The sequence below is a fragment of the Ascaphus truei genome, unplaced genomic scaffold, assembly GCF_040206685.1.
Source record: "Ascaphus truei isolate aAscTru1 unplaced genomic scaffold, aAscTru1.hap1 HAP1_SCAFFOLD_401, whole genome shotgun sequence".
In the NCBI taxonomy this organism is placed as follows: Eukaryota; Metazoa; Chordata; class Amphibia; order Anura; family Ascaphidae; genus Ascaphus; species Ascaphus truei.
Genome location: NW_027456732.1, coordinates 292,384 through 364,472, shown reverse-complemented (window position 1 = coordinate 364,472; position 72,089 = coordinate 292,384). Strand labels below are relative to the sequence as shown.

The following is a 72,089-nucleotide window of genomic DNA, read 5'->3' as shown; positions in this document are numbered from 1 at the left end:
ATAATATTGTACTGTATGCTGATGTTTTCTCCGGCCGTACAGTATACTGTGTAATAAACCCCTGATTAAATAAACACTATGCATTTATTCTACATATTCAGTATCGTTTCATTATTTGTCTTCCACAGTATACTGTACAGTGGTATACAGTGCCCTAACATCTAATGGGCAAAAATAATTTTATTCCTAGGTGCCCTAGAACAGAAGTTCCCACGCCAATTGCCCGTGAATTGACCGCGGCCCTAAGTAGTTCCCACGCCAATTGCGCAAATATAATGTAAAATAACCCGTTCTGTGGGTCCGAGCGGGTTGAAATTTACCTGGTCCCCATGCGTGAGGACACTTGCCATAGTGGCAAAAATATCAGCCTTCCAAGACCGCCCCGGAACCGGAGAAACAAAAAGACAGTTTAAAAGCACATTACCAAAGTGGCTTTTTTTCTGCCATGCAAGTCAATGACAGAAACCTGAACTTTAACATCACCCTGACTCCATTCTGTTGCCACGAGAGGGTCGCAATGTGCCATGCAATCCTGCCGCAACTAGGACTACATGGTGCCCGAATCTGAGCCCTCTAGCTCGAACCGAACCGGAGTTGTGGGTTCCAGGTTTCTGCTCATTCTGACTTAGCCAGTTCAAAGCTTTCTCCGCCATTGCGCTCAATGGTAGGACCCTCCTCGCCGGCATGACCCTTTCTCGCTGCCATTACTGCTGGGACCCTGTTGGGTCAAGTGAGGGGGGTTCCTAACATCTAGAGGGCCAAATAAATTTTATTTCTAGGTGTCCTAAAACAAAAGTTCCCACACCAATTGACCTAGTTCCCACACCAATTGACCTAGTTCCTACGCCAATTGCGCGACCAGCCAGTAAAAAAACAGTGCAGCAAGCCTCTACAGTACATTTGTTACACTGGCAAAGGAGCAAATGGAGACAATGTGAGCAATTCAACATGGTCTTTTATTGGTGGAGTCAGTACAAAAACATTTATTTACAATATTGAAACATTTAAAGTGCACAGCAATTCAAAACATCAACACACAATAATACATTCTGCAGCCTTTATTACATTCTTCTGCCACAAAACATTTTTGGTGCATGGGGGCACAGGGAGTTAAAGTGACTTGCTTTTTATGTACTACTAGCTGAGAGACCCGGCGTTTGCCCGGGATGTAAATGCGTAATAGGTAGTATTATTTATAAATCGGTGGAACAATAGGTGACTGTTTGTTTGTAAAGGTTGGATAATAATATTGAAAAGAAAGATGGAAGAAAATGTAATACGATGTTGTATAAAAATGGTTTATTGTAACCACACCACAGTTACAATGCATATTTTGGTGGCATAAGTGATGTAAAAATCTGAGTCGTGTGTCCTGCTAGGGTGTGAGGCGGGCGGGGTGGCGCGTGGGTTGGTGAGTGCTGTGTGCGAGTGGGGGGTCCTGCTAGTGTGTGAGGCGGGGGGTGGTGCATGGGTTGTGAGTGCTGTCTGTGAGTGGGGGTCCTGCAAGGGTGTGAGGCGGTGGGTCAGTGATGTCGGTGCGTAGGGGGGCGGGAGGCAGCAGGTGTGTGTGGCGGCAGGTATGTGTCGAGTGTGGCGGGTGTCTGTTGAGTGCGTGCAGCGGCTGTGAGGCGGTGGGTGAAAGGCAGAGGCGGCCGGAGTAAGGGGCGGGGTGAAAGGCAGAGGCGGGGGGTGGGGAGGCGGGTAAGGCGGGCATGAAGGGCGAAGGGCGGCGGGAAGGGGAGGAGGGGGTGGAGGAGGGGGGCAAGGGGTGGAGGAGGGGGGGCAAGGTGGTGGAGGAGGGGGGAAGGGTTAGAGGAGGGGGGGGGAAGGGTTAGAGGAGGGGGGGGGAAGGGGGGGGGGGGGCGGAGGGAAGGGGGGGGGGGGCGGTGGGAGGCGGTGGGAAGGGGGGGGTGGGAGGCGGTGGGAAGGGGGGGTGGGAGGCGGTGGGAAGGGGGGGGTGGGAGGCGGTGGGAAGGGGGGGAGGCGGTGGGAAGGGGTGGGGGGGGAGGCGGGTGGGGAAGGGGGGCTGCGAGGCGGTGGGAAGGGGGGGGGGGAGGAGGCGGTGGGAAGGGGGGGAAGGGGGAGGAGGCGGTGGGAAGGGGGGGAAGGGGGGAGGCGGTGGGAAGGGGGGGGGGCGGTGGGAAGGGGGGGGGGAGGCGGTGGGAAGGTGGAGGGAAGGGGGTGGGGAAGGGGGGGGAGGCGGTGGGGAAGGGGGGGAGGCGGGTGGGAAGGGGGGGGGAGGCGGTGGGAAGGGGGGGTGGAGGGGAGGTGAAGGGGGGGGTGGAGGGGAGGTGAAGGTGGGGGGGTGGAGGGGGAGGTGGAGGTGGAGGTGAAGGGGGGGGAGTGGAAGGGGAGGTGAAGGGGGGGTGGAAGGGAGGTGAAGGGGGGGGTGTGGAAGGGAGGTGAAGGGGGGGGGGGTGGAGGGGAGGTGAAGGGGGGGGGGGTGGAGGGGGAGGTGAATGGGGGGGTGGAGGGGAGGTGAAGGGGGGGTGGAGGGGGGGAGGTAAATGGGGAGGTGAAGGGGGGTGGAAGGGAGAAGTGGAGTGAGGGGAGGTGAAAGGGGGGTGAGGGGAGCTGATGGGGGGGTGAGGGGTGGGTGAGGGGAGGTGAAGGGCCGCTCACTCACCCGTCCGGCAGGTCCCACGTGGATCTGAGGCGGGAGGCAGCGTGTTGTGGCCACTCTCCCGCTGTGTCCCGGGCGCTCGCTCGCTCCCCCGCTGACTGTTGCGGCGCCGGGGGGGGGGGATCGGGGAGACACTGACACTGGAGGGGGAGGGGGGTGGAGGGGAGGTGAAGGGGGGGGTAGAGGGGAGGTGAAGAGCTGCTCACTCAACCATCCGGCAGGTCCCACGTGGATCTGAGGCGGGAGGCAGCGTGTTGTGGCCGCTCCCCCGCTGTGTCCCGGGCGCCGCCATCTTGGGCACTCGGCGCCGCGAGGCAGCCTGCGTGGCCACTGGCTGTTCCCCCGCCGGGGAGGGGTGAGTTGTAGCGCCGGGGGGGGGGGGCATGTATATGTGTGGGGGGGGGGAGAGGTGGGAGATATAGAGGGGGGGTCTCGCACGGCCGCTGACACATGGGTGGGTGGGGGGGGGGGCGCTGAAGGGGTAATAATAGTGTGTGTGTCCCGCTGACTGTAGCGGCGCCGGGGGAGGGGGGGGTCGGTGGTGAAAGCGCGGGAGACACGGGGAGAGGAGGAGGTGCGCGCGGGGTGCTGCTAACACTGTGAGCCCCCGCTAATGTATGTAACAGTGTGTGTGTGTGTGTGTGTGTGTGTGTCACTGTGTGTGTGTGTCACTGTGTGTGTGTCTGTCACTGTGTGTGTGTCCCTGTGTCCCTATGTGTGTGTGTGTGTGTGTGTGTGTGTGTGTGTGTGTGTGTGTGTGTGTGTGTGTGTGTGTGTGTGTGTGTGTGTGTGTGTGCGTGCGTGCGTGCGCGTGCGTGTGTCTGTCACTGTGTGTGTGTGTGTGTGTGTGTGTGTGTGTGTGTGTGTGTGTCTGATGTGTGTGTGTCTGTGTGTGTGTGTTCCCCCCTGTGTGTGTGTGTCCCTGTGTTCCCTGTGTGTGTGTGTGTGTGTGTCCCTGTGTTCCCTGTGTGTGTGTGTGTGTCCCTTGGCCCGTCACTCCGCCTCAGGCCAATGAGAGGTGTGCGGGGGCGGGGCGGGCCAAGGGACCAATGAGATTTCCCCTAGGAGACACCGGACATCCAGGCAGGCATGCATGCATGCAGGCAGGCAGGCAAAACATACAGTGCTTTCACTAATATAGTATGTATTATATTTGGGGGTTGTCTTTGGGGGTTTATTCATCCAATTATTATGATTAACTGCCTTTTGAAATGACACTGCTCTCTTAACTATTTCAGCCACACAGCTCCAGAGTTTTTAATCCCTCCCTAGCCAAGCATATTGGCATTGTGTTCTTAATCCGCCCATAGCCGAGGTACAAACACAGTACGCCTGCGTCTAATCACACCATCCCCCTCCCCCAACCCTTAGAGGCCTGTTGTTTGAACGGTACGGTACTGTAATGCTTTGAAAAGTCCCCTCTCGAATTTGAAATGTAAATCTGATGTGCAAAGCACTGTGAGAATTGAGAGCACACTGAGACAGTATTTCATCAGGGTGTGAAAATATTTGTCAGTCAATATGGTTTACAGTCACGTGTTTTTAATACAATACAGTACATTCTTTAATATCTTTAAAATAAAAATATATAAATCCTGTATACTGTATACTGTAAGTACATACTGTATAATGTAAAATAACCCGTTCTGTGGGGTCTGAGCGGGTTGAAATTTACCTGGTCCCCATGCGGGAGGACCCTTGCCATAGTGGCAAAATATCAGCCTTCCAAGACCCCGGAACTGGAGATACAAAAAGACAGTTTAAAAGCACATTACCAAAGTGGGCTTTTTTTCTGCCATGCAAGTCAATGGCAGAAACCTGAACTTTAACATCACCCTGACTCCGTTCTGTTGCCACGAGAGGGTCGCAATTTGCCATGCAATCCTGCCGCAACTAGGACTACATGGTGCCCCGAATCTGAGCCCTCTAGCTCGAACCGAACCGGAGTTGTGGGTTCCAGGTTTCTGCTCATTCTGACTTAGCCGGTTCAAAGCTTTCTCCGCCATTGCGCTCAATGGTAGGACCCCTCCTCGCCGGCGTGACCCTTTCTCGCTGCCATTACTGCTGGGACCCTGTTGGGGGTCAAGTGAGGGGGTTCCTAACATCTAGGGGCCAAATAAATTTTATTTCTAGGTGCCCTAAAACAAAAGTTCCCACGCCAATTGACCTAGTTCCCACGCCAATTGCCGTAGTTCCTACGCCAATTGCGCGACCAGCCAGTAAAAAAACAGTACAGCAAGCTTCTACAGTACATTTGTTACACTGGCAAAGGAGCACATGGAAACAATGTGAGGCAATTCAACATGGTCTTTTATTGGTGGAGTCAGTACAAAAACATTTATTTACAATATTGAAACATTTATAAAGTGCACAGCAATTCTAACCATCAACAAAACAAAACATTTTTGGTGCATGGGGCAAAGGGAGTTAAAGTGACATTTTAAGTGACATCTCCTTAATTAAAGAAACCCAGTACTGTATACAGTACAGTGGGATGGTGCGCAACACTGTCAGTCAGACCTGCACCAGTTCAGTCCTAGAGGGCAGCCAACAGGGCAGGTTTTCAGGGCAACATTGAAAACCGAGCCTGTTTGCGGCCCTCAGGGATTGGAGTTGTGCATGTCCTGTGAAAAAAAACACACAACAACATCTCCTTTGTTTAAGTACAGCAGGTACTGTAGGGCAAAACATGTACAGTACAATACAGTTCAGCACAACAGTGTGGTCTCACTGACAGTCCTCCACATTGTCCATCCATGGCCGATTCCTTGCATGGCGCAAAACGCCATTAATGCAGTCTCTTACGCCTTTCATTACAGGATCTGTAACTGTATAAAAGCGCGCAATTCTTCCACAATGTTTTTTCTTAAATTGGCAGGAAGGGCCTTTTTTAGGCGATTCCCATCGTAGTTCACTTTGAACACCCACTCGCAGTACAACGTGTAGGGAACATGGTGCTTAAAAATGATCAAGGCATACTTGTGGGGTACACCAGCACTCATCACCCTATACTTCTCCCTAAGCGCTGCTGTCAGATCGCGCAGGGTGATGTCGGGCACTGTTTCGATGCGAGCGGGTGTAGGTCTTTTGTGAATGGGTGTGCTTGAGGCGACGGGCGATGGTAGGATGTCAGGGAGGAAGCTTTCCTCCGGTCTAGGTCGCCGTGTTGTCTCCTGGCGTGGTCTTGACGGGGTTGTCATGTCCTCCTCAGCGGCATACATGTACACTACATCTTGTGGTGGAGGGGGGGCGCTTGGTGATGGAAGGGGGTCGAAGGTCCCATTCATCACATCCATGTCACCCTCCTGCTCCGGCGTCGGGGAAACAGGGGCATTAGTACAGAGCAAATAATGTATGCCCGCAATGTCAGCCTCTATCTTCTCCATCCGTTGATCCATCCGTTGCTCCATTTGTAGTATCCATTGATCCATCCCTTGCTCCATTTGTAGCATCCGTTGCTCCACATTTAACATGGTCTCCAGAAGCAGATCTATCTTTGCCAGCACAATAGAATTCCCGGGAGATCCACACTTATCCCATTCAGCATCCGGTCCAACGAGCTGCTTCTTGTGCATGGCGTCTGGACATCTGGGGGGATGGGTGCAACGGAGGATGAGATGGGGGTTCCATGGAGAGAAGCGGCATCGATGGAGAGTGGAGGAGGTGACCTGTGGATACCCGGTAGAGGAGAAGCGGCAGCGTCGTCGAAGAGGGATGGAGAAGGTGACCTTTGGATTTCCGGGCGAGAAGCAGAGTCATCTAAGCGCAAAGGAGAAAGTGACCCGTGGATTTCAGAGGCGGCAGTGTCGTCAGATGGAACCAGAGAAGATGGGGGTGGAGAAGACGGGATGAAGATTTCCGGGACAGCTAAAGCAGAGTCGTCGAAGCATATGGGAAGTGGTCTGCGGGTCCGATGGGTTGGCTGCCATTCGTTTTGCGTAGAGAGCGTATTACCGTATATCTTCTTCACATAATGAGGCTTACGTCTAAGAAAACCCTTAGCCTTTGGGGTCAGCAGAAGGTTTTCTTTATTGGCCTTAGCCTGTCGCTTTGCCCTTGGCGTGGAAACGGCTCCTGCCTTTCGCTTTTTCAGCATGACAGGCACAGCAGAGGTGAGTGGGTTCTTGGGTCCATAGAACCGGGGATGCTCCATGGAAGCAGGTGGCACAATGCAGTACAGTATCTGGACAAGGGCAAGTTCAGATAAAGATCATGGAGTGGTGGCCTATGCAAAGTGTGTGACCTTTTATGCATGGCGGCCAGGTACAGGTGTTGAAAGTGGGCGTACTCTAATGTGAGTCATTACCGTATAAATACACCATCCATTTTGTGGATTGACTGCACATAGAATACACATCGACTAAACATCGAATATACATTCTTGTGTTTGTATTTCTTTCCACTCGTAGCAATGCCTGTTAAAAAGATTTCAAAGGATCTCAGCATGCGAATTAAGGAGATGTACAGGAGCGGACACCAAATTGCTGCAATCCAACGCTGGTTAGCTACTTCTGACCTCATTGTGCCATTAACCACCGTGAGCTATCATGCACAAGGAAAAAGACCGGAAAAAGGCACCAAGGGTAACAAACGCGGAAGTATATTTATAAAACTTAACAAAAAAAAAATATAGAAAACTGTACTGTACATCTACAGTACAGTTCTGTATCTACTGTAATATTGTTGTTATTTCTGTTGATTTATATTACAACATACTGTACAGTAGTTTGTCTTTTTATATTTATAGTACAGCAGTATACATTTTTTGCATATTTCAATTAATCTTACAACAGTATATACTGAATAGGATGTACTGTATATTTATATTTATATTACAACAGTATATTTATTTGGTATATTTATATTTATAGTACAACAGTATATATATTTTGTCTATTTATATTTATAGTACAGCAGTATACATTTTTTGTATATTTCAATTAATCTTACAACGGTATATACTGAATAGGATGTACTGTATATTTATATTTATATTACAACAGTATATTTATTTGGTATATTTATATTTATAGTACAACAGTATACAGTACTGTATATATTTTGTCTATTTATATTTAATGTACTGTATATTACAACATTACATTTATATACATTTTATATTGCTGCATATTAATAAAACAATATAATTTCTTTACATTGTAGGGAGACAACTCTTCTGGTGGACAAAATAAGTGAGGAGAATGATGAGAGGAGTGCATTAAGGGTCAAATACACTCTGCAGGAAAAGCACAATATGACTGTATCCGAGAGCAGCATAAAGAAGATGAGACGCAGCATTGGATGGAAATATGGACGTGTGAGGTTAGTACTGGACAGTACAGGAGGTAAAAGTGTTGTTTCGCAAACTGTACTCCACTGTGCCGCAATTTTTTTTTATTTCTTGTCATTACAGAGCGTACCCCATGATACGGGACGCAAATAAAATCAAGAGAGTGCTCCAGGCCCAGGCATGGATCGACAGCGGGGAGACTTTCCAGGATTGCATCTTCACTGATGAGTCTACTGTGTCGCTGGAGAGATTTGCACGATTTGCGTTCCACAAAAAAGGCCGCTTATCTTTGAAGCCGCGGCCAAAACACCCTGTGAAGCTGCATGTGTGGGGTGCCATCTCTAGGCGTGGACCGGGATGCATTGTCATCTTTGAAGGTAAAATGTATCAAATATAATGTAGCCTTATGCACTGTACTTGACTAGTGTTGCCTTACCGTATGCACTGTACTGTACTATTGTGCAGTTTTTTGAGCACTTTTCTTTTCTTGCTATAGGAATCATGAATAAAGCTTTCTTCCAAGACAACATTGTACCCGAGATAGTGCAATACATCACACGCGACTTCACCAATGGTCACCGCTTCTACCAGGACAACGATCCCAAGCACACTGCGTCAACGGCGCATATCCTTGAGCGCGGCATCAACTGGGTGAAGACGCCAGCGGAGTAAGTGCAATAGACCGTGTCCCATTTTTGTTCCCCACTGTTTTTAGCTCTTAAACCAATTGTCCTTTCTTTCCAATGACAGGTCGCCAGACTTCAATCCGATCGAAATGGTCTGGCATCAGCTGAAGGACCATATCCGGAAAGTGGTGAAACCCTCCAAAAAGGACGAGTTGTTGAAAGGCATACTGAGTTTTTGGAACGATGTACTCACCGTGGAACGCTGCAATAAATATATAGACCATATTGCCACTGTGTTGCCCATTGTCATCGCACGTAATGGGCAAGCATCAGGAAAGTAGTACTGTGCTGTAGTATTGTAAGTACAGTATGTTACAGGTAAGTATGGCAAAGATTTTTTCTTTCCAGATAGTAAGAGTACTAGTACTGTATACTGTACAGTAGTTAGTTTTTTCTTTACAGAGAGAGCAGCACCAGCCATCAGGTTACAGTACATAGAATTTAACAGTAGTCAGAGTATACAGTACTGTAGTTCCAGTACAGTATACAGTACACTAGTTTGACAGTACTACAGTAACTGCCTACTACAGTAACTGCCCCATTTTTTTTCTTTCCAGACAAAGCTGCACCAGCCACCTACAGTAGTTCTGCCATAATACAGTACAGTAACTGCACACATTTTTGGTTTTCTTGTCGTTCCAGGAAAAACGGTGGCCTATGGGGATGGGGGCGTTGTGTCCAGTCAAATCTGCTTGTACAGTCAAATGTACAGTATATAAACAGCAGCAATGATGTACACAAAACCTCTCCTCTCTCAATGAACTACTGCTGCGGCACAGTTTATTCGAGCATTTGCCCGTTCTGTGCCGCAGCAGTAGCCTGGCGCGCCCGAGTGTGACGGGCGCACGCCGAAGCAGCGGAAGAGCGCCCTCCGATCGGGGCGCTCTCCCTACCGCTGCCGGGTCCGCCGGGTCCCCCGGAACCCCCTGCCGCTGTCCCGCGATCGCGGGACACCAGGGCTCCCTCGGGGAGCCCCTGGACACGCGTGCAGGGGGCGCACGCTCCCGATGACGCGTGACCGCGCGTCTATGACGCGCGGCACGCCGAGGGGCGGCCACTAGCAAGCCGGGAGATTTCCCGGCTTGCGGTACCGACCACACTTCAATAAAGTGTGTCGGTAGTGTACTGTACTGCAGACAGAATGAGGAAAAGATAAAGACTAAAGAAAAATTAATTTTACTATACAGTATATACAGTACAGTATATTATACAGTACATTACAGTACTGTACTGTATATACTGTAGTATTAACTAATATTCTAATAAATGTGCATTACTCATGTTTCCCCATGTTTCACAAAGGTTTTCCAAATGGTTATCCAATTTCAAGCTGCCAAAATAACTTAATAAAGACTGCATTACTGTATGTATTATTCCTGATTATTTTTAAAATAAAATAAATATTTATTCACTTTCCTGCGAATCATAATCATTTACAGCCACCCCTACAGTGCACCAATGAATTATTTTATTTATTTATTTATAAAATATTTTACCAGGATTTATACCAGGATTTATATATTTTTATTTTAAAGATATTAAAGAATGTACTGTATTGTATTAAAAACATGTGACTGTAAACCATACAGTAGTAACTGACAAATATTTTCACACCCTGATGAAATACTGTCTCGATGTACTCTCAATTCTCACAGTGCTTTGCACATCAGATTTACATTTCAAATTCGAGAGGGGACTTTTCAAAGCATTACCGTTCAAACAACAGGCCTCTAAGGCTTGTGGGAGGGGGATGGTGTGATTAGAAGCAGGCGTGCTGAGTGTTTGTAGCTCGGCTATGGGCGGATTAAGAACACAATGCCAATATGCAGCAGATCAACGACCCAGTGGAGAGAGGAGGATGGAAGTGTATGCTAGCTAGGGTGACTCAGCCGATTGACGCTTGGCTAGGGAGGGATTAAAAACTCTGGAGGTGTGTGGCTGAAATAGTTAAGAGCAGTGTCATTTCAAAAGGCAGTTAATCATAATAATTGGATGAATAAACCCCCAAAGACAACCCCCAAATATAGTACATAAAAAGCAAGTCACTTTAACTCCCTGTGCCCCATGCACCAAAAATGTTTTGTGGCAGAAGAATGTAATAAAGGCTGCAGAATGTATTATTGTGTGTTGATGTTTTGAATTGCTGTGCACTTTAAATGTTTCAATATTGTAAATAAATGTTTTTGTACTGACTCCACCAATAAAAGACCATGTTGAATTGCCTCACATTGTTTCCATTTGCTCCTTTTCCAGTGTAACAAATGTACTGTAGAGGCTTGCTGCACTGTTTTTTTACTGGCTGGTCGCGCAATTGGCGTAGGAACTACGGCAATAGGCGTGGGAACTAGGTCAATTGGCATGGGAACTTTTGTTTTAGGGCACCTAGAAATAAAATTTATTTGGCCCCTAGATGTTAGGAACCCCCTCACTTGACCCCAACAGGGTCCCAGCAGTAATGGCGGCGAGAAAGGGTCACGCCGGCGAGGAGGGTCCTACCATTGAGCTCAATGGCGGAGAAAGCTTTGAACCGGCTAAGTCAGAATGAGCAGAAACCTGGAACCCACAACTCCGGTTCGGTTCGAGCTAGAGGGCTCAGATTCGGGCACCATATAGTCCTAGTTGTGGCAGGATTGCATGGCAAATTGCGACCCTCTCGTGGCAACAGAACGGAGTCAGGGTGATGTTAAAGTTCAGGTTTCTGCCATTGACTTGCATGGCAGAAAAAAAGCCACTTTGGTAATGTGCTTTTAAACTATCTTTTTGTATCTCCGGTTCCGGGGGTCTTGGAAGTCTGATATTTTAGCCATTATGGCAAGGGTCCTCCCGCATGGGGACCATGTAAATTTCAACCCGCTCAGACCCACAGAACGGGTTATTTTACATTATACAGTATGTACTTACAGTATACAGTATACAGTATACAGGATTTATATATTTTTATTTTAAAGATATTAAAGAATGTACTGTATTGTATTAAAAACATGTGACTGTAAACCATAGTGACTGACAAATATTTTCACACCCTGATGAAATACTGTCTCAGTGTACTCTCAATTCTCACAGTGCTTTGCACATCAGATTTACATTTCAAATTCGAGAGGGAACTTTTCAAAGCATTACAGTACCGTTCAAACAACAGGCCTCTAAGGGTTGGGGGAGGGGGATGGTGTGATTAGACGCAGGCGTACTGTGTTTGTAGCTCGGCTATGGGCGGATTAAGAACACAATGCCAATATGCTTGGCTAGGGAGGGATTAAAAACTCTGGAGGTGTGTGGCTGAAATAGTTAAGAGCAGTGTCATTTCAAAAGGCAAATAACAATAGGTCTGTCGTGCGCATCAGTGTAGTTGACCAGGTCTGGATGCTTCAGACACTGGAGCCATGCGAGGGAGTTATGCCAGGCCACAGAAGTAACCGGTGCAGGGAGAGGGGTATGATAATTCACCTGCTTTCCTCCGGTTTGGGGCCCACTCTCCTCGTTGGCTCCTGCGTGCCGCCGTCAAGAGGTATCAGGAAACTGGAAGGAAAACGGCGCTACTGCGCATGTCCGGAAAAAAGCTCCCAGAGTAATCTTCACACAACTTTATTGAACACACACAGGGCTACACCAGCATCTCCCCCTCTACGCGTTTCACCCTTTCACAGAGACGAAGCCCTGTGTGTGTTCAATAAAGTTGTGTGAAGATTACTCTGGGAGCTTTTTTCCGGACATGCGCAGTAGCGCCGTTTTCCTTCCAGTTTCATTTCAAAAGGCAGTTAATCATAATAATTGGATGAATAAACCCCCAAAGACAACCCCCAAATATAGTACATAAAAAGCAAGTCACTTTAACTCCCTGTGCCCCATGCACCAAAAATGTTTTGTGGCAGAAGAATGTAATAAAGGCTGCAGAATGTATTATTGTGTGTTGATGTTTTGAATTGCTGTGCACTTTAAATGTTTCAATATTGTAAATAAATGTTTTTGTACTTAGTCCACCAATAAAAGACCATGTTGAATTGCCTCACATTGTTTCCATTTGCTCCTTTTCCAGTGTAACAAATGTACTGTAGAGGCTTGCTGCACTGTTTTTTTACTGGCTGGTCACGCAATTGGCGTAGGAACTACAGCAATTGGCGTGGGAACTAGGTCAATTGGCGTGGGAACTTTTTTTTTAGGGCACCTAGAAATAAAATTTATTTGGCCCCTAGATGTTAGGAACCCCCTCACTTGACCCCAACAGGGTCCCAGCAGTAATGGCGACGAGAAAGGGTCACGCCGGCGAGGAGGGTCCTACCATTGAGCGCAATGGCGGAGAAAGCTTTGTACCGGCTAAGTCAGAATGAGCAGAAACCTGGAACCCACAACTCTGGTTCGGTTCGAGCTAGAGGGCTCAGATTCGGGCACCATGTAGTCCTAGCTGCGGCAGGATTGCATGGCAAATTGCGACCCTCTCGTGGCAACAGAACGGAGTCAGGGTGATGTTAAAGTTCAGGTTTCTGCCATTGACTTGCATGGCAGAAAAAAAAGCCACTTTGGTAATATGCTTTTAAACTGTCTTTTTGTATCTCCGGTTCCGGGGGTCTTGGAAGGCTGATATTTTTCCACTATGGCAAGGGTCCTCCCGCATGGGGACCAGGTAAATTTCAACCTGCTCAGACCCACAGAACGGGTTATTTTACATTATATTTGCGCAATTGGCGTGGGAACTACTTAGGGCCGCGGTCAAGTTCACAGGCAATTGGCGTGGGAACTTCTGTTCAAGGGCACCTAGGAATGAAATTCTTTTTGCCATAGATGATAGGCACTGTATACCACTGTACAGTATACTGTGGAAGACAAATAATGAAATGATACTGAATATGTAGAATAAATGCACAGTTTTATTTAATCAGGGTTTATTACACAGTATACTGTATGGCCGGAAAACATCAGCATACAGTACAATATTATCTATCGAAATCCCCCCATTAGCCGTTTTCGTTTCTGAGAAAAAACAAAAAGAAAAGTTTTAATGTACAGTACAGTAATGGTCAGCCCCCTAAAGAAGTACCCAGCCAGCCCCACCAAAATAATACGGCAACAAGACAGTACTCACCATTGAATTTCCCATTCAGCTTGCGCCGACGCCGGTCCACTGCCGGTCCAGCTTTCTTCATCATCCGCGTCGATAGTTGGCAGCGGGACTACTGTAGTCCATCTGTAGTCAGCAGGTGAGGCTGGAAATCGCTTAGGTGCATGCAAGCTTCATCAAAACTGCATGCCAAATCCAGCTCAGCCTCAGGCTCAGGCTCAGCGTTGTCACTGACAGTGGGACCGTCATTGGAAGCCGGTGCTGGTGCTGGTGCATTGCTTGGCAGTGACTGTCGCTTCTTAGTTGGTTTTAACACGACCCTTTGCCTTTTGCCGCCTCCATGATCATAGATACGGGAAAAACCCGTTGATACACACCAATACCCGCCAACAAATTGGGGCTCAATACGTTGAAAACAGGGGTCACTACATAACCTTTTCCTTATTGCATGCTTCCACGTATGAGGAGTTGGCAAAAATTTGTAAAAGTCATATTTTTCGATAAAATACTGATAAATTTGAGCAACTGTTGCCATCTTATCCTCTGTTGCATTAATCGCGGCCCATATCAAATACGCGTAACTTCTGTCAGGTTTTTGGAAAGCAGTCTGCACTTGAACACTCATGGCGGGTGGGTCTCTGGAGAATAGTGTAACACAAACTGAAACTGGTCTTTGTCTTTCTTTAATATGAAAAGCCTAAATTGATACATTTTGGCAACTCTTCCTTCAGTCTCAAGGCCAAGGCCAAGTTACAATGGCACACTGTGGTACAGTATCTTTTTTAAACGAAACACCTGCAAGCCGACACATTACTGATTCAGCACATTACAAGTCATGAATTTATGCCATCTGGCGGACACGCGAAGCATTGCAGCTTAGTCAATCCTGAACCATTATCAATTAACACATCAACCGCGCGTCAGCCGGACATGCGCCTGGCTGGGAAGGCAAAAGGAGCCCGGCATGCTCCAGGTGAACAGCGTGGCATTCCTGGAACATGCGAGGTAAAAGCCGGTGATTAGTAAGAATAAAAGCTACCGCAGCAGTACAATAAGTGCAGCAAAACCAGACAATAGGAAAGGAAATCTCTGCCCCGAAGAGCTTATAATCTAAGGTTTGAGGGGAACTTAGAGACAATAGGTGAGGGAATAAGTTCTGTAGATGGCAGTGCGTGTCCATAATGGGTGGTAGGAGTGACTGGGTGTGGGACAATAGCCTTGAGTGCAGGCTATTGGGATGGTTGATTTGTGGGGCGAGTTTTAAGGTTAGTCAGTATTAAATGAAAAGATTGACACCATTTGCATGGGAGGAGATGGCAGTGAGGCATGAATGAAAACAAGTGTGTATGTTTGACTTCAGAGAGATCCCCAGCAGCAGGAAGGAGTAGATAAAGGTTGTGAATAGAGGATTTGTGTGGGTGTTTTTTATTGAGGGGTAAAGAAGTTGTTGGGAGAGAGGTGTTTAAATAATGGCGCAGTGGGGAGTGGGGAAGTTGGAGAGAACAGACGTTCACAAAGGAGTGAGGAAACAGTAAACAGAAAAGGCAATAGGGAGGGTATAGTGAGATGCAGGAGGAGAGACTTCCCAGGTACTGGCGGATAGGAAGAGTACAAATAATCACAGCGTTTACAAAGTAAAGTTCTCACAGTTCCAAAGTTGTGTGGAATCCAGATCTTCCTCAATCTTCATCTCGAATTTCAACTCCAATGTTAACTTTGCCCAACACTTAAATATGACACTTTAAGATGGGACAAACAGCCAATATAGCTTGTCTTAAATACTCTAAAACACAGTCACTTGAATAACAATTATGGGAGGGGTCTGCCTAATCAACTCACAGATATCTTTGATAAAGCGCCCTGTGCGTGAAATATGTCAGAGTGCTATTAGGATGTATGTCCTTATGCCTTTTTAGCCAGTTAATTCTAGAAAGAACTTTTGAGTCCTATACTACATTGGTGTGGCTGTGCTTCTGCTCCTACATGGATACACTTTCTTGCTGATTACCTGCCTGGATGCACACTGGTCTGGACACGCTGTGCAGAGGCTTTTCCTGCCTTATTGCTGACGCCCCGCTACAGCTGCTTTGGTGTACAGCTATCTAACCCTTTGAGGATTTTGGCAGTTCCTGAGCTTAGGAGGACGCGCTTATGGACGGCGACGACACCACGTGGGGTGCCATGGAGTCAGCGTGATCGCCTAACCAACACCCGGTGGATGCTTACCACGATTGATGCCGTGCTTGCCTACCTCCAGGATTTCCGCAGGGGAACCGCCACCAAGTGTGAAGGATCGGGGCTCTGGTTTGATCGGGTCCTATTGGTCTGAATTTGCATGAGTAAAGCAGCCATTATTTGCTGCATACAAGTGGCTACTGAGTATAACTCTATACCGTTATTTCATTAGAGACATTGGCTCATGCAAAAAAGGCACTTACAAAAAAACGCACTTGCAGACATTCATCTTGGACCCTTCAATTACTGGACACACATTTTTATACTACAGCATTGGGTCCAGCTTGACACCACCATTATTGTTTTTAGAGCTCCGGATACTTTGGTCTTTTCTCAGACAGATTTTCTTCCAGCTCAGAAACATACCTGTTTTAAGAGATAAATCAGAATGTTAGTCCAGATATTCAGAATGCATCCATGATTAAAGGTATAGAAGATATAGAAAAACATCCAGAGATAATAACTCCAGTGTTAACTCGGCCCAACACTTAAATATGACACTTTAAGATGGGACACACAGCCAAAATGTATTCCATTGAAACAAACATGCACACAGTGGATTACAATAAACATGAGAAAACACACTTACTTGGGACTTGGAGTTGAAAAAACTATACTTTCCTAGGTGTGGAGCTTATCAATCCAGAGTTTACCCTAAAAAAAGTCTTGAAACTGAAATCACCCTGCCGTTCCTAAAGCCACAGCCCCCTCTCTCTCCAAAGGGCTGGAAATCACTTGCTGCTTAGAATCTTAGAAAACTTTAGAGAAACTTAAACTGAAAATCTGAGATGCGTAAGAGTTTATAAATCTCTCAGTTTCATTCACACAAACATACAGTCCAATCAAATGCATGAGAAATGTCTCAGTAGCCAATCAGAGCAGGACTCACCTGGCTGACGATGTCAGAGGCAGGGGCATGTTGAGTCAGCTTGAAAAAAACGTGTGGGCTGGAAATATGAATCAGCCAATGAGAATTATTCCCACAAGCAGCAACTTTCCCCCAGCTAACCCCTTGCCGGCTCTGCTAAGTTTGGTGTCACAATCAGGGCCCCAGTGGGGTGCACTCTGTTCTCTCGAACTGACACCTGGCCTTTTCCTGCTCACTAAATGGTTCTCCCACCTCCACATCCTGGATTCCTTTGAAGCCAGAAGGCTAGGTATAGACATCATGTCTCCTGTGCAGGGATTTTTATACATACAGTATAACACTCTCTGAACTTTACTTTAATAAAGTATAAACCTGGGGGACCCAAAACGTCGATAAACAGGTCAGGTTTTCCTATACTTTACAGGGAACTTCCATAACCCACAACTCAATACCGGCTCTGGGACACCTTGGCACTAACTGGGGTACCCCTATGTTACCTAGGGATCCCCGCAGCACCTGGAGCACTTTCCATCCCTGTGCCTCATTATAATGTGCACAAAGCAGGCATGTACTTAATACACTTTGTTTAATAAAATATACCTTACACTTTTATGCTGTTAAAAAGTTTTTTTGGCGATGAGGGATAAAATGAGCACTTGCACTTTTTAGTCCTACTAGCCACATGCCTCACACTCTGCAAAACCTGATTTTAGACTTCAACAAAACCTCACAGTCTTATATATATAACTGGAGCACCCACTGAACCCTATTCTGGGTTCATGGTGATCTGGGCATTAACTGGGCATCCCTCCTTATACTACAGACCCCCTGACTGGTTCAGGGATATCTCACATGCCTTTGCCCCGTTTACTTTCCTGGGTTTTGCTGAAGCAGGGAACTTAGTGGTGAGTCATGCCCTATACAGCTTCTGGGTGACCTGGGCATTAAATGAGTATCCCCCTTAACCTAGGGACCTCTTTACTGTCAGGGACACCTCACATCCCTATGCCCCTTTTACCTTTCTGGTCTGTGCTGAAGCAGGGAACTTGGCGGTGAGTCGCGTAACTGTTTTCAAGAGAGGATTTTATGGGACACTCCAGCAGGATACCACCCCTCGTGGAGGCGGACTCGTCGCAGATGACATCGTTGGATCGGCGGATCCCATCGGTCTTCCAGTCGGCACGCCCGGGTGCCAGTGCACCCGGCAGGTACCTATACACCAAGTGAACAAACAAGTACACCTCACCTAGTGGGCAGCGCTGTCTCACACATTATAGTGGGGTGTGGGACTCTTGGGACACGGTGTGGGGGAACCCGGTGGTAAGTTAAGGTCGTGCGAGGCTTGGTGGGTAGTTGTACCATATTAGTGAACATTAGAACCGTTAAGAGTTATTCCTGTGCCAGTAAAGGTAATTGTTGTTTTATACAAAGTGTGAGCTTATTGTTATTGGGTCCTGTGAGGTGCTCCTCCCATTATGTTGGGATCCCTTACAGGGGGAGGCGTTGCACCGAGAGTATTGTAATATCACCCCGGGCTCCCCATGGCGGAGGCTTAGGCCCCTGTGAGCAAACCGGTAAAGGCAGCACCAATATTCTCTTTACAGCTTACTCCCAAACTCACTTACGGGTGGGGGGTGGGGGTACAAGGGTTACATTTGGAGGTGCTGCTGAGATTCAGACCTGGGGTGCCCGAACTCAGTTATAAATGATGTTGTTCTACTTAGCATTAGCTTCCTGCCATGGAGCCAGTGCTGTCTTAATGCCTGGGCACGCTGGGCACACTGGGCATGCTGGGCAGTTGCCCGGGGGCACCACAAGCATAGGAGCCCCATGCTAATCTATGCACAGACCAGAATTTAACACTATTTTTCCGATCACACGCCTGTAACGCCTGTGCTCCCACGCACAATCCAAGACAAGAAGGGGGACCCGATAGCGAGGTGGGGGAAAGCTGCGGGAGACACGAGATAGGAGAAGCTGCCGCGCAGCTGGGGAGCGATGCACATAGTCATGTGAACGCACCGCACGCAGGACAATGCGTGCGCTCTCAGACACCACCGCAGGAGTGAGGTACGCCACTAGTGAGGAGCAAGGGGGAGGTAGAGTCCTGGGCACAAGGTCACAATAGAATTACTTCCTGGAGGACGTCCAGCCTCCTTAAAGCATAGTGCCAGTACCAGAAGAGTGCAGCAATACTAAATACAATGTAAGGGTTATTTAGTTGAATGCTTTGATCAAAGTATTGTAAACCTGCTACCACATCAAGGTAACCCCTATTCAGCAGGTCCTACACTACCCGCAACAGTCAACTAACCTCAGTAAGGAAAGGAGGAATGTCCCAGTCTTCCGTTAATCCAAAGGAAGGTGAGTAAAGGTCCCAAAGGAAGTCCAGGCTGGAACAGCATGTGATGGCAGGCACAAGAAGCATAGAGTACTGGGGTAGTACTTTGTAGGACCCACGGCAGGTAGCAACTGGCTGTTATTTAAAGAACGGCGGCAGCTGTTAGCAATGAGAGTCAGAGTGAGGCTTACTTCCTTTCAGGAGGAAGAGGGCAGGATTTGTCAGAAAGCAAGATGGCGTCGCTTGCTTCAGTATGCTTGAATTCACTTACTGTAGAGAAGACAAGGCAGGAGGTGGTACGGAGGCGCGGCCTCTGCGGAAGCAGTAAAAGGTACAGGATACAACCAGACATTAGACAGTCTTGACTCGAAGCTAGAGAGCGGCGCATGCGAGAGAGATGCGACCGGGGGCGGGGCTGAGCTCCGTAGCACACACAGAGGAACCGCGGGTGCGTTACCGCTCTATAAGGAGAGCAGGGATCTGAGATGCGGCATGCAAGGAGGGAACACACCACAGGGAACGTGTTCCCCAATTCCTTTCGCCGCCTCAACATTCAAATCTCCCTCTAACTCGGTAGAAGGAGAAACTTTACGACTTGTGGCGGAGAGTTGGCATGTCTGCGTTTGTGAGATAAATGCCGTTTTTATTGCTTGCAATGTTATGGAAGCAGAATATTGTAACGGATTCATGGGAGGCAATTAACGGCTTAAATTGTTATTTGCCCGGGGGCCTATAATGCTGTTAAGACGGCCCTGCATGGAGCTGCAGTCTATGTTGCTATAATGAGGGCCCAACTGTGCTGAAGCAAAGGGTTAGTGCTGTTCTAGTTGCCCTGAGGCGGGTAGTTGGGATGCCTGAAGGGGAAGCTCTGGTTAACTTAGTCGCAGGGGCCTCTGGAGAGGGTCTGCGATACTGGCAGCCAATAGGAGGTGACGCCCAGCACTGTTAGCGGGGGTCTTAGGAGGAGTGCCTGGACATCCTCAGGTGCCTGAACCTCTGCTAGAGGAACCACTGCAGTGCTGCCAGCCGTGAATCCACAAAGCTACAGAGTATTCAATTTGGACTGTGATCTACTGTAAATGGAGTCTCCTTATCTGGGAATGCTAACCGTGAGTCACACCTAAGATGGCATCTCCCGCAATGTCTGGAGAGCGCACATGCTACTTTCAAAAAGGCTGCACGGAAATGTTTTGAAGAAATCTGTCTGGGTCTGGCGCGAAACCCAGAGCCCCACCACCTTGATGTGTGAGTGGTTCAGCACTGAGCCAGAACCACTCCTTGCTAGTGTGTGCCCCACCTCTGGATTCCACCAGGGGGAGGGGGCACAGTGAACTTCAATCAGCAACTTCTGTCCACACTGAGGGAGGAGCCGGATGCGAGCTGCTGCACCCTCAGTAGAAAAAACAGGATATTCAGCGCTGGTGCTGTATGAAAATGTGGATAATCCCTTTGCAGCATGCACATACAGCGTCTCCCCAGAAACTCTCAAATCAAGGTGAACCCCCCTGAAAAAGGGGGGAAAGGCACCCTGAAAAACAAAGTAAAAAATGCACAGATGCGCACCAGGGATTAATGGAAGGTAATTTATTAAAAAGTACACAATAACTGAGGGGATCCAACCCCACCTCAGAACAGCTATGCAGCTGAATGGCTAAGTACCACCAGGAAGAAACCTACAAAGGAATTTTTGAGTCTCATTAAAACCAGGAAGAAACCTACAAAGGAATTTTTGAGTCTCATTAAAACGCACTTGTATGGGGCTTTGGAACTTGGTATAATTTCTAAGTTAGAGTATCAATATCTGTTCACTGAGACTCCCACTGTTCCAATATTTTATTACATCCCCAAGATACACAAATCTCTCACTTCCCCACCCGGACGTCCTATTATTTCCGGGATCAATTCCCTCACTTCTAATCTATCCACATATATCGATTTTTTCTTACAACCAATGGTCACTTCACTACCATCTCACCTTAAAGATACCACTATGGCTTTACAATTGTTTGATGGTTTTGTTTGGGAAGATAATTATAGATTAGCCACATTAGATGTTCAATCACTATACACCAGTATCCCTCACAAAAAAGGGTAGAAGCAATTAGACACTTTTTACTGACCCCACAAACACTTCCCATTACACAGGTTGAATTCATTTTATCTTCAATTGAGTTCATCCTTAGTCACAATTATTTTTTGTTTGATTCCCTTTATTTTTTGCAAATCTTGGGGACGGCGATGGGCACAACATTTGCCCCGTCATTCGCCAATTTGTATATGGGACAGTGGGAGTCTTTGGTGATCTTTAGATGTACTCCTCCGCAGCTTAAGCTGTGAAGGAGATACATCGATGATATTATTATTGTGTGGGAAGGGACAGAGGATTCCTACCTTGAGTTTGTAGCACTTCTGAACAATAATGATTTTAATTTAAAATTTAGTGGTGAAAATAGCTCAGCAAGCATTCATTATCCCGATTTAGAGATTTACATTGAGGCCAATACTGTACATACTAAAACGCATTTTAAGGCTACAAATGTAAATTCATATTTAGACCCATTTAGTTGTCACGATAAGAGATGGGTCCAAAATATTCCCTTTAATCAATTTCTCAGGTTGAAGAGAAATGATTCTAAGGCTGTGGATTATGATGAACAATCTTTCTTTTTAAAGAAAAGATTCCTAGACAAAGAATATGATAGCGATTTAATAAATTCTTCGCTCAAAAAACTTGAAAGGATTCCTAGGAAATCTTTGATGAAATATCATCATAAAAAGAGTGACAAGAGACATAATCAAATCCCAGCATTTATTACTCAATTCAGTGATACACATTACAATGTTAGAAAAATTCTGCAAAAACATTGGGGGATATTAAAAGCTGATCCCATTTTGGGTCCCCAACTAAAGTCCAAGCCAGGGATAGTGTTCAAACGAGCATCTAACCTTTAACACATTCTGGCTCCGTGTCAAGTCTCCAGAGAAGCCACCGTATCTTGAGATATTAAAACTCGCTTAGGAATTAAAGGCAAGTATAAATGCGGAAAGTGTAAAGCGTGTAACCATATCTGTCAAGGGAAAGCAGTTACATCAGGAGTTACTAACAAAGTCTACAATATTACAAGCTTCATTAATTGTCAGACAACGCATGTGGTCTATGCCTTACAGTGTAGCTGTAATCTACAGTACATTGGTAAGACAAAAAGACCGTTCAAAATGCGCATGTTAGAACACCTGAGAAATGTTAAAAACATACCAAAAACAATAGCAAAAGGTATGCCACTAACTCCGCTTTTAAAACACTTTAAAGAAGTGCATAATAATGAACCAGGCTGTATTACATTTAAGGGACTTGAAAGTGTATCACTAGGTAGTCAGTGAAAAAATAGGGAAAAAATCCCCAGTACCGTGCTCAGCTAAGTGGTATTCCTTGTAGAAATGATTGTAGGTATATGTCATATAATCAATAACAAGTTGGAAAAGCTGTCTTATGAAGCATGTAAACCGTGTGTTGCATACAGTTAACCCTTGCTCCTCTGTGGCGGGCGGGACCTGTATCTAACGGTGAAATCAGTGTAAAATATCTGATTACCTAAGAACAGTATAATGTCCCCCTTAGGAGGTGTGTGGGTACAAGGAACATTAGCCCCAGAACGCAGGTAAGCGGACTGGGGTACTCACGGTTGGCAGATATCAGCTGTTCCTTTGGCATGCGTCACGCTGATGATAAACAGTAGAATAAATCCTGCGGGAGGTAAGCGGAGCACAGAGAGCAAATGCAGGGGCTAAACACCAAGATAAATAAAAGTCCTTTATTGCATGATCGACATCATGGTAAGTGGTGAGTAAAAATCTCTTACGCGTTTCAGGCGTCTGCCCTTTATCAAAGAGAACTATTCAACACACTGCAACTGCCCGTCTGATATAGGTTTATCCCTGCTTCCAGCTGATCTCAATGGGATGATTTTCGCGCGAGAACGCCAGGCTACGATCTCATTGGCTGTCTAGTGCAGCCAATGGGATGAATGAACCCTTGTAGTGCGTGTGTGACGTGCAGGAGATGTTTCAGATCAGCAGAGCTGCTGCAGTGTGTATGAAAGAAAGCAACAATATTGTAAGACAACATTAAAGACATATTAAAAACAATGTATCTATATAGTGAAACAATCTACTCAGCTGAAATGGTGGTAAGGAGGTAACAGATGCAGAAGAATGATACATATCATATACCACGGCTATTGATAATAATAGGCTGTTAATGAAGATTTTTTCTTAATGTAAAACAGCAGTAGGAACCTGATTTTAATATAGTAATAGCTGTATATTAGTTGTTCATTGATTAGACTTATAAGCTCTTCTAGATAATAATCATACAATCAGAATTCCTAATATGTCCACCCTATATAGGGAGTTAGTGGAAAGAAGCATAGTACACTTATTGTCATATACATATATATATGTACAGAACAGAAAAATACAGCGATAGGTGATGTACAATCATATATATAGATATTCGGTTTATTCCACATTATGAAAATTATATTCTTTCCTGATATATCAACTTCATTTTTATGAAACAACACTTAGAAATCACCCATTTCATTGACAATCCTATACAGCTATATATGCTTGGACAGTTCTCATACAGTGTTTATTTGGGGACATTAATGTCCTTAGTCATACCCTGCCATATAGTGTAACTGTATATGCAAATAATATATCTATATACAATTTAATTATGTTTTTGTATCCTTAGTGTGTCAGACATGCTGTGTTGTAGTGGTATAGATATGCTGTATGCTATTGATGTTTATATAGCATATAGTGTTTGATTAGAATTTGATTTAAATTAGAAAGTGTTTCAACTCCCAGTCAATGTTCATACCCTTGGGGGCCAATGTCCCAAGGGTATAGATCCAGTGCATTTCTCGACGGTTAAGGAGTGACTCTATGTCTCCTCCTCTAGGATGAACAGGGATATGTTCCAGAGCACTGAATGTTAAATGCTCTATCGAGCCTTGTACACATTTGTTAAAGTGTCTGGCCACTGGGTAGTTGTCATCTTTATTTCTAATTGTTCTGATATGTTCCCTAATTCTTATCTTTAGTGGTCCTTCCAATATAACTAGAACCACATGCGCATTAGAGAACATAGACAACATATTTGGAGTTACAAGTTAAAAATGAATTTATCCTATGTCTATGTCCCGTGAAGATGTTCTTAATTGTTTTAATGGGGAGTGCGTATTTGCAAAAGTTGCATGTTCCACATTTGTAGAACCCATTGGGAAGCCCTTTCTCTGGAACCCTTCTATCTCTGTACATACTGGGAGATAAGTGATCTCCCAATGTTTTGGCTTTACGATAAACTATTTTCGGTTTGGAGAGTGTAACTCTATCTAAATCCCCATCTAGTCTGAGTACCTCCCAATGTTTGTTCAGGATTGATCGTATAATTCCTGCTTGTCTCGAATAAGTGGTAATGAATAAGGGTATATCACCCTCCTGAGTACTTTTTTGCTTTTTGGCCTTCTTATGTCTGCACAATATATCTTCTCTTATACATTGTTTAGCGTTTTGTAATGCACTTTCAAGAACATTGTCTGAGTAACCACGAGCCTTAAATCTTATTTTAAGTTGTTCTGCTTGATCTTTGAAACTTGAGTCAGTCGAGCATATACTCCTGAGCCGTAAAAACTGATTCCTGGGAATGCTGTTCAAGAGTGGTCTAGGGTGTGCACTATTCGCTCTGAGCAGAGAGTTGCGAGAATTTGCTTTTCTGTAAATGTTAGTTTGTATGGAAAGATCAGTGTCCACATATAAGTGGAGATCTAAAAAATCGATATAATGGTCATGAACCATATGTGTAAATCTAAGATTGCAGTCGTTGGATTCAAGGTATGTGAAGAATAGTGAAAGTGTGTGTGCATCCCCAGACCAGATTAGTAACAGGTCGTCAATATAGCGACGATAAAACTTAATGTGATGTCTATACGGGTTAGTGTCACCGACAATGTGTTGTGTTTCCCAATGTCCCATAAATAAATTGGCGTATGAAGGTGCAAATGAAGTCCCCATCGCCGTGCCCTGTGTCTGTAAATAATATTGATTGTTAAACGTGAAATAATTGTGCTGTAATAGTTAAAATACACTATCCAAAATAAATGTGATTTGTGCCAAGTGAAGGTTGGAATTGTTTAAGAAATAAGTGACTGCTTTAATGCCCTTAGTGTGTTCAATTACTGTGTATAAGGAAGTCACATCTAATGTGACCCAAGTGTATGTGTGACACCATGTGATGTTTCTTATATCTAGGAACAAATCAAAAGAATCCTTCAAAAATGAGGGTAATTGTTGAACCAACGGCTGCAAGAAAAAATCCACATACCTAGATAAACCATCTCCCAAAGATCCAATGCTAGATATTATAGGTCTGCCTGGAGGACACCCAAGCGACTTGTGGATCTTTGGGAGATGGTGAAAAATAGGTATGATGGGAAAAGGGTTGACCAAAAATTCTGATTCTTGTTTGGATAGAACATGCAACTCTCTGCCCAGATCTATGAGCTTCTCAATTTCTTTCAGAATTCCTCAAACTTGTGTGCACAATCAAACCCAGCTGTTAGCAATTAAAATCAGGAGTATTTGCAGACACATAGGAGCCCCGTCATCACCGCGCATCAGCCCGGCTTCACTGCTCCACTGTTTACATCCGGCTGTCAATGCCATACACACCGCGCATGCGCGTCCACGAGCGGAGCCAGCAAGCACACCAGCCTTCTACGGCATCCCCCGGCATACTCCTGATTTTAATTGCTAACAGCTGGGTTTGATTGTGCACACAGGTTGGTGATGGGTATATATGTTTTTTGTGGGCATTGTTCTCTAGCACGCCCCTGAGGAAGGTCCTATACAGGACCGAAACGTTGGACTTTTTGTGCCTGTTCTTTGTGTTTAATACATTTTTTTTGCATTATACCTTTGAGTGCTGTTCTTGTCTCCTGGTGGGACACCATGTTCACTATTCATCCCTATTGAACAAGCACCTACTTACACCTAGCCTTTGAAGTGCCTGCTGCCTACCTATCTACCTATCTACCTACCTATCTATCTATCTATCTATCTATCTATCTATCTATCTATCTATATATAGACCATACGATACCGGTTGCAACACGATATCAAGGGACAGCACGCAGGTAAGTAAATCATACATTTTCTATATTTGATAGAAGACACAAAAACCGACGTTTCGGGCCCCCAGTGGGACCTTTCTAAAGGTGGTGCAATTGAATGCAGTGTACAATTCATATATATATACCCCAAACCCCAGTTCAATTCAACAAAACCAATCACAGTTAATAAGCCTCACCTGCCTATGTGACATGCATCCACAGTATCAGCAGGTAAAGAGCGGCCATTTTGAATATATTAATGCTGTATTTATTTACCTGATATGTGTTTGGGCATTCGCAAAAGGCTCAGGAATTGCATAATGTTACTGGAGAGAGACTACATAAGTCTGCCACACTCAGCGATATCTTGGATAACCGGAGAGAGTGCGCAGGGGCTAAACTGATCTGGAGCTGATACGTGGATAGATTAACTATTGTAGGGACGTGCAAAATACACATTGTAACTGCAAGTGAAGCGAAACATGTGAGACACCTGATGTGCTCACCGTAAATGTGCAAAAAAAATGTGAGGGAATAAAACATATATACACACGTGTGGATGACGTGGCTGACTGGAATCTAGGTCAGTATATGAATGCTGAAAGCACTCAGCCATATAACGCATAATGCGTAGTGTAAGAAATGATAATGCAATGATGACTCTATGCATCCTGTCAGGAAGCGACACCTTAAAAACCAACAAAAATACATAATGCAGACAATGTCAAATAGAGAAACTGGTAATAAATCAGAATAAATGCTGTGTCACACTCTCAGCAAACATTGCCACAGGTGGCTCTTGACTGCAAGGGACCCGAGGTATCTGACACACTGTAATGCACCAAATAGGTATGGTTAATGCAACAGCATACATAGAAGTGAAACAATGCATCAAAGCATAATAATTTGCACAAACAAAAAAGTCAGTATATAAATGCTGAAAGCACTCAGCCATAGAACGCATAATGCGTAGTGTAAGAAATTATAATGCATTGATGACTATGTATCCTGTCAGGAAGCGACACCTTAAATACCAACATAAAAACATATAATGCAGACACTGTCACATGGAGAAACTAGTGATAAATTGAAGGCAGAATAAATGCTATGTGTCTCGCTCTCAGCAAACATTGCCACAGGTGGATCTTGACTGCTAGGGACCTAAGGTGCCTGACATGCTGCAATGCACAAAATACATATGGTTAATGCAACAACATCCATAGATAGTGAAACAATGCATCAAAGCATAATAATTTGCATAAACAATGTGGCAACTACGTGAAATATCATCCAATGCAAATGAAGGCCAATATCACCCCTTTTCTTTCTGTAGTGAATTATTATTTGTGTTAAACAGTATCTGGCTGGCTGATGTCCATGATCAGCATGTACAGTATATGCTGTGTAAAAGATTCCTAGTATCAGCAAACAACATAGTGGGGCTGTGCTCCTCAATACCCATTAGGGATTAGTTACATGGAGGAAATGCGGCTAACTGGCTGACACCCCAAGGCAGTATGTGCATGTCACATAGGCAGGTGAGGCTTATTAACTGTGATTGGTTTTGTTGAATTGCACTGGGGTTTGGGGTATATATATATGTATTGTGCACTGCATTCAATTGCACTACCTTGAGAAAGGTCCCACTGGGGGACCGAAACGTCGGTTTTTGTGTCTTCTATCAAATATAGAAAATTTATGATTTACTTACCTGCGTGCAGTCCCTTGATGTCGTGTTGCAACCGGTATCGTATGGTCTATTATTGCTTTATGGGATAAGCACCAAAACTTATTTACCTGCAAATGCTGTGCCGGCTGTGCATTGGATTATATATATAATTATATATTTTTTTGTGTTATTTTTATATATAACTTATTTTTGTTTTATATATTTATATATATATAGTTATTTTCTAATTTTATCTCACACCATTACACATTTTATACAACACAAATTGTTATTGCACTATTCTAGAACACACTAACACCCACACACTGATAGCGCTACTGTCTTTTGTGTGTGTGTGTGTATCTATATCTATATATGCACACACACACACACACACACACACACACACACACACACACACACACACACACACACACACACACACACACACACACACACACACACACACACACACACACACACACACACACACACACGAGAGTAGCGCTGTCAGTGTGTGGGTGTTAGTGTGTTCTAGAATAGTGCAATAACAATTTGTGTTGTATAAAATGTGTAATGGTGTGAGATAAAATTAGAAAATAAATATATATATATATATATAACAAAAATAAGTTATATATAAAAATAACACAAAAATATATATGAATAGAACAGTATCCAGTGAAAAAAATAAAAATAGGACAGACCAGTCCAATATGGTAGATGAAAACAAGTCCAAAAAGATGTTCCAGTCACTGTATGGGGAGGCAAGCTTCTATATGATCTAGCCAGATCAACAAAATCTACAAGAACAAGAGAAAAAGAAGTGCCAGCTCCATAGCATAGCATTTGTATTCAAATTCAAGAGGGGCCGCCAGGACATGCACTCACTTCAAATATATAAAAACATTTATGGGAGACAATCTGTAAGCTTCAAGGAACTGTGGAAAGGGGAAGGTGCAGCCAGGGTGTAGTCAGAGCAATATGCTAGGCTGTGGGTATACAAGGCAGATACTTATCAGTATAAGATGTCATCGGGGCAGATGAGGGGAGGGATGATGTTATCCACTTCAGTGGTGGTATAGCTGAATCCAAGGGACTGGCACTCGTGGCGCTTGGATGGAACCCTCAGCGTCACAGAAGGAATGTCCACACAACACAATGTAGGAGCGCCACCCCAGCAATGCTGTAAAAACTGCCTCTCTCCTCTCACTCTGTGTCCGTCAAAAACGCCGATTCAAACCCACATGTAGCTGCTGCAGATTCCGCATGCACACTTCCTGGTAAGCGGATGACGTCAGTGTGTCATGCGTCACAACGTCCGACATGTTTCGTTACGTGAGTGACTTCTTGAAGGGATGATTGGCTGACAGCTTCTCTCTCTCTCTCTATATATACCTAACCAGTGATAGTGCCAGTTTGAATCTGGCTGTGACAGGGAGGTTGCAGCCAATCATGTCGTGAGCATGCTCAGCCAATCAGTACACTAGTTACATAATACACATTAATACACATTAAACGGAATAAAAAACACACATCATTAGCTGAGCATAATACAATTGTCAATAATAACAGTAAAAATATATAGCACCATACAGTACTATGTCTATCTAAAGGAATATAATGTAGAAGGATAATACAAAACTTAATATAAAAATAATAAATAATGCTGACAAATATAAATAAACAATAAATAAGATAATCTATCCATACAACTAGAGATGATATACATTAACCCAAATTGAAGTGTAGTATGGTAATGATTGTCTTGCAAAATTATAAAATAAAAATTATTTATCTTAAGAAAATTAATAATAAAACAAAACCATTTTAATAAAACCCATAATAATATAATATAAGTATCCCAATAAGAATAGAACATATAAATGTGATGGTCTAGAGCAGGGGTGGGGAACGTCCGGCCCGCGGGCCGTATACGGCCCGCCAACTGTTTTGGTCCAGGCCTCGTGAGTCAGGCGGCCGTTTGCGCGCTCGAAAGAAAGGAGGGGAAAAAAAAAAAAACTTCCCCTTTCCTGATTGGCTGCCTCGTGTTGGCATATTGCTAAGAGTTTTTTTTTTGCCTAGACCCCCCCCCCCTACGGAGCACGTCCACAGAAGAGCGAGTCTGTGGAGGAAGAAACTTGAATCTCCACACCGGGCAGCAGTTGCACCTGCACCGATCCCCTCCTGCTCCGATTCCCCCCCCCCTGCGCACGTCCACGGACCTCCTCTGATCCCCCCCTGCTCAGAATCCCCCCCCCCATGCACTTACATGGTCCTCCTCCACACACCACACACCGGGCAGCAGTTGTGGAGGTGGGCACATGCTCCGATCCCCCCTTGCTCAGAATCCCCCCCCCGCGCACTTACACGGTCCTCCCCCGATCCCCCCCTGCTCAGAACCCCCCCCTGCTCAGAATACCCCCACCCCCTGCTCAGAATCCCCCCCCTGCTCAGAATCCCCCCCTGCTCAGAATACCCCCCCTGCTCAGAATCCCCCCCCATCTCAGAATCCACCCCCCCTGCTCAGAATACCCCCCCTGCTCAGAATCCCCCCCCTGCTCAGAATCCCCCCCCTACTCAGAATCCCCCCTGCTCAGAACCCCCCCCCTGCTCAGAATCCCCCCCCACTCATAATCCCCCCCCCTGTGCACTTACATGGTCCTCCTCCGATCCCCCCCTGCTCAGAATCCCCCCCTGCGCACTTACACGGTCCTTCTCCGATCCCCCACGCTCTGATTCCCCCCCATGCGCACGTCCACGGACCCCACCCCGCGCACTTACACGGTCCTCCTCCACACACAGGCTGCGTCCTCGCTAGCGCTGAGCGTGCGGCGCTTGGCGAGGTGACTTGCATATATATATATATATATATGCGAGCCCCTGCTCACGCGATGTGTAGGCGCGGGCACACACGCTCATCGGCGCTTAAACAAATTTTAGGCGGGGACGCTGTAGGGGAACCTAGAAAGTTTTTTAAAAAATTGTTTACTCAAGCGCCGGTGAGCGTGTGTGCCCACCGCATACGTGTGCATCGCGTGAGCGGGGACTTGCATATATATAGGCTTAAGCCTATAGGGAACCATGTTAAAAATGGTTTTTGAGGCAAAAAGTGACACTGTGTGCTCATTTGCATGTCATTTCCCAGAATCCCTTGCTGCAGTGGAAGTGCTGTATGCTGGGTAATAATGGGGAAAGGCGGGGTTGCAGACCTGCCTAAGACATGCAGATGAGCATACAGTTGTATTTGCATATATATATATATATATATATATATATATATATATATATATATATATATATATATATACAAGTCACCTCACCAAACGCCGCCCGCTCAGCGCTAGCGTGGACGCAGCCTAATCCCAGCATCATTGGTCTCCTTGACTTCAATACAAGTTGTATGATTAACTTTTGCAGAGCCCCCATAAAATGACTGTGTGATCGCATGCATCTCAAGTTGTCACTTCTTGCCGCTGATTGTGTGTGTGTGATTGTGGGTGGGTGATTGTGTGTGGGTGATATTGGGTGGGAGAGTGTGTGATTTTGTGGGTGGGTGAGTGTGTGTGGGTGAGTGTGTGTGGGTGAGTGTGTGATTGTGGGTGTGTGTGGGTGGGTGATTGTGTGTGTGTGAGTGATTGTGTGTGTGTGTGTGTGTGTGTGTGTGTGTGTGTGTGTGGGGGTGATTGTGGGTGAGTGTGTGATTGTGTGTGTGGGTGGTTGATTGTGTGTGTGGGTGGGTGATTGTGGGTGAGTGGGTGGGTGAGTGTGTGATTTTGTCGGTGTGTGTGTGTGGGTGAGTGTGTGATATTGTGTGTGGGTGGGTGTGTGGGTGATTGTGGGTGTGGGTGTGTGGGTGATTGTGTGTGTGTGTGGTTGATTGTGTGTGTGTGTGGGTGGGTGATTGTGTGTGCGTGTGGGTGATTGTGTGTGAGTGTGGGTGATTGTGTGTGTGGGTGGGTGAGTGTGTGTGGGTGATTTTGTGGGTGAGTGTGTGTGTGGGTGAGTGTGTGTGTGTGGGTGATTTTGTGGGTGTGTGTGTGTGGGTGATTGTGTGTGTGGGTGGGTGATTTTGTGGGTGAGTGTGTGTGGGTGATTGTGTGTGGGTGGGTGAGTGTGTGTGGGTGATTGTGTGTGTGTGTGGGTGATTGTGTGTGTGGGTGGGTGATTTTGTGGGTGAGTGTGTGTGTGTGTGGGTGATTGTTTGTGTGGGTGAGTTTGTGTGTGTGTGATTTAGTGTGTGAGGGTGTGTGGGTGTGGGTGTGTGTGTGTGTGTGTGTGTGTGTGTGTGTGTGTGTGTGTGTGTGTGTGTGTGTGTGTGTGTGTGTGTGTGTGTGTGTGTGATTGTGTGTGTGGGTGAGTGTGTGATTGTGGGTGTGTGTGGGTGGGTGATTGTGTGTGTGAGTGATTGTGTGTGTGGGTGATTGTAAGTGAGTGTGTGATTGTGTGTGTGGGTGGTTGATTGTGTGTGTGGGTGGGTGATTGTGGGTGAGTGGGTGGGTGAGTGTGTGATTTTGTGGGTGTGTGTGTGTGGGTGAGTGTGTGATATTGTGTGTGGGTGGGTGTGTGGGTGATTGTGGGTGTGGGTGTGTGGGTGATTGTGTGTGTGTGTGGTTGATTGTGTGTGTGTGTGGGTGGGTGATTGTGTGTGCGTGTGGGTGATTGTGTGTGTGGGTGGGTGAGTGTGTGTGGGTGATTTTGTGGGTGAGTGTGTGTGTGGGTGAGTGTGTGTGTGGGTGATTTTGTGGGTGAGTGTGTGTGGGTGATTGTGTGTGTGGGTGGGTGATTTTGTGGGTGAGTGTGTGTGGGTGATTGTGTGTGGGTTGGTGAGTGTGTGTGGGTGATTGTGTGTGTGTGTGGGTGATTGTGTGTGTGGGTGGGTGATTTTGTGGGTGAGTGTGTGTGTGTGTGTGTGGGTGATTGTTTGTGTGGGTGAGTTTGTGTGTGTGTGATTTAGTGTGTGAGGGTGTGTGGGTGTGGGTGTGTGTGTGTGTGTGTGTGTGTGTGTGTGTGTGTGTGTGTGTGTGTGTGTGATTGTGTGTGTGGGTGAGTGTGTGTGTGGGTGATTTAGTGTGTGAGGGTGTGTGGGTGATTGTGTGTGTGTGTGTGGGTGAGTGTGTGTGTGGGTGAGTGTGTGGGTGATTGTGTGTGTGTGTTATTTCCCCGAACCTCCCCCCACTCAGTTGTGTGTGTCTGAGAGAGAGAGAGTGGGTCTGAGAGTCTGAGAGAGAGAGTGTGGGTCTGAGAGTCTGAGAGAGAGATAGTGGGTCTGAGAGTCTGAGAGAGAGAGAGTGGATCTGAAAGTCTGAGAGAGAGAGTGAGAGTCTGAGAGAGAGAGTGAGAGTCTGAGAGAGAGCGTCAGAGAGAGAGTGAGAGAGTGAGAGTCTGAGAGAGAGTGAGAGTCTGAGAGAGAGAGAGAGAGAGTCTGAGAGAGAGAGTGAGAGTCTGAGAGAGAGAAAGAGAGAGTCTGAGAGAGAGAGTGGGTCTGAGAGTCTGAGAGAGAGAGTGGGTCTGAGAGTCTAAGAGAGAGTGTGTCAGAGAGAGAGAGTGGGTCTGAGAGAGAGTGTGTCTGAGAGAGAGAGAGAGTGAGTCTGAGAGAGAGTGAGAGTCTGAGAGAGAGAGTGGGTCTGAGAGTCTGAGAGAGAGAGTGGGTCTGAGAGTCTGAGAGAGAGAGTGGGTCTGAGAGAGTCTGAGAGAGAGTGAGTCTGAGAGAGAGAGTGGGTCTGAGAGAGAGAGTGAGAGTCTGAGAGTGTGCCTGAGAGAGAGAGAGAGAGAGAGAGAGAGAGGGTCTGAGAGTCTGAGAGAGAGTGTGTCTGAGAGAGAGAGTGTGGGTCTGAGAGTCTGATTTCCCTCCCCCCTGCCCGATTTCTGTGTACGTGTGTGTGTGTGTGCGCGCGTGTGCATGTGCGTGCGCACAGACACCAACCCGCAGTCAGTCACCCACCACCCAAGAGTCAGTCAGTCACCCAAAAAGAAGCAGTTCCAGCCATCACATTAGTGGTGAGTTCATTAAATGTTTGTCCAAATATAGCAGGCTAATTTTTAAGTTGATAATTTTGTATGGCCCTCGAATGATTTTATAAATATCAAAATGGCCCTTGGCAGAAAAAAGGTTTCCCACCCCTGGTCTAGAGTGTGACAGAAGAGTCATATAATGAATAAACACTAAATGTAGACACCAATCTAAAGAAGGGTAGAATAAAAGTGTTATGGGGTTGTAGATAGATGTATCACATAGTTAAAATACCACCTATCGTTGGATGCAGGCAGGAAATAAGAAAGCAAGAAAATGGAAATGATCCTAATCTTGATAGAACTGGAAAGCAAGACTACACCAGAGTACTGGTGTCTATGCATTCGTTTAACCCCTGAGGTACCAACGTACCTAACTGGTAAATCCAATAGGATTCACGCGTGCATAGATGTTTAAATCTATCTCCCCCCAGTTTCGACCTGGAGATACTTTCGATTCCAATGATCCTTAGACTCGCTGGATCTTTTCAATGTACACTTAAAAAGTGGCGTGGACACGAAAAAGAAGAGGGTCCAAGATGGCGGCGCCAAAAATGGCGTGAAAATGTGGTAGCTGCGCTCCGGGAGAGGTGAAAGATGGAGGAGAGGCGGAGCCAGGAGGAGGGCGGTGAGGAGCCAGCATACCCACAACGCTGCCGGAGGGATGTGACGGCATACAGGCGACCGGGCGCCGGGTGATGACGCGACCGGAAGGACAGCGGCGAAACCGGAAGTGCGGGTCTGCAGGCAGCAGGGAAGCTCGGCGGGGGTGCGCGAACTCCGCCGCCGAGAGCCGTGCTGGGTGGAGGAGGGAGGCAGGAGGAAGGAAGGAGGGAGGCAGAACGGGCACGCTGCAGAAGGAGGCGGACATGGTGCAATGGAAGGGGGGGGGTAGGGGTGCGATTTCAGGGGTGTGTTGGAAGAGGGGGTAGGGGTGTGTTTGAAGGGGGGTAGGGGTGTGTTGGAGGGGGGGTTAGGGCGGGTTGGAAGGGGGGGGTAGGTGTGTGATGGAAGGGGGTAGGGTTGGGAGGAGGTAAGGGGGTAGATAGAAGATGGGGTAAGGAGAGGTAGCAGTGGGAAGGGTTAGCTCAGTAGAGAAGAGGTTTAGAATTGGGGTAGAGGGATAGACAAAGACTAGACTAAGGTCTTAACAGACAGATGGGAGTGAAAGAGCAGAGAGTCATAGTATAGAGATACAGAGGGAGGCTGCAACAGCCAAGGTGGAGGGAAACTTAAAGATGCGGCAGGACTATAACAAACTTTTCTCTGCACACCTACACAGGGCAGAAGCAGCAGACTATGAAGCAAAGGAATGGGATAGGGGTGTTGAATGAAGTTATATAGTTAGAAGAATCTTCCCGCAAACAGGACAGGCAAACGGCAGCACAGCAATGGATGAGGAGAGGCTGATGGTAGATTTAAAAGTTATATAGTTAGTACAAAGAGATAGTTGGGTGTTATACAAAAAGATGAATGTTATAAAGTACAAGTTTTACATTGTGTTTGGACAATAGAAGCTAGCACCGGTGGTTAGGTGGCGGTCACGCCACCCTGGCAGTAGGTATGTTCCATGGCCCCACAAGGGTTGTTACATCAGGGCCAGTGGGGAAAGTCCCAGGGGAGAAGAGACTCCAGAAGAGTCGACGCCTTCAGGCCCTAGCGGGAAGGTGCGGGAGGAGGTGTGCTACCCCTGGGCACAAGAGCATGGGTCCGACAGGATCAGTTATTGCCCACGGCAGTGATTGTTGAATTTGTTCGGTATGTTGTATGTTGTCTTGTGTCCCCTGTTTGTTCCTGTGAGGGTTTCCCTCTCCGTCTCCCCGAACCCCCATCTCTACTACGCCCGGGACCGTTATGGCAAGAATAGGTCTGTGGAAAGCCGGCTGCAGTCCCTTGACGTACTCCTGACAAGACATCATTTTTGGGTAAGCACCTTCGCACACATAACACTACGCTGTAACTTGGGTATCACATAATGTTAAAGGCTTGAATAGCCCCCAGAAAAGGAGAATCGCATTCAATGAATATAAAAGGATAAAAACAGACATTTTATTTTTACAGGAGACCCACCCACTTTAATGCTAGGAATAACCCTCGGTTTCTGGATGCCAACTTCCGCCAGTTCTATCTAGTGTCCGCTCTTGGGAAAAAAAAAAGGAGTGGCGATACTGTTTCACAATAGCTTTCCATTTAAGGTGGATAAGGTTAAAAGAGACACGGAAGGAAGATACCTTATCTTGACGGGGACAGTACAGTACATAATAGTTGCTTAACTCTGGCTTCAGTTTACGCCCCCTGTGAAAATGACCCACAGTTCTTTCGTGTATTTTTTGCACTACTGGATAGGGTGGCGGAAGGGAATCTAGTTATTGCAGGAGACTTTAATAAAAGATTAGACCTGACATTAGATAGAGCACAACAGAGGACTAAGGACAGAACTGCAGGGGTGACGGCACTTCGACAGGGTATCAGGGACAAACAGTTAGTTGACATTTGGAGGGAGCAGCACCCTAGAGACAGAGGCTTCACATTCTACTCGCACCCGCATGACAGCTACAGTAGAATTGATTACTTCTTCATATCAAATAGACTGGTTCCGCAGATCTCCTACTCAGGAATCCATGATATTTCATGGTCAGATCATGCACCGATTGAGCTGAGGTGCTCTCAAATTAAATTGGCCAGCCCAGGAGCAAATTGGAAACTAAATGAATCTTTCATTAAGATCCCAGAAGTAGCACAAAGCATAAAAGATGAGATTTCGCAATTCTTTAAGACAAACATAGGCAGTGTGGAGTCCCATGTCACCTTATGGGAGGCTCACAAAGCCACAATGAGAGGGGTCTTGATAATTATAGCATCAGGAAGGAAAAAAGCAAGGGAGGCCAAACTGACTCAGCTTCGAGATAAGCTCCATTAACTCTCTATACTGCATAATCGAACGGGTAGAGAGGAGACATTACAGGAGTTGAAGGATGTAAGAATAGAACTTAACCTACTCCTTTCTTCCCAGGCTGAAAAGACACTGAGTTGGACAAAGAGGAAATTTTTCGAAAAATCGAACAAGCCAGATACCATGCTAGCTAGGAAAATTTGCAACAAACCACAAAACTACACCATCCACTCAATTAAAACTAGAACGGGAGACTTGACTTCTAATCCCAAACACATAGTTGAGGAGTTTAGAGCATATTATGAAAGATTATACGATGGGCAGAAGGTGAGGCATAACGATAAAACGAGTAAAGCTTTAGAAAAATTCTTAGCGGACTCGGGTTTGCCTAAAATAACAAGGTTGGAGCGAGAGTTTCTAGGAAAGGAGTTCACAGCGGAGGAACTGCTAGATGTAGTTACAAACCTTAAACCTGCAAAAGCTCTGGGCCCAGGCGGTTTTTCGAATCTATATTATAAAAAATATATAGGATTATGTCCCCGCATTTATTACGGATGTTTAACCATATCCTAGCAGGGGGGTCCTTTTCAGACATGATGCTGCAGGCGTCCATCTCGGTGATTCATAAACAGGGCAAAGATCCCACCAATTGTCCAAGCTACAGGCCAATCTCATTAATTAACTCAGATATCAAAATTTATTCCAAATTAATGGCCAATAGATTGAGTTCAATTCTTCCTAGGCTGATTCACCCGGATCAAGTTGGTTTTATCACAGGGAGGTAAGCGGCCGATAACACCAGAAGAATAGTAGATACCATTGACTATATTAATGCCAATAAAATCCCGGGCATCATATTAAGCCTCGATGCTGAAAAAGCCTTTGCTAGAATTGACTGGCCCTACCTAGATGCCACGCTTGCAGCGTTTGGAATGGGGGACACGGTATCTTGGGCAATCAAAGCGCTATACACTAACCCGACAGCGCGGGTAATCCATCAGGGGTTCCCATCAGGCGCACTGAAAATTAAAAGTGGTACGAGACAGGGATGCCCACTCTCGCCCTTGTTGTTCGCCCTACGCATGGAACCACTTGCAGCTCACATTTGGAGTAATAAAGATATCACAGGAATTCAAATTCACTCTCAGGAGTACAGGACCGCATTATATGAGGATGATGTTATATTGACACTGTCTAGGCCCCTGGTCTCTCTACCCAACCTCTTCGACCTCCTGGAAAAGTTTAATACGATCTCAGGGTTTAAAATCAACCAAGCAAAATCGGAAGCGCTAAACCTAAATCTCCCAAAGGACACAGAAAAACTAATAGAGATTAACTTCAATTTGAATTGGCAACCCAAAACGATTAAATACCTAGGAGTCAATCTCACAAAGGAGGTTAAGTTGTTATATAAGGCAAACTACCCTAAACTCTTGCAATCTTTGAGAAAGGAGCTGAAGGAGTGGGCGACGTATGGTATCTCCTGGATTGGAAGAATTTATAGCGTAAAGATGAACCTTCTCCCCAGACTATTATATCTTTCTCAGACACTCCCCATACCTTTAGTGAGGGCAGACTTCAAGAACATGCAGGCCCAGATCTTTAAGTTTATCTGGAAAAACAAAAAAGCTAGAATACCAGCAAAAACATTAGTGAGGCCCAAAGCCGCAGGCGGACTGGCGGTACCTTGCTTGTTCTCATACTATAGAGCGGCACAATTGACCCAAATTATTTACTGGCACACAGACCTGAAACTACATAGGTGGGTGGAGCTGGAGAGGGATATCTGTGCCCCTCTAGAAATTCAGAATCTGATTTGGTACCCAAAACTTAGATTAAAGCAGATCTCGAGACCGCTGTCCTCAATGATCAACTCATTTGCAGTCTGGGAAGCCACCAAATTTAAATGCGCCCTGACCACGAGGAGCTCACTGATGACCCCATTATTTGGAAACCCGGACTTTGCTCCAGGGTTGGACGAGGGACACTTTTTACTCTGGAGACAGAGTGGGTATGGGAGGTTGAAGGATCTGGAGGGCAGAATCACTATTAAGACATTCACACAGATTCAGTCAGATAAAGGCATTCCAAACACAGAATTCTTTAGATACCTCCAGGTCCGGGCATTTTATACCAAACACACCAACCGTCCTAAAGTCACTAATTTTGAAACGCTCTGTGCATGTGGGCACGTACCACGGGGACTTATCTCTAGATTGTATAAGGAAGTGATCGATCCTGGAGAGGGCAGCAGACAGAGACTTGACTACATGACATAGTGGGAGAGGGATCTGGGAGATACATTAGAGGACGAGGACTGGGTAGAAATCTTTGAAGCGGCAGCAAGTACCTCGATCTGCACGACATTGAAGGAGAACTCATATAAAGTTCTAATGAGGTGGTACCTCACCCCAGTTAGGCTATCTAAATTTGTACCAGGTTACTCCCCCTTGTGCCCTAGACAATGTGAAGAGCCTGGGGACTTGTTGCACATGCTATGGTCTTGCCCTCGATTGCGCCCGATCTGGGAACAAATACAGAATTGGCTAAAGAGGATTTTGGGCCTCGAAATTCCTCTGGATCCCTGGTTATTTCTATTAAATAAACCACTGGAGGGCCTGTCGAGAGCAGGAAATAAACTAGTCGCCCATTTTGCGACAGCAATGAGGTGCGAGACAGCGGCATTGTGGAAACAAAACACGACTCCATCGATAGATAAGATTCGGAACAGAATTTGGTTCGTCTGCCAGATGGAGAAATTGACAAGTTTGGTCAATGACACTGGCTCAAATTTTCTAAAAGTCTGGTTTCCGTGGCTGGCGCAAACCAACATCACGGGGGTGAGCAATGCCACCATTTGGCTGTGATAGCGCAAGGTGAGTTCTCCTTCAACGAATGGCAGTAGTCGCACCACAAGGACAGACATGACTGATAGGGACAATTGCAGCCTCAGATCAAGTGGTTAGCTAGGACGCACGAGGAGTTCGAGAGGTCTGGAAAAACGGCGGCTCATGGTAGAACCGGTAGCGGTGGCTGCGGTGGCAGTGGGGGTCCCCCCCTTCCCCACCCCCCCCCCCTCCTCCCCTAGTGTGTCCCCCCTCTCCCCCTGAGTCTTTGTGTAAGTGAGTTTATGTGTGAATTGAAGTGGCAGTAAATACAGCAAAGAAGTTGACCCATGTTATACTATACTTTATAACTGCTGTATGTCTAAAAACTGAATAAAACATAAAGTTGAAAAAAAAAAACTAGTAACAGGAGTTAGGGTGGTTTTAGCGTTGGTTCTGATCTGGAGCACAGTCATTGGAAGCTTTAAAAATGTAGCCTTGGTCCCAAATTAAGGATACAAGATAAAGAGTTACCAGATCAACTTACATGTGCACATGATGGGCCTCCCTGTGGCCCATCCCTATGTGTCTAATTATTTCCCCTCCTCGGGTTGTGTTTACCTTTGGGATTGTGTGAGCAGCATGGGTTGTTACTGCACAAGTGCTTACTCCCTTTGCTCTCACGCATTGCCTTGTTTACACATGGAACCTGGGAGGGGTTTAGTGTGTGAGCGTGGGGGTGCGCACGCGCCATGGGGACGTTCATCACATCAAGCATGCACGCGCACCGCTGTTCGCTTCTCCGCTTTTCTGGCATCCTCCATTGTTTATACAGCATGGATGCCAGGAGTTATGTATCGTCAAAGTGCGAACCACCCTGGTTTCAATTTGCTGTTGCTCTGGATTGGATGTAGGGGGCGGGGCCCTTGTCCATGGTGTGGGTGCGTGTGCATGTAATCATTTTACGAATTACAAAGGGTGGATGGGGGAATTGGCTCTTGCTACTGTCCTGAGAACGGTGCCAGGGGTTTATGGAACTAAGTGACACATAGAATACTTGCGTAAGCAAGCGAAAGAACCCCTTTAGTACAAGCACTCGTAAAGTGAAAAAGTAAGTGTAAATAACTAAACATTTATTAATAGCTTATGGGTAACAGTGAACACAAAACTCTTAAAATACAGATTAAACAGCTAACTCCCAGTCCTTAAACCAAGGCTGGTTTGACATGTGAATCTAGGGAATAGTAATAGCCTGGCAAAAGCAGAATGGATGTTTAGCTAGTGCCTCAGTGTGGTATATTGCTGTAAAAATGGTTATATATCTATCACGGATAGACCTGACCAGACATATGAATTCGTACCTACACTGACTGAATTGATTCAAAGAGTATGTTGGTGTTAATACATAAGAGTACTTAATGTATATGAATCAACCGAAATATATATAAAAATCCCTAGAAACGGCGCGTAAGTATAACATGGGTTAAAAAGGCTACTATGTAGCTAGAAATAGGCTGAGGATTGGATGAGTATTGTAATGAAAATATCAGCATGTCATTTACACATTGTCTGTTTATAATCAAATACCTCAGCGTGCACAGGAGTTCTCACAGAGATAAATCTTAACTAGTGAGAGACTCCCCACAGGCTTCCATGGAAACGACACAGTATAGTGAGACGAAGTTGTATAAGTAGTTATTAATATAAAGTGCAATTGTTCATATGCCCACAGTGTGCAATAATATAATTTGCAGATCAGATCTAAATACTCAGATGTATATGTTGTAGCACTAGAAAAATTCTAGGCACCTCCCACCCGGTGTGGTGTATTTATGAACACCACCGGACATTAAGTTATCCGGGTGAGGAAGAGGTTAAACTTGGTATAACGCTGGAGAGCTATGTGTGCCTTCCCCCCGGTGTGGTGTATTTGTGAACACCACCGGACCTTTAATTAGCCGGGTAAGGAAGGGGTTAATATAGGATAATAAACAAAGCCCCATGCGTATATGCTAGATCCTCTTAGTGTATATACAATGTACTTTATACAACTCCAGTCAGGTGTGGTGTATTAGTGAACACCACCAAACAAATTAATAAACCTGATAGAGTAAATACATTAATTCTCTGTCAAAGTTTATGAAACAATTTATAAGCCAAGTCTGATGGTGTTATTAGCGCATACCCCTTGTGCAAATAGATGAAATAAGTTATACATATGATCGTAGTTGTTTAAGGCACAGAACGCATAGTATATTAACAATATATGCTAAGCATGAGTTACAGGGACTCCACCCGGCGTGGTGTATTAATGAACACCACAGAACATTAGTTAGCCGGGTGGGGGGAAGTCCCAATGGGGGTAGAAAAGCGCCGATACAGCTCACCCTTGCAGGAGTAATCTCTGAGCTGCATTCAACACCGCACTGGTGACGTCAGCACGTACCAGTGCGGTGTTGAATGCAGCTCCGAGATTACTCCTGCAAGGGTGAGCTGTATCGGCGCTTTTCTACCCCCATTGGGACTTCCCCCCACCCGGCTAACTAATGTTCTGTGGTGTTCATTAATACACCACGCCGGGTGGAGTCCCTGTAACTTTAGAGCACCTTTCACAAACAACTTCATTTTTCTGAGGCAGTTGGTTTGTGCTCCTATGCTTTATTTTATTTATTTTTTAAGACTGAGCATTTCTTTAGCTTATCTTTTTATTGTCCGAGCATACTAATATATATATATATATATATATAAAAAAAATAATTATATATATATATATATATATATATATATAAATATACATATATATACATACACATATACACACATATATACACACACCCACACACCCCTAAATGCAGAAAATACTACTCTCTCCCACCCCCCTTATTTTTCTTTTTATATGTAAAGCATGTGACAATGTATAATTCCACATGCTTGCCTAAACTGGCAATCGTTTAATACACCTGTTATAAATCTGTACAAATCCTGATTGTGTGCCTAACATATTTGCCACCTTTTCGTTTCAAACAATCCTTCAGTCAGTGTTACAGCAGCTACAATGTATCCTTATATTAATATAGTAACTATCTATTGTTGCAGATGCAGCTCAAACTGCATAGAATATTGGCAACAAATTATCACAAACATGAAAGTGTTGGAAAGATTCGCACTTCATAGGAGGTGGGCTTAAATTCCTCTTAACAGATCTCAAAGTGGGAGCACTTGACATCTTTAAAACCAGATCAACTTTCATTATTTAATACAGATTTTATGGCTTTGTAAACGAATGTTCAATATTTTAAATCCAAGAGGAAAAGAAATATCACTTGCTGCTCGGTAAAAATTAAATGTAAAGCTTTTAAAGTGAACCTACTAAAAATGTTTTCCGCAAACTATAAAAAGGCCAACTTTATATATACACATTAACTATGCTCGTACCAAACTCATGTGGAAAATATAATTGCATTGGCTGTATGTGCCCTAGATCAAATGCATCATGCGGGTGTTGGGGGCATCATTTCATGTAGTTTTAATAATATGCATTTACATACAATCTGCATTTTACTGGGACTCAAAAACGGTGTCAGTGAAAAAAATAATCGCATTGTATGAATACCAAATCCTGCTTTGATGGCACAAATTTCTTGTATAACAGCAGCGCCACCCTGTGGTATTTGTGCGAACTACAGATACATTGAATGGGATTCTTGGCGCTTTTCTGCTGTTCTCCGGTCAGATCAAAAGCTTTAAAACGAAAACAAACCAATAAATACAACTGTGTAAATAAAAAACTAAATCTAACAGAACACTTCGTTGCATTTGGTGCTTACCCTTTTATCCCGAATGCAGAGTAAATATGAGCATTATAGCTTTTACACGGATAAGGTGGGTGGCTCTTAGAAGAGCCTTTGTGTTTGTGGGTCAGTGATGAGATCAGGGTTACTTGGCGCTAGTGTACTTGGTGACAGCCTTGGTGCCCTCGGACACTGCGTGCTTGGCCAGCTCTCCCGGCAGCAGCAGGCGCACGGCGGTCTGGATCTCCCGGGAAGTGATGGTGGAGCGTTTGTTGTAATGAGCCAGACGGGAGGCTTCTCCTGCGATGCGCTCGAAGATATCGTTGACAAAGGAGTTCATGATGCCCATGGCCTTGGAGGAGATGCCGGTGTCAGGGTGAACCTGCTTCAGCACCTTGTACACGTAGATAGCGTAACTCTCCTTCCTGGTCTTCCTACGCTTCTTCCCATCCTTCTTCTGGGTCTTGGTCACGGCTTTCTTAGAGCCCTTCTTGGCAGCTGGCGCTGACTTCGCAGCTGGCGCTGACTTGGCTGGTTCAGGCATATTGAGCGATGCTTTCTCCTTCAGCTACAAACAGACAATGTCTAACTCCTCCCCCAGCAGCTCTATTTATAGGCTTCCTATGCAAATGTGAAGCTGCAGTCTTCTGTTCTTGCATTGGCTGACTTTATCATGTGACTGTTTATGACCTCATCAGATACATTGCAAGCAAGATGATTGGTAGTTACAGGATTCTGGAACTGATTGGCTGATTTGAAGACTGACCAATCACAGAGGAGTTACGATGCACCATAAAGGTATAAATAAGGGCACAGGGGGCGGGGTTTCTTATTTCTTTTGCTGTTACAGCTGTGGTCAGATTAATAGAAATGTCTGGAAGAGGCAAACAGAGCGGGAAAGCGCGCGCTAAAGCCAAGACTCGCTCTTCTCGGGCTGGGCTGCAGTTCCCAGTCGGCCGTGTGCACAGACTTCTTCGGAAGGGTAATTATGCTCAACGTGTGGGAGCCGGAGCCCCGGTCTATCTGGCCGCAGTGCTCGAGTACCTGACTGCGGAGATCCTGGAGTTGGCCGGTAACGCCGCCCGGGATAATAAGAAGTCCCGCATCATCCCCCGGCACCTGCAGCTCGCTGTGCGTAACGATGAGGAGCTGAACCGGCTGCTCGGAGGGGTCACCATCGCTCAGGGGGGTGTTCTGCCCAATATCCAGGCCGTGCTACTGCCCAAGAAAACCGAGAGCCACAAACCAGCCAAGAGCAAGTGAGCTGAATACCCGAGACCAGGAGCAGAGACCCCCACATACCCAACACAAAGGCTCTTTTCAGAGCCACCCACAATATTGAGAAAGAGACAAGTCATTTAATATTTACTGCAGCGAGATATATTACTACCTAAGTATGAGTAAGTCTGTTTTAATTGTTACTAATATTAAATGAAACATTAAAGAATGTATAAAAATAAAGTACATGTATCGATCGCCTCTTGTTAGTGCTGTAATTGTGAAACTCCGGTATGATTTTGCTATATCTGCAGAAGATAAACACAAAGCGGTCACTTGCAAACCGATATTTACTTTCACTAATTATACAGGTTTGGGTTCAGTTACACTTCTATAGATCTGTAACTCGTGGAAAAAAACATTTGTTCCATACCATAACGACACTAACTTCACGGGGACCCAACTTTCTTACCGACTTTATTATTTCCAGGAAAGCATAAACCGCCACAAAGTCAGTGACAGATTGTGATGCATGTCTCTTGCTTTAGAACCATAATTTAAAAAAAAAAGTCTCTGCAGGTCCACCTCCTATAAATTAAAGCAAAGTTGTGTAGCACGGATAATGCAAAGTATAATATTAATATCTTTATATTTGTGAACAAACAAAAAGGCGCCAAAGCATTCAATTTAAACAAAAAGCAAGTAATTGGAACAATACACCACACGGTGGCGCTGTTGGGTTAGAAATTGATATCGGCATTACTTGGATTATAATGCTAAAAGCTGTTTTTAAAACGGACACGAGTCAGCAAGGCACGAAGCTGTGTTATAGTGAACTCACCCCCACTTTAACTCCTTAAAGCAAAGGTAAGTGAGATGAGTAACATTTATGCCAAAACAATAAAACGTCAACTATATTCAGCTAACGATGTTTAATGATTGCCCACAAACATGCAAAAGGCATACAATAATTAATTGGGACTTGTTCGAAAATAGTATAAAGATTATATAGAATGATTCAATAACCAAAAAGCTGCACAAATAATAATTACATCTGTTCTTCAAAATAAACAGCACATGGTGGAACTTGGTGTTAAAATTAATGTATTTTTTCCCTTACTTGAGTTGCTTATTTTCCACAAGAAACATTCAAATGGTTGTCAGTATTAATAAGGTAAAATGGAGGCAGCAGGAAGGTTTCAATAGGATTTAAAGGAATGTGTAGAAATGGGTATTTTGTATAATAGAACAATCTGACTTCCCAAACTTTGAACCAAAGCCCTGAGAATCTCAAATTAAATCTCTTGTGAGCAAGAACAATAATCATACTTTTTGTGCTAATAGTATACTCAGTGCTATAAACCAAAATGTAACATGCAGAACAAGTCCCTGGTGTGAATGTGTTTAATCCAGACAGGGACTGGTAAAGTGCAGAAACATGTCCAAAGTCCCACAGATCTATGGAATAACATTAATTGTATCAAATAACCATCTTAATGATACATACAGTAAACATTTACCAGTATTTTAACATATGTGGAGTTTAAAGTATGTGTGTGTGTGTGTATATATATATATATATATATATATATATATATATTCTGGAAGCACTGTATGCTAGGTCAGGTGTGCGCAAACTTTCTGTGCTGCGCACCCACTGCCTGGCAAACGCTGTGCTCGTGCCCCCCTTACCTAATATTCAGCACCATATGACGCGTGGGATCGTGACGTGATGTGAACCACACATTTCTTTGGCGACATGCACAATACATGACCATGCGGCGTCATTTGACGCCAGGTTGCCATGGCGACATGTCACCGAAGAAAAGGTAGGAGATGTCTGCGCCCACCTAGAATAAGCTTGGGCGCCCCCTGTGACGGTGAGGGGGTAACCAGGCTCAATAATAAAGTTTAAGCCCACTTGGTTACCCCTGATCCGTGTGTAAAGGTTCTAGAGTGCCAGCTCTTGGACCCAGCTGTTATATATATATATATATATATATATATATATATATATCTGAGACTGTGTAGAAATTATGCGACAATTCAGTATTTTCTGTATTTTGCCTTTTCAGGGGTACTGGAGCAGGCGCTCGCAAGGCTGTGAGTTTAAGGGTGGGGGTTTGCGGAGAATCTTCAATAAGATTGTTGCTATGTAGCGGGGTCCCCGAGTTAGGCCTGGGACATAGTAGTTTGAACATGGCTGAGCCGTGCTGAGCCGCGCTCATATTCGGTTCTGAGCCCCTGCAGCCGCAATGAGAGCGGCTTTAGCAGGGGCTCGTGCACGCTTCCGCACGCCTGCGGAACCGTGTGTCTTTACAAATGTTAAGATCCAGAGCTCGCCGGAGCAAAGGGCCAGTCACGTGAGCGGTTCGCCCAATGAGGGCGAACCAGCTCCGTGACATCACTGGCCCGCCCCCAAACACGCCCACGGACGGCGCGCTCTCTAAGGCCAGGGAAAGCACCGCTTTCCCTGAGCCTCAGCGCTCCTCCGCCCGGGCGAAGTCTCTATGGACTAAGCCTTATGGGACACCCCAGAGATGTACCCGGGAATCAGGTAATATTCTCGGGCACATGGAAGCGCAATGCTCCAGCAAAATCCTACCCTGGAAACGTTCAAATAAAACGTCCGTGTATCAGACAGAGTTAGGGAGATCTTTTCAGAAACCCTCTGTCTGATACACGGACGTTTTATTTGCCCGCCTGTTTGCTGCAAAGCCTTATTTAAGGCTATTGGGACTGTGCACTATACCTTAATCCAAGCTATCTGACGGAGCCAACAGAGCAATCGGTGCTACTTCCGGGTTGTGACGTCACGGACCAAAGATCGCGAGATCAGGAGGGTGAAGTTGAACAGTGCAACCAAGGGAGCCCCAATGTCATTGTGCACAGCGTGCACCGTGAGAGAGGTTCCTATCATCATCAGCCCCTTTGCTGCAGCTAACAGATGGGATTTTATCCTGATATGCCTGAATATTTCTGCAACATTGTAAGTAGCCATTTTTCTTGTGCTTTATCTTATACTATATTAGTGAAAGCACTGTATGCCTGTCCGGTGTCCCTAGGGGAAATCTCATTGGTCCCTTGGGCCGCCCGCCCGCCCCCGCACACCTCTCATTGGCCTGAGGCGGAGTGACGGGCCACACACACACACACACACACACACACACACACACACACACACACACACACACACACACACACACACACACACACACACACACACACACACACACACACACACACACACACACACACACACACACACACTAGGTAGGGGGGGCGCACGATTATGTAGGGGGGGCGCAAGCAGCTTGCAGGGAAACCTGGGGGCGGCCAGAGCTGTGCACGGGCGCTCCGTGCTGCTGCTTCTATGTCTGTGTCTTGCAGAGGGGGCGGGGCCAGAAGATCCGTGCTGCTTCTTCTACGTCTGTGTCTTGCAGAGGGGGCGGGGCCAGAAGCTCCGTGCTGCTGCTATGTCTGTGTCTTGCAGAGGGGGCGGGGCCAGAAGATCCGTGCTGCTGCTTCTATGTCTGTGTCTTGCAGAGGGGGCGGGGCCAGAAGATCCGTGCTGCTGCTTCTATGTCTGTGTCTTGCAGAGGGGGCGGGGCCAGAAGATCCGTGCTGCTGCTTCTATGTCTGTGTCTTGCAGAGGGGGCGGGGCCAGAAGATCCGTGCTGCTTCTATGTCTGTGTCTTGCAGAGGGGGCGGGGCTTCTCTCTGCACACAGACACGCCCACCTTCTCTTCCTGTCTGCTTAACGTTTTCAGCAGCATGGGGGGGGTTGGGGGATCGGAGCATGTCGCCCCCCCAGGTGAAATTGTGGACTGATTAAGTGTGTGTGTGTTGGTGGTGGTGGGGGGGGGGAGTGATTGAGTGTGTGTGTGTGGGGGGTGGGGGGGATTGAGTGTGTGTGTGTGGGGGGTGGGGGGGATTGAGTATGTGTGTGTGTGTGTGGGGGGGGGGAAGTGTGTGTTTGTGGGGGGATTGTGTGTGTGGGGGGGATTGTGTGTGTGTGTGGTTGTGGGGGGATTGAGTGTGGGGATTGTGTGATTGTGTGTGGGGGGGGCATTGTGTGGGGGGGGATTGTGTGTGTGTGTGGGGGGGGATTGTGTGTGTCTGGGGGGATTGAGTCCCCCCCCTCCCTGCCCTTTGCCCCCCCCCTCCCTGCCCTTTGCCCCCCCCTGCCCTTTGCCCCCCCTGCCCTTTGCCCATCCCCTGCCCTTTGCCCCCCCCCTCCCTGCCCTTTGCCCCCCCCTTCAACTCCATGCCCCCTGCCCTTCCACGCCCGGGCAACGCCGGGTATATCAGCTAGTTTGAATTATAAAACGTACTTCACCATATTGGCATCTTTCTCATTTATAGGTATTAACTCGTCCCGGAATTCTTATAAGGATATTCAACGTTTTTATCCCACAGGTGTGATGTATCTATTCACCTGTTGTCTCTGATTTGCGCCTTTTTGTATTTTGTTTTCTTCATATATTTCTGGTGTTGTGTACATCCTTTACATTGTGGCAGCATTCATTTGACACCATTATATAATTGTTAAAAATTATTTTTGCGCAAGTCAATACCGTTCTTTGTATAACAAAATGCATTTATTTGTGCGAGGTTTTGAGATACAGTGATCTCTTCTTCAGGCAAGGTTACAATGGATTACGCCAAGAAATGTACTTTCAAACAGGACAGCTAGGAATTTTATCTCTGTGGGTGAAACCTAACCCTCCCCCTGTGCAGTATGCGATTTATGAATTAAGGCAGGGGGGCACAAACTTTTTTCCCTGTGCCCCCTGCTGGAGGTGACCTCACCACCCCCCCCCCCCCCCTCACCCCAATTTACTCGGCTCCGGCATCATGACGACACGTTTCCATAGCAACGTGACGTCACATGACCTTGCGGTGTCGAGCCAAGGTAAGTGAAGGTTTACAGAGGCCGTGCAGCTCCCCCGAGACTTCATTTAAGTGCCTTCGGGAAGCGGGCGGGGCCTCTGTAAACCGCGCGCCCCACGCAGGCAGTCTCGCACCTCCCCTTGGGGTTGCGCCCCCCAGTTTGCCCACCGCTGGCGTTAATTGGTCCCAGAACGTGTGTGATGTTAGAGTAAGTGTGTGTGTGTGTGTGTGTATATATATGTGTGTATATATATATATATACAAAAGAAACACACAGCGCAAATCTAAACAGTTTGTTCCTGTGGAAGATAGTATTCACACCACTATATAGAGCCAATAATATGAAGGGGGTACATACCCTGGTCCACCTCTAACCCTATACACTGCAGCTAGTTTAGGTCTGCGGCTCCACAATCACCGCCTTTGAAGATCTGGAGAAGAGTGACCTAAGCGCAAGTGGAAAAGGGAAGAGAGAAAACACAAAAGGGGATCATAGGGCAGTATATCTATAATTATATAAATATAAGGATGGTGAGATATGCGCTTACACTGATCAAATAAGTAAAAGCCTGTAATCCTCTCTGGGACTCACGAACGTAGCTTTGAAGGGCTTGTTGGTATACTGCTTGGTCTTCCAGGAATCTTCCTTACAGGCAATCAGCTGTTGCTCATCCAGGGGTTCTCCGTCCCAGGCACTCACGTCTCACTATAAGTGAATCTCACAGGAGGGGGGGGAGGGAGGGGGGGAGGAAATAATGGAAGGGAGCAATATTGTGTAAAACCTTTTAATCTAAAAGATACTAGTTAAAATATAGGTGATCAACTCACATTTGGTGAGAAAACAACAAGCAGTTGAGAGTGTTTAGCGAGTCTCTCACACTCGTGTAGAATCGCCGGTTTACCAGTCCTCTCCGCAGTCTCTTCCGTACCACGTGATCGGCCGTGGCGTGTGACGCTGCGTGTGACGCGGCCCGGCTCTCGCGATATTGTCAGTCTGTTAGTACAGGGCAGCCCCTGACGAAGCCCGCTGGGAGAAACGCGTAGGGCCAGCTTGTGTTAGCAGCAGTGTGAGAGACACGCCGAGAAGCTCCTGTGAGATACACATGAGGAGTTCCGGAATCGAATCCCTGGGGGCCCTGTATTGCGGCGCGAGGGCCCTGTGCTGCGGCGGGGGGAGCCGGACAGGAGGGGAATCCCCCCTCCCATCTCCTGTCACGCGGTGGCAGGGGGAGCCGGAACCGGAGGAGAATCCCCCCTCCCATCTCCTGTCACGCGGTGGCAGGGGGAAGCCGGGACCGCGGGTAAAAACACTGATGCGGCGGCCATTTTTTTTTTTTTTTAAATTAGCGCGACCCCGTTAGTAACGCGGTGGTCTCGGGGTGGACCCCGAGGACCGCGTTATAACGGGGTTTAGCTGTATATATATATTTTTTTTTATACGTGTAGCCAGAACTGGTAATCTGGCTACCAGTCTGCCCTCACTGGCAGTAAGCCTGGTAAGAGCAGGCCTGCCAATAGTAATCATGGTTTTTCTCTATTCCCTGCAGTAACCTTGAGTCACAGGGGGAGGGAGTGGAACTAGGCCTGAGCATATCCAATCCTGGATCAGACCTGGTGCCCTCCTCCTGACTGTACTTTGGGGTGATTTCCGCTAAATTGGTAGTTGTACCTCTCCCCACTGAGAGAGGCAGGTCACACAGCAGAGAGCCTGAGCATTGGTCCTTCTCTGATCCTTTTCCCCTCGGGGGTGGGGGGTGGGAGTGAGTGTGGACCTTTCCTCTGCCAGAGGGGTAGGGAAGAGATAGGACAGCTGCGGGGGCCCCTGACTCATAGTGGATGTCCAGGGACCATCCTACAGCTGGGTAGCCGACTCAGAGACTGTATTGATTCAGGCCACTGCTGTGTTTGTGAGTGCTGACCCAATAAAGCCGTTCCTGTTTATATACCTCCTGCCTGGTGTTTGATCTTACTAGGAGAGGGAATTTTTCTCACTGTAGCAGATCGCCTCCATTCATCTGGAGCATTTGGCAGATGGAGGCGCTACACTGCTAGAGAACCATGTGGGATATGTACCCCAGAAACCTGTCCTTTGTCCCCACAACCATGGGCGGACAACACAGCCCTCCTGGTTACCAATAGGTAGCATGCACCACACACAAAGTAATGGCCTAATCTCCCATCGTGTGGGGAAAACAACGTTACATTTGTAGGCACTGCTTAGGTACTGCTCAACAGGACAGGTTTTCAGCGACGCAAGGCTGGAAGTAACAAGGTACGCTTCCAGAGCAAGTGCTGATGATGGAGGGAGTGACAAGGGAGACCAGGCAATTACACCTTTATACCGGGATCATATCACTGTTCAAAACCAAGAAGTAAAACAAATTGTCATTTATTGTATGTCTTTATTTATATAGCACCAAAAGTGTACTCAGCGCTTCACAAAGAATACAGTACGTGGAATTATAATTATACAATAAGTGCAGCAAAACCAGACAATAGGAAAGGAAATCTCTGCCCCGAAGAGCTTATAATCTAAGGTTTGAGGGGAACTTAGAGACAATAGGTGAGGGAATAAGTTCTGTAGATGGCAGTGCGTGGCCACAATGGGTGGTAGGAGTGACTGGGTGTGGGACAATAGCCTTGAGTGCAGGCTATTGGGATGGTTGATTTGTGGGGCGAGTTTTAAGGTAAGTCAGTATTAAATTAAAAGGTTGACACCATTTGCATGGGAGGAGATGGCAGTGAAGCATGAATGAAAGCAAGTGTGTATGTTTGGCTTCAGGGAGATCCCCAGCAGCAGGAAGGAGTAGATAAAGGTTGTGAATAGAGGATTTGTGTGGGTGTTTTTTATTGAGAGGTAAAGAAGTTGTTGGGAGAGAGGTGTTTAAATAATGGCGCAGTGGGGAGTGGGGAAGTTGGAGAGAACAGACATTCACAAAGGAGTGAGGAAACAGTAAACAGAAAAGGCAACAAGGAGGGTATAGTGAGATGACGGAGGATAGACTTCCCAGGTTCTGGCGGATAGGAAGAGTACAAATAATCACAGTGTTTACAAAGTAAAGTTCTCACAGTTGCAAAGTTGTGTGGAATCCAGATCTTCCTCAATCTTCATCTCGAATTTCAACTCCAATGTTAACTTTGCCCAACACTTAAATATGACACTTTAAGATGGGACACACAGCCAATATAGCTTGTCTTAAATACTCTAAAACACAGTCACTTGAATAACAATTATGGGAGGGGTCTGCCTAATCAACTCACAGATACTGTATCTTTGATAAAGCGCCCTGTGCATGAAATATGTCAGAGTGCTATTAGGATGTCTGTCCTTATGCCTTTTTAGCCAATAAATTCTTGAAAAAACTTTCGTGTCCTATACTACCTTGGTGTGGCTGTGCTTCGGCTCCTACATGGATACAGTTTCTTGCTGATTACCTGCCTGGATGCACGCCGGTCTGGACACGCTGTGCAGAGGCTTTTCCTGCCTTATTGCCGGCCCCCCCCTACAGCTGCTTTGGTGTACGGCAATCTAACCCTTGGAGGATTTTGGCGGTTCCTGAGCTTAGGAGGACGCGCTTATGGACGGCGACGACACCACGTGGGGTGCCATGGAGTCAGCGTGATCGCCTAACCAACACCCGGTGGATGCTTACCATGATTGACGCCGTGCTTGCCTACCTCCAGGATTTCCGCAGGGGAACCACCACCAAGTGTGAAGGATCGGGGCTCCGGTTTGATCGGGTCCTATCGGTCTGAAGTTGCATGAGTAAAGCAGCCATTATTTGCTGCATACAAGTGGCTACTGAGTATAACTCTATATCGTTATTTCATTAGAGACATTGGCTCATGCAAAAAAAGGCACTTACAAAAAAAACGCACTTGCAGACATTCATCTTGGACCCTTCAATTACTGGACACATTTTTATACTACAGCATTGGGTCCAGCTTGACACCACCATTATTGTTTTTAGAGCTCCGGATACTTTGGTCTTTTCTCAGACAGATTTTCTTCCAGCTCAGAAACATACCTGTTTTAAGAGATAAATCAGAATGTTAGTCTAGATATTCAGAATGCATCCATGATTAAAGGTATAGAAGATATAGAAAAACATCCAGAGATAATAACTCCAGTGTTAACTCAGCCCAACACTTAAATATGACACTTTAAGATGGGACACACAGCCAAAATGTATTCCAAACAAACATGCACACAGTGGATTACAATAAACATGAGAAAACACACTTACTTGGGACTTGGCGTTGAAAAAACTATACTTTCCTAGGTGTGGAGCTTATCAATCCAGAGTTTACCCTAAAAAAAGTCTTGAAACTGAAATTACCCTGCCGTTCCAAATGCCACAGCCCCCTCTCTCTCCAAAGGGCTGGAAATCACTTGCTGCTTAGAATCTTAGAAAACTTTAGAGAATCTTAAACTGAAAATGTGAGCTGCGTAAGAGTTTTATAAATCTCCCAGTTTCATTCATACAAACCTACAGTCCAATCAAATGCATGAGAAATGTCTTAGTAGCCAATCAGAGCAGGACTCACCTGGCTGACGATGTCAGAGGAAGGGGCATGTTGAGCCAGCTTGGAAAAAAAGTGTGGGCTGGAAATATGAATCAGCCAATGGGAATTATTCCCACAAGCAGCAACTTCCCCCCAGCTAACCCCTTGCCGGCTCCGCTAAGTCTGGTGTCACAATCAGGGCCCCAGTAGGGTGCACAACGCTCATAGTGCATTAAAGAATATTATTCACATAAACAATAACATGGGTGAGTAATGTGCGTACATCAATTGCAGTAAAATCAAACAGTTTCGGGATATGTTACCCAACGCCTCCTGAAACCGGATCAGGTGTCTTTGCAGGGGTGAAAGTGCTGTCCTCGGTGGTGCAGGGTCCTATTGTGGTAGTTGCACAACCTCTGCTGGTCCTTGCTCCCCGGAGCACGAGTGGACCGGGAGCTGCTGATCCCTGCAGTACTTCAATGAGTCAGATCTGGGCATCAGCTGGGCGCTAGCATTCTCCTCCGTGTGGAGCGCTTCCTAGTTAGTGACGTCACCACGGGGATTTTGGCGCCGTCAGGACACGATCAGATCGCACAATAAAGTGCAATATGGTGCTGGTCAAGAGCTAGAACACTTGTCACGTTGTCCTACGCGTTTCGAAACGAAATGTTTCTTCATCAGGGACTGAAATTAGGTGGATACAGGTGAAATCTAAATACCCCGCGATCGAGCCTCATTGGCTCAGCCATCAGTTCTATTGTCCAATGGGAGGGTGGCTGGGGCGGGGTTAAAGACCCGATAAGCATGCGTCACTGTCAAGGTTTAACAAATGCAAAAAAAAACTTCAACAAACTTTATTAACAAAAACAATGTTATCCATGACGCGATTGATGTGCTAAAACAAAGAAAAAAATATTAAAACATGGCAAGAGTACACAATATCTAATTGTATAATATGCCCTATGGACATGGATGACTAATTAAGGGATAAGTGATGTAAAAGAAGCATGAAAAATGTTCAGAACGGGCTAAAACATGTAAGCAGCAGATAAAAATGAAAAAGTATTAAAGTGAACTTATAATACCATAAATTAGTAAAAGGGCATGGTTTAAAATAATTTTAGACTACTTTAAAAAGAGTTAATAGTACTATAAAATAATTAATACAGAGACCAAATATCTATGTCTTCATTTAAACCTCCTGGATGCAAGGTGTTTAGTTTGTGTATCCAGAAGGTTTCTTGCCTGGAGAGTTCCTTAACCCTATCCCCCCCTCTCCTGTTTTTAGGGATATGCTTGATACCCCTAAACAGGAGGGTTGAGGGATCACTATTGTGACACATTGCATAGTGTTTCGAGAGGCTATGTTTCATAAACCCCAGTTTTATATTCCGCAGGTGTTCTAAAATGCGTACTTTTAAAGCACGCTTTGTGCGTCCCACATAAGAAAGGCCACAAGGGCATTCTAATAAATAGACTACATGGTCAGTATTACAAAGAATAAAATCATTGATATTAATAATATCGCCATTTGGACATTTGAAGGTTTTTTTCTCAGGATGCATAAATTTACAAACAGAGCACTTCCCACACTTGAAATTTCCGGTTGGTTTAGTACTCAGCCAATGCCTCTCCCCGCTATATTGTTCTTTTAATTTAATATCACTGGGAGATAACATATTCTTTAAGTTTTTGGCCTTTCTGTAGATAAATTTTGGAAATTTCGAAAGGTGGGTACCCAGGAGTGGGTCATTAGAAAGAATTGGCCAGTGTTTTTTTATAATTTTTTCTATCCTGCCTGTCATGGAATTAAAATTTGTAATAAAAGATACATTGCAATTATCCTCATTTTGGGATTTTTTATATATTTTACTTTTTTTGTCTTTAGTCAACAGCATAGATTTTCTCTCTATTTTTCTTATTTTCTCTAGATCCCCATTTAGTTTTTCTAGATGGTATCCCCTCTCTAGAAATCTTAATGTTAATTTCTTGGCCTGGTCCTCAAAATCTCCCACTTTACTGCAGTTTTTCTTCAATCTGTAATATTGGCCACTAGGGATATTGGATATCCACGTTTTTTTGTGGTTGCTTGTGGCCATAAGGAGGTTGTTTGAATCAACCTCCTTAAAATGGGTCTTTGTTACCACAGTCCCATCAGATGATGCCTTCAGATTGAGATCCAGGAAATGTATTTCATTTTCATGTTGTACATGGGTAAAGGTCAGATTCCTGTCATTATTATTTATGTACTGCAGAAAAAGATCAATTGAACACTGGTCGCCATCCCAGATACACAGAATATCATCTATGAATCTATGCCACAAAATGATATTTAATTTGAAAGGGTTTCTATTATCATTATAGATATAATCCTCCTCCCATTTTCCCATGTACAGGTTTGCGAAACTGGGGGCAAATCTCGTGCCCATCGCAGTTCCGCAAACCTGCAAAAAGAAGTCATCAAGAAACATAAAATAATTATGCTTCAAGATAAAATCTATTGATTGTAGGACAAATTGGCTATTTGAGGGATGCAGGGTGGTGTCATTCAATAAAAAGGATTGAACTGCATTTATACCTTCTGCGTGTGGGATGTTGGTGTATAAGGCCTGCACATCGCAGGTTAGCCATCTGTATGAATCCTTCCACACAACACCTTCCATCAGATTCAACACTGATGTTGAATCTCTCAAATGAGAGGGGAGTTTTACCACATGTGGTTGGAGGAAAAAATCCACATATTGGGATAGGTTGGATGTTAAACTATCTATTCCCGATATAATCGGTCTACCTGGCGGGTTCGTTAAGCTTTTGTGTGTTTTTGGGAGATGATAAAAAATCGCAATTTTTGGGTGACTACAGTGCAAAAAATCATATTCTCTTTTTTCTAGGACATTCTTTATTAGGGCGTCATCTAGGAGTTCTTTCAAAAGGACCAAGAATTCCCTTGTGGGGTCCCTCATAAGCCTTTTATAGGAGGTGGTGTCATTTAGGAGTCTGAGGGCTTCACCCTCATAGTCCTTCCTATCTTGTAACACAACACCACCCCCCTTGTCAGCCTGCCTGATAATTAAGTTTTTATTTTCTTTGAGGAATTTAAGTGCTAGTGCTTCATTTTTATTTAAATTATGTTTAAAATCATTACTATTTTTAGCATCGTTAGTTAAAAGGTTAAAATCTTTGTTGACCATGTTAAAAAACGTATCTATATGGTGGCCTTTGGAGTGTGCTGGGTAGAAAGTTGACTTCCCTCTAAAGTGGGTATGTGTGCAGGTTAAATCTCCTTCTCCGGTCTCGGTCTGAGTGGGATCTCCAGTACTTGTCTCAGCTATTGTTTTTTGTAAAATGTTTTCTGTATCAGATTTAATAAAATGTCTCTTCAGAGTGAGATTTCTTACAAACTTCTGAAGGTCTGAATACAGCTGAAAACCACTTGGACCACAAGACCGGGAGAAAGTGAGACCTCTGTCTAAAACTTTTTTTTGGTCATTTGTCAGAATAACAGTAGACAGATTGAAAATCCCATTATAGGGTATAGTTTTTACGGCATTTCGCAGTCTCTTTTCTTTAAGTCTGGCCCCCCCTCTTGTTCCTCGCCTGACAAGACCCTTTTCCTTCTTTCTTTTACCTCTGGTTTGTGTACTCCGCCCATAGTCTCCCCCTTTTTCTGGGGATCTATGTGTCTGTTCTTGACGGAGTCTAAAAAACCCGAGGATGAGGAGTGAGATGGTGATCTCTGTCTTGGGCTTGGTTTAAAAACTCTTTGATTAAAATTCGACTCATATTTAACATATTCTCTTTGCCCATATTTAAAATTTGGAATGTAGTTTTTTCCCTTATAATTGGGGTTCCTGAAGTGACCCTCTTGTCTATGTTGACGGGGATACCCATTACTTGGGTTATAACCCCTCCTATCCTCATAGGATTGGGTATCCCTGCCCCTCTCATTCCAATTTTCCCAACCTCTTAGGTTAGGGATAGGTGTAAGGTTTCTATGCTGCTCCTTGTTTCTAGTTTGCGATTGGGAAGAGTCCCTTTTTTCCCCACCTTTCTGGTTTGCTTTTACAGACCTACTTCTTTCTGGGTCTTTAGCCCAGTTTCTTTGCCTATTATTATCGTAATCGGCCTTATCTCTGAAGAATTTTTCATGCTTCCTTTTTATAGTTTCTTCCTCCGCATGTTCAAGTTTCATGCGGAGGTCGTGCTCCAGCTCCGAGCAGTCATATTCGACCACCAGGGGCTCAAGCACTTTAATGACATCAGAAATCTCCTTATCCATTAATTTTAGCGTTTTCGTTCTCTCGTAAATAATAAGCTTCATTAATGATATGGAGCAGTCATCCAAGATCCTGTTCCACTCTTTTAAAAAATGCTCATTCTCCTTACCGAAGGTGGGTGATTTACGGAAACGTAGGCCCCTAGGGACCCTATCACACTCCACATACTTCTGAATAGTTCTTTTTTCAAGATGTATTTTTACTTCGGTAAGGAATAATTGCTCTAAAATTTTAAAATTCTTTTCAATGGACCCCTTAATGTTTCCTTCGCTAGGAACTGCAATATTTTCCTCACTAAATAGTGAGTCAAAATTATCGTCACGTTTCTTCCTGCATTCTACCAGGCTCCACACCATAATTAAAAGAGGGTGTAAACCACACAATAAAGGTGTATACCGACAGGTGTAAGTGCAGCACCAAACAGAGCAATATAATGAGTGAAAAATAGAGAGATATAAGTGCGCAACTAGTAAAACGTGACTTGATAAGGTGAAAATAGGTGAAATATATAAATAAATAACTTATCCTAGAATGGAGCGTCTGCAGCTGTGATGAAGGGGGGGCTCAGGGACCCCCTAGAGCTAACAGATAAATACAAAAAAGACACAGCGCACAACGCTCATAGTGCATTAAAGAATATTATTCACATAAACAATAACATGGGTGAGTAATGTGCGTACATCAATTGCAGTAAAATCAAACAGTTTCGGGATATGTTACCCAACGCCTCCTGAAACCGGATCAGGTGTCTTTGCAGGGGTGAAAGTGCTGTCCTCGGTGGTGCAGGGTCCTATTGTGGTAGTTGCACAACCTCTGCTGGTCCTTGCTCCCCGGAGCACGAGTGGACCGGGAGCTGCTGATCCCTGCAGTACTTCAATGAGTCAGATCTGGGCATCAGCTGGGCGCTAGCATTCTCCTCCGTGTGGAGCGCTTCCTAGTTAGTGACGTCACCACGGGGATTTTGGCGCCGTCAGGACACGATCAGATCGCACAATAAAGTGCAATATGGTGCTGGTCAAGAGCTAGAACACTTGTCACGTTGTCCTACGCGTTTCGAAACGAAATGTTTCTTCATCAGGGACTGAAATTAGGTGGATACAGGTGAAATCGAAATACCCCGCGATCGAGCCTCATTGGCTCAGCCATCAGTTCTATTGTCCAATGGGAGGGTGGCTGGGGCGGGGTTAAAGACCCGATAAGCATGCGTCACTGTCTGGATACACAAACTAAACACCTTGCATCCAGGAGGTTTAAATGAAGACATAGATATTTGGTCTCTGTATTAATTATTTTATAGTACTATTAACTCTTTTTAAAGTAGTCTAAAATTATTTTAAACTATCTCATGCCCTTTTACTAATTTATGGTATTATAAGTTCACTTTAATACTTTTTCATTTTTATCTGCTGCTTACATGTTTTAGCCCGTTCTGAACATTTTTCATGCTTCTTTTACATCACTTATCCCTTAATTAGTCATCCATGTCCATAGGGCATATTATACAATTAGATATTGTGTACTCTTGCTTGAAGACCTTGTTTGGGGGGTATTTTCTCTGTGAGTGGAACAAGCTATCTTGTGTTTAGCCCTCTACTGCCTACGATTAGGGAGTACCAAGCCCAGATGACCAGGGCCGACAACAGAAATCGTGGGGCCCGGGACAAACATTTTAAGCAGGGCCCACCCATGTCGGCGCTATTGCCCGCCGCCCCCCATTTCACACCTCACGAGCCCACTTTCACCCACCCCTTCCCATGTATTTCTCTCTCTTCCATCTCACTCTCCTGCCTTGCATGTATTTATCTCCCCTGCTTTTCACTCCCCACCCCACAAATATATTCAACCCCCCCAACCCCAAAATGAATACAATAAACCCACCAACCCAATACATATAAAAAAAAAAAAACAATACATATAACCCCCCATACATATGTATCTCACTGGGAGTGGAGAGAGAGAGGAGAGAGAGGAGAGAGAGGAGAGAGAGGAGAGAGAGGAGAGAGAGGAGAGAGAGGAGAGAGATACAGTGTTCGACAAACCTAAACATTTGCACGCCCCGGGCGAGTGGATTTAACATCGTGGCGAGCTCCTATTGGCCCAAGCAGCACACGTTTGGTACTAGGTGGCGAGTAGATTTTTTGGTGATTTGTTGACCACTGTATACAGTATATATATATATATATATATATATATATATATATATATATATATATATATATATATATATATATATATATATATTGCACATGGTGTCCCACCAGGAGACAAGAACAGCACTCAAAGGTATAATGCAAAAAAAATGTATTAAACACAAAGAACAGGCATAAAAAGTCCAATGTTTCGGTCCTGTAAAGGACCTTCCTCAGGGGCGTGCTAGAGAACAATGCCCACAAAAAACATATATACCCATCACCAACCTGTGTGCACAATCAAACCCAGCTGTTAGCAATTAAAATCAGGAGTATTTGCAGACGCATAGGAGCCCCGTCATCACCGCGCATCAGCCCGGCTTCACTGCTCCACTGTTTACATCCGGCTGTCAATGCCATACACACCGCGCATGCGTGTCCACGGGCGGTGCCAGCAAGCACACCAGCCTTCTACGGCATCCCCCGGCATACTCCTGATTTTAATTGCTAACAGCTGGGTTTGATTGTGCACACAGGTTGGTGATGGGTATATATGTTTTTTGTGGGCAATGTTCTCTAGCACGCCCCTGAGGAAGGTCCTATACAGGACCGAAACGTTGGACTTTTTGTGCCTGTTCTTTGTGTTTAATACATTTTTTTTGCCTTATACCTTTGAGTGCTGTTCTTGTCTCCTGGTGGGACACCATGTTCACTATTCATCCCTATTGAACAAACACCTACTTACACCTAGCCTTTGAAGTGCCTGCTGCTGCCTATCTATCTATCTATATATCTATATGTAACGGGTGTTCCCTATGAATACCGCCACTACTACTACTGTGCAACCTGTGTGGCTCTCAGGAGCCTAAGCCTCCGCTTGGGGAACCTGGGGTACATACATATCATACATCTCTAGGTGCAACGCCTCCACCTGGGAGGGATCCCAACGGAGTGGGACGAGGCCCTCACAGGAAACAACCACACAACGCTACCGAATATAAAACAGGACTGGCTTTACTGCAGGGAAACACACATATCACGTAACATCATAACATCATAACAGCATAACAGCATAACCTCATCATGCGCCACGGCGGGCGCTAACCACACTGGGTGTCACGGCGGACACTAACCACACTAGGCGTCACGGCGGACGCTATCACCTCTAGGCGTCACGGCGGACGCTATCACCTCTAGGCGTCACGGCGGACGCTAACCACCCACAATGTGACCCCACCCTGTGTCCAGTAACCCCCCACCCAAATGTCTCGTGCTCCCGAAGTCAAATATCACTGTACATGTATATGTGTGACTGCGCAGCCACTATGTTGGGTGATAGGCCTGGTTGGTGCACGTGAGTTGCAGGTTACCTGCCCGGGCTCCAGCCACGGGTACCGCGATATAAATCTGCACGATCCGACGTGGTCCTCCACACCGCGTGGGTTGAATGTCCAGCGCGAACAATGTCACTCCTTGTCGCAGGGTCTTTGGTGGTGTCCTGAGCCCAGAACCCACCTCACAGGGCCGCACGGCTTCAACACTGTGTCCCTGTCTATTCAGCCAATAAATGGGGCAGTGTCCCTATCTAGGGCCTGTCCCTAAGCTCCACAAGCTACTAGATGACTCAGGACCTAACTGGGACCTCGGGGGCTGCTGGCCTAATGCAGAGGGTCACTGACCCCTGTATCCACCTCTTACCCCTATCTGGTCCGGATCCTGACTGCCTGCGTGGCTGCCAAACCCCGCGAAATGTAGCAATCTCTTCCCAGGCAAATCCCTCAGCCCTATTGGTTCCCTGGCGTCAGGTGTCTCTGCCCCTATGCACCCTGGGGGCTGGCATGCTCATCTCGCGCATGCGCGAGCTATCTGGTCCTCCCGCGCTGGGTTCGGGCACTGCGCATGCGCAACAGCCCTAACATAGCGGCGCCCTGCTTCCCGAGCCGCCGGGCCGGTAGCAACGCGATCGCGGCCTTAGCGACGGCCCGATCGCATCCCCGGCAACCGGCCTGCTCGCCACTCGCGTCCCTAGCTACCAGGGATCGCTCCTTCGCGCGCCGGCCCCCCCTCACTCCCTCGCACACAGCGTCTGCCGAAAGGGAGGAGGGGGTCAGCCCTGACAGGGGGGAACCTGGCTACATCCTCCCCCTGGTGAGAACTCCAACGTCCTCGCTTGAACCACATAACCTTCCAACAGTGTACAAAAATTATATAATAAAAAATGCAGTGTTAAAGTACAACTTAACGATTACTCTAAACGAGATTGTACAGTTCAACAAACATATTTATAACTGAGGCTAGCTTGGCTTTAGCTTGCTGCTGAGACTCATAGTGAGGTGCCCCTAATGAATCATAAGCCACTCTAGTGGGAGGGCGTCTCACTCGCTGACTCCTGCGAGTCTCAGTCTCCATTTCTTCCTCTTGAGACAGACCATCGTAGGCTTGAGGCCTAGACTCTCTGGCAGAGGGTGAACCAGTTTGGGGAAAGTCTCTTTGCAACTGAACATTGTCTCTTTGAGGCACAAAACTCGGAGTGGTAGGATCTAATGATTGATTACTTGGTGAAAATTCTGATGAAGGTACTTTGTCAGCCGGCCCCTTACTTGTTGCTCCTTCGGGAGGTGCCCACCAGTCTCTGTTGGATGTTCCCTCCAAAGGATCCTGAATTGTCTCATCTGTGGGCCCTGCATTCTCAATAGACTCTTCAGGCTCACTGTCGTTCATTACTGTTTCTGTTTCGGGTTCACTTTCTCCCAGTTGGGAGATAGGTAACAAGTGGTTTCGGTGCCAGACTTTTACTCTGCCATTCACGTCACATATGCGATAAACAGGGAGGCCCGGCATTTGGGACTCTACTTGAAAAGGCCCCTCTCTCCAGCGATCAGCTAACTTGTGCTTGCCTGGAATCCCTAAGTTGCGTAGGAGAACTGCGTCTCCCGGTTGGAGCGCTCTATAGCGTACTTTGTGGTCGTACCGTCTTTTATAATTGGCATTCAGTCGAGCGGTGGCTCTTTCAGCTAACTGATAGGCACGGTGAAGACTGTCCTGGAGTCTCTGCACATATCGATAATGAGCCATGTTGGGTATCCCGTCGGTAGATACCCGTAGGCGGATGTCGATTGGCAGTCTGGCTTCTCTCCCGAACATCATGAAGTATGGGGTGTATCCGGTGGACTCGTGCCTAGTGCAATTGTAGGCATGCACCAAGGCCTCAACATGTTTACTCCATTCTCCTTTTTGGGAATTTTTCAGAGTGCCTAGCATGTCCAGCAATGTCCGATTAAATCTTTCAGGGAGCGCATCTCCCTCTGGGTGGTAGGGAGTAGTCCTGGACTTTTGAATGTTCAACAGTGTTAGCAACTCTTTGATCAGCTTGCTCTCAAAATCCTGTCCCTGGTCAGAGTGCATCCTGCTGGGCAGACCATAATGCACAAAATACTTCTCCCACAGCACTTTAGCCACTGTGGTAGCCTTCTGGTCCTTCGTGGGGAAGGCTTGAGCGTAGCGAGTGTAGTGATCTGTCACTACTAGCACATTTCCTATACCCTTTGAATCTGGCTCTATGCACAAAAAGTCCATACAAACTAAATCCATAGGCCCAGCACTTTTGAGATGGCCCATTGGAGCAGCACGGATGGGAAGGGTCTTCCTATGAATGCACCGTAGACATTTTCTGCAGTGTTGTTCAATTGACTCCCGCATTCTAGGCCAGAAGAACCGGTCTCGCACTAACCCCAAGGTCTTATCTACCCCCAAATGTCCATGATCATCATGTAGTGATCTTAAAACGAGGCCTTGCATACGCCGAGGTAGAAATAGTTGTCGACGGTCAGGATGATTGTGGAATTGAACAACCCTATAGAGTAGGCCGTTATTCATCTCAAACTTATCCCATTCTCTCATGAGAAGACTCACATCCTCGCGAGGAGCCCGTTTCACCAGTGAAGAGTCATTTTTGTGTAGGGCCTCTCGGACAGCCTTAGCCGCAGGATCATGTGTCTGTGCTAGTACCAGTTCCTTCACCGTGAAGATAACGTCTTGTGTTAGACCCATGCCATCGGGGTGGCAGAAAGCTTCTGGAAGGGCTTGAGGTCGACACCCTAAAGAATCCACTACTCGTAGCTCGGAGAATGCCACTCGGTCGTTTACAATAGCAGCAGTGGAACACATAGCTCTCATTCCTGGTCCTGGAATTTCTTCCCACGGGCCATCGTCGGCGGTCTCGCCCAGTCCCGATCTCCTAGATAGAGCATCGGCTCCTATATTGAGAGGTCCAGGCTTATATTTCATAGAAAACTGGTAATTGGCAAGGGTGGCCAACCATCTGTGACCGGTCGCATCTAACTTGGCCGTGGTTTGTACATAGGTCAGCGGATTGTTGTCTGTTCGGACCTCGAAGGTGACCCCATATAGGTAATCATGTAGTTTGTCAGATATGGCCCATTTGAGGGCGAGGAACTCCAATTTGTGTACTGGATAATTCTTTTCACTGGGAGTCAAACTTCTACTTGCATATGCCACAGGACGAAGCCCAGTGGGGTACTTCTGGTGTAGCACAGCTCCCAATCCGTTGAGGCTGGCATCCACGTGCAGAATGTAAGGCTTCTCCGGGTCAGCATATGCTAGAACGGGAGCCTCTGTTAAACTATTCTTCAGCCTCTTAAATGCTTCTTCACAAGCGGGCGTCCACCGATCCCCGAAGGGGGTCCTTGGGGGGGTCCTCTTCTGCTTGGGTTCCTCTGGATAGACCTTCAGCAGATCGTTCAGCACAGCTGCCTTCTTGGAGTATCCGTCCACGAATCGTCTATAATATCCACAGAACCCGAGAAATGACCTCAGCTCCATCACATTCTCGGGTCTTGGCCAATTCACCACCGCCTCCACCTTGGCCGGGTCGGTGGCCACTCCGTCTGCGGACACGATATGACCCACATAAGTGACCGATGTTCGACAGAAGCGGCACTTATCCAAGGAGAGCTTCAGGCCTTCTTTCCCTAAGCGATCCAACACTTTCATCAGCCTAGTCTCGTGTTCTTCAAGGGTGGCTCCGAACACAATTATGTCGTCTAGGTAGACCAAACACTCACGCGGACACATATCTCCAATCGTCTTTTCCATAAGCCGTTGGAAAGTGGCTGGAGCGCCACAGATACCTTGGGGCATCCGAGTGAACTGATAAAATCCCAGAGGACAGACGAACGCCGTCTTCTCTTGATCAGTGGGGCTCATCGGAACCTGGTAATACCCAGATCGAAGGTCCAACACGCTAAACCACTGGCTTTCGGGCAGTGCGCTGAGGATCTCCTCTATTCGGGGTAGCGTGTATTGGTCAGGCACAGTACGTCTGTTCAATGTTCTGTAGTCCACGCACAATCGAACAGACCCATTCTTCTTTCGTACCACCACAATCGGTGAGGCATAGGGACTCCGAGATCCGGTCACTATGCCGGCCGTTTCCATCTCATTCAGGACACCCCGCACATCCTCCACATCTCTGGGAGCTAAGCGGCGCGACCTTTCCCTAAATGGCGTGTCATCATTCAGACGAATCGTGTGCTGAGCGCTTCTGCTGCATCCCACGTCCATCTCACTAGTAGAGAACACATCTCGTCTCTCTCTCAACTGAGCACGTAGCTTCTCTTTCCATGCTTCCTCCAGGGGAGACTCTCCGAAGTCGAATTGTAGTGCCTCGGCCTCTTCTCCCACACGGGCAGTGTGAACGGTCACTGGGTCGTCTACAGGATCCACAGGATAAATTCTACCCAACCTTTGTCCTACTTCCAGCGGCACGGTATGGAGAGACATGTTCTGGATAGACACGGTAATCTTCCTGGGGACAGTAGATGGCCAATCCCGTACTTCAGGTATCATTCGGTATCCCCACTGATTCTCAGACTCGGGGAGGGTCTCCAGTGAGAAGTATCGGTCGTGTTCGTGCCGACTGGGGTACTTGATCAGCGCTGTCACGTGCCTCACTCCCCCTGGTGGAATCTGCAATAACCCTCGCTCTTGATTAAAGATTTCACCATACTCTTCCTCATACGCCACCCTATAGCATTCTTCCCGCAGGCCAGGGGCTATATTCAGGGATGACAACGGTAGCTCGCCGGCTTCTTGTAGGAATGAGCGAATCACCGACCTCACAATATCTGCATTCGTGCCTAGTATGATGGGGGCACTGGGATGTTCTCGAGCCTCCGGACAGACCAAAGCTTCCACCAGCATGGGATGCAACTTGTTAGTGTTCAACTGCAAGATATCCAGCTTGACCGCCACTATTCCGTCTATGGGATAATCATCTTTACTCAGTCCCCATAACTTCATCTTTTCGGCTGACTGCAAGGGAAGATGGCTGAGGTGCTGGTCGTAGAATGGACGGTAGATGATGGTCACTTGTGATCCAGTGTCCAGAAGTGCTGAAGAGTATATCCCCTCCACGACGACTCTTATTACAGCGGTGGGCCCTACTCGGCAGTAAGCATCGGCCGGGGGCGTCTCCTCCGTGGAAGGCCTCCCCGACTCCTCGGCAACATCCTCGGGTACGGTTGATAGGGACGAGATTGCCTTCCGCACGGTCACGGTGTAGGTCTGGGCCTTAGTGGGGTTCGAACAGTTCCTTGCAACATGGCCCTGCTCGCCACAGTTGAAGCAACGGAAGTCTGGGCGGGGACCCGGACCGTCAAGTGACCTGGGAGCGGACCTAGGCACCTCCGGGGTGGCCGTATCCTTACCGCTCTTGCTTCCCTTTGCTTTGGGCACTGTTGCTTCCTTGGCCTCATCCTTGCGAGGGTCTTTGGCCTTCTTGGGCATATGCAACCTAGTATAGGCCTCATGACCCTTCACCTCATCCAGTAGGTCTTCTAGAGTAGGGGGGTCCCCCTTCTGTAGCGTGCATCTGATCATTACCACGATATGGTGCGTGGGTATGGCTCCCCGCAGGAATTGAGTGCGCCTATACTCATTTACTTCTGAGGCCTTGATGACTTGGCGGGAACGTAGCTCCCACAAGAGCAATTGGATCCGTTGTATGAACTCGGATAGGTCTTCCCCCTCTTTCTGGCGGAGATTGTAATACTTAGTCCATAACTCACTCACATCATCTTCCTTACCATATGCCCGGGTAAGCGACTCCATCATCTGATGTGCGGTAACCTCAGTATGCTGATCTTTATACATCTTGATGGTAGTGGACGCAGGCGGGCGCAGGCACTCCATGATTTGTTGTCTTTTCACCTCATCAGGACAGGTCCACTCTTCCAGTACCTGTGAAGCATATTCCTTCCAAACATCAAAAGCCTCTTCACCAGTGGGAGTAGGGTTTACCCCTGAAAAGAGCTTTAACTTGCGGTATGGCTGAGGGGAAGGGAATTCGTGCTTGGGCCTACCCAGTTGTTGGATGGCCTGGGCTAGTAATTGGATTTCTCCCATTCTACTGGGGCTGGAGCTCCGTCTGCTTGAGCGACAATTAGCACAGGATAATACACTGGCCTCATCCCCGCATACACTTTCTGGTGGGGACAGGGACATGCGCATACTAGTCTCTAGCAGGTCTGCACTGGGGCTACAGGGTTCGGGTTTTATCGGCATTTCAGGATATACTGCACCGACACACTTTATTCGAGCAAATGCCCGATTTCTACCTGGCAGATACTTGGAATCCGCCGCTGCTCACCTCTCGCATGCTGCGTTGCGTTTGCCTTCCCAGCCACGGTTCATGCCTGGCTGACGGGGGATCTGATCTGTTAAATGATAACCAGAAGAATTTACTAGGCGGCAATGTTTCGTTTGTCCACCAGATGGCATAAACTCATGATAACCAGAAGAATTTACTAGGCGGCAATGTTTCGTTTGTCCACCAGATGGCATAAACTCATGACTTAAGTAATGTGTGGACTTTGCAAGTTGTTTCGTTTACTGTACCAAAAAAGATACTTTATCCCAGTACAGTATGCTACAGTATTGTAACTTGTCCTTGAGACTGAAGGAAGAGTTGCAAAAAATGTATCAATTTAGGCTTTACATACAGTACTGTATTAAATAAAGACAAAGATCATTTTCGCTTACACTACAGTATTCTACAGAGACATGAGTGTTCAAGTGGAGCCCGCTTTCCAAAAACCTGACAGAAGTTATGCTTATTTGATATGGGCCGCTATTAATGCAACAGAGGATAAGATGGCAACAGTTGTTCAAATTTATCAGTATTTTATCGAAAATTATGACTTTTACAGATTTTCGCCAACTCCTCATTTGTGGAAGCGCGCAATAAGGAAAAGGTTATGTAGTGACCCCTGTTTTCACCGTATTGAGCCCCAATTTGTTGGAGGGTATTGGTGTGTGGCACCGGGTTTTTCCCGTATCTATGATAATGGAGGCGGCAAAAGGCGAAGGGTCGTGTTAAAACGAAATAAGAAGCGACAGTCCCTGCCAAGCAATGCGCCAGTACCAGAACCAGAACCAGCAGCAGCACCAGCTTATCATGATGCCCTCGCCATCGGTGACAACCCTGAGATGGATTTCGCAGCCAGTTTTGATGAAGCTTGCATGTACCTAAGCGATTTCCCGCTGACTACAGGTGGGCAAGTCCCTCTGCAAACTATCGACGTGGGTGATGATGAAAGCTGGACTGGAAGTGGGCCGGCGCCGGCGCAAGCTGAATGGGAAATTCAGTAATACAGTATGGTGAGTACTATTATTTTGGTGGGGCTGGCTGGGTACTTCTTTAGGGGGATGACCATTACTGTACATTAAAACTTTTCATTTTGTTTTTCCTCAGAAAAGAAAACGGCTAATGGGGGGATTTCGATGGATAATATTGTGCTGTACAGTACAGTATGCTGATGTTTTCGAGCCGAACAGTATACTGTGTAATAAACCCGAATAAATAAAACTATGCATTTATTCTACAGTACATGTTCAGTAAATTACTGCACATACTGTACTGGGGGCGAGATGTGTTTGCAGCAGAGAGAGATTTAATAATATTGTACAGTGAGCAGGGGGCTCCCTGAGCCAGAAATTAATGCTCAGGGAACCCCCCCCCCCTGCTCCTGATCAATATTATTAAAAAAATCCACACAGCAGCCGCCAAAAAATAAATAAATAAATGACAATAAATACATTTGAAATACATTTTTATTGATAGTGTAGATGTGCAGGGGGTCTCCGGAGCTGAACCGCGTTGGTTTTAGGTCTGGGGACCCCGTGCCCCCCGAGATACAGGCCCCTTTAGGGGGTGCCGGTATCCCTCTGCGTTTAAAGGTCGCGATCACGTGACCGCGGCCTGTAAACCAAGCAGAGCAGAGGGATACCGGCACCCCCTAAAGGGGCCTGTATCTCGGGGGGCACGGGGTCCCCAGACCTGAAACCTGTGCGCTTCTGCTCTGGAGACCCTCTGCACATGTACACTATCAATAAAACACATACAATATACAGTATAAATAAACACTCGTTCTTTACCTTAGCGTCTATGCGCTATGGTAAAGAAGCATTATTTTAATAATATTGTAAAGTGAGCAGGGGGTTCCCTGAGCCAGAAATTAATGCTCAGGGAACCCCCCCCCCCCTGCTCCTGATCAATATTATTAAAAATACGGAAAATGCTGCGTCATTACCATAGCGGATAGCCGCTAAGGCAATGAAGGGGTTAACCCACCGTGCCCGCTTTATTGTGTGTAGTGGGGATGGGTGAGGGGGGTATTTGGCCCTTGGTGTGAGTTTAGGACTTGCGGGAGGGGGGGGGGTTGCGGGTGCACTTAACCCCTTCACGACCGTAGCAGTTAATACCGCTACGGTCATGAAGGGGTTAAGCCCTCCCGCTACCCCCCCACCCCCCAAGCCCTCCCCAACCATCGTTGGGGCGAATACCCCATTCACCCACCCTCCCGCAACCCACAACAATAAAATCCACACAGCAGCCGCCAAAAAATAAATAAATAAATGACAATAAATACATTTGAAATACATTTTTATTGATAGTGTAGATGTGCAGGGGGTCTCCGGAGCTGAACCGCATTGGTTTTAGGTCTGGGGACCCCGTGCCCCCCGAGATACAGGCCCCTTTAGGGGGTGCCGGTATCCCTCTGCGTTTAAAGGTCCCGATCACGTGACCGCGGCCTGTAAACCAAGCAGAGCAGAGGGATACCGGCACCCCCTAAAGGTCAATCACTATAAGTGAATCTCACAGGAGGGGGGGGAGGGAGGGGGGGAGGAAATAATGGAAGGGAGCAATATTGTGTAAAACCTTTTAATCTAAAAGATACTAGTTAAAATATAGGTGATCAACTCACATTTGGTGAGAAAACAACAAGCAGTTGAGAGTGTTTAGCGAGTCTCTCACACTCGTGTAGAATCGCCGGTTTACCAGTCCTCTCCGCAGTCTCTTCCGTACCACGTGATCGGCCGTGGCGTGTGACGCTGCGTGTGACGCGGCCCGGCTCTCGCGATATTGTCAGTCTGTTAGTACAGGGCAGCCCCTGACGAAGCCCGCTGGGAGAAACGCGTAGGGCCAGCTTGTGTTAGCAGCAGTGTGAGAGACACGCCGAGAAGCTCCTGTGAGATACACATGAGGAGTTCCGGAATCGAATCCCTGGGGGCCCTGTATTGCGGCGCGAGGGCCCTGTGCTGCGGCGGGGGGAGCCGGACAGGAGGGGAATCCCCCCTCCCATCTCCTGTCACGCGGTGGCAGGGGGAGCCGGAACCGGAGGAGAATCCCCCCTCCCATCTCCTGTCACGCGGTGGCAGGGGGAAGCCGGGACCGCGGGTAAAAACACTGATGCGGCGGCCATTTTTTTTTTTTTTAAATTAGCGCGACCCCGTTAGTAACGCGGTGGTCTCGGGGTGGACCCCGAGGACCGCGTTATAACGGGGTTTAGCTGTATATATATATTTTTTTTTATACGTGTAGCCAGAACTGGTAATCTGGCTACCAGTCTGCCCTCACTGGCAGTAAGCCTGGTAAGAGCAGGCCTGCCAATAGTAATCATGGTTTTTCTCTATTCCCTGCAGTAACCTTGAGTCACAGGGGGAGGGAGTGGAACTAGGCCTGAGCATATCCAATCCTGGATCAGACCTGGTGCCCTCCTCCTGACTGTACTTTGGGGTGATTTCCGCTAAATTGGTAGTTGTACCTCTCCCCACTGAGAGAGGCAGGTCACACAGCAGAGAGCCTGAGCATTGGTCCTTCTCTGATCCTTTTCCCCTCGGGGGTGGGGGGTGGGAGTGAGTGTGGACCTTTCCTCTGCCAGAGGGGTAGGGAAGAGATAGGACAGCTGCGGGGGCCCCTGACTCATAGTGGATGTCCAGGGACCATCCTACAGCTGGGTAGCCGACTCAGAGACTGTATTGATTCAGGCCACTGCTGTGTTTGTGAGTGCTGACCCAATAAAGCCGTTCCTGTTTATATACCTCCTGCCTGGTGTTTGATCTTACTAGGAGAGGGAATTTTTCTCACTGTAGCAGATCGCCTCCATTCATCTGGAGCATTTGGCAGATGGAGGCGCTACACTGCTAGAGAACCATGTGGGATATGTACCCCAGAAACCTGTCCTTTGTCCCCACAACCATGGGCGGACAACACAGCCCTCCTGGTTACCAATAGGTAGCATGC

General features: G+C 46.4%; 2 protein-coding genes across 2 annotated transcripts; one reads left to right on the top strand and one right to left on the bottom strand.

The window, feature by feature from the left end:
• Positions 1–43,489: 43,489 nt before the first annotated feature.
• On the bottom strand, positions 43,490–44,051 carry LOC142483956 (histone H2B 1.1-like). Its single transcript, XM_075583874.1, has one exon. The coding sequence runs from the start codon at positions 44,003–44,005 to the stop codon at positions 43,607–43,609; it is 399 nt and encodes a 132-aa protein (XP_075439989.1). The 5' UTR covers positions 44,006–44,051; the 3' UTR covers positions 43,490–43,606.
• Positions 44,052–44,307: 256 nt separating this feature from the next.
• Positions 44,308–44,936, top strand: LOC142483954 (histone H2A type 2-B). The gene has a single exon (XM_075583872.1). It carries the CDS (start codon positions 44,332–44,334, stop codon positions 44,722–44,724), a length of 393 nt encoding a protein of 130 aa, XP_075439987.1. The 5' UTR covers positions 44,308–44,331; the 3' UTR covers positions 44,725–44,936.
• The last annotated feature ends 27,153 nt before the right edge of the window (positions 44,937–72,089 follow it).

Excerpts from the sequence above, each read along its gene's own strand:
- LOC142483956 (XM_075583874.1), bottom strand. The coding sequence starts at position 44,005 with ATGCCTGAACCAGCCAAGTCAGCGCCAGCTGCGAAGTCAGCGCCAGCT.
- LOC142483954 (XM_075583872.1), top strand. The coding sequence starts at position 44,332 with ATGTCTGGAAGAGGCAAACAGAGCGGGAAAGCGCGCGCTAAAGCCAAG.